Source organism: Dendrobates tinctorius, unplaced genomic scaffold (genome assembly GCF_039654945.1).
Source record: "Dendrobates tinctorius isolate UK_male_01 unplaced genomic scaffold, ASM3965494v1 ptg000162l, whole genome shotgun sequence".
Taxonomy (NCBI): domain Eukaryota; kingdom Metazoa; phylum Chordata; class Amphibia; order Anura; family Dendrobatidae; genus Dendrobates; species Dendrobates tinctorius.
The window spans coordinates 590,039-660,408 of NW_027361829.1; positions in this window are offsets into that span (position 1 = coordinate 590,039).

The window sequence follows — 70,370 nt, forward strand, 5'->3', positions numbered from 1 at the left end:
TCTGATGCCTTGGTCTTGGCTCCTCAGGGCTTGAATTGTTGGCGGGGATCCCTCAGGCTCTGATTTTGTGGGTGTGGCCCCCCAGGGTACGATTTTGTGGGTGGGGCGCCTCAGGGTCTGATTTTGTGGGTGGGGCCCCTCAGGGTCCGATTTTGTGGGTGGGGCCCCTCAGGGTCCGATTTTGTGGGTGGGGCCCCTCAGGGTCCGATTTTGTGGCCGGGACTCCTCAGGGTCCAATTTTGTGGGTGGGGCCACTCTGGATCTGATTTTGTGGGTGGGGCCACTCTGGGTCCGATTTGGTGGGTGGGGCCACTCTGGGTCCGTTTTGTTGGGCGGGGCTACTCAGGGTCCGATTTGGTGGGCGGGGCCCCATCAGGGTCCAATTTGGCGGGCGGGTCCCCTCAGGGTCCGATTTGGTGGGCGGGGCCCCTCTGGGTCCAATTTGGTGGGCGGGGCCCCTCAGGGTCTGATTTGGTGGGCGGGGCCCCTCAGGGTCCGATTTTGTGGCCAATGCCTTTCAGGGTCCGATTTTGTTGGGGCCCCTTAGGGTCTGATTTGGTGGGCGGGACCACTCTGGGTCCGATTTGGTGGGCGGTACCACTCTGGGTCCAATTTAGTGGGCGGGGGCCCCACGGGGTCCGATTTGGTGGGCGGGGCCCCTCAGGGTCCGGTTTGGTGGGCAGGGCCTCTCTGGGTTTGATTTGGTGGGTGGGGCCACTCTGGGTAAGATTTGGAGGCTGGGGTCGCTCAGCTTCCGATTTGGAGCCCGGGGTCGATGAGCTTCCGATTTGGAGGCCGAGGTTAAAGAGCTTCCGATTTGGAGGCCGGGGTCGATGAGCTTCCGATTTGGAGGCCGGGGTCGATGAGCTTCCGATTTGGAGGGCGGGGTCGTCGAGCCTCCGATTTGGAGGCCAGGGTCGTCGAGCCTCCGATTTGGAGGCCGGGGTCGTTGAGCCTCTGATTTGGAGGCCGGGATCGTTGAGCCTCTGATTTGGAGGCTGGGGTCGTTGAGTCTCCGATTTGGAGGCCGGGGTGGCTCAGCTCCCGATTTGGAGGCCGGGGTCGATCATCCTCCGATTTGGAGGCCGGGGTCGATCAGCCTCCAATTTGGAGGCCGGGGTCGATCAGCCTCCGATTTGGAGGTCGGGGTCGATCAGCCTCTGATTTGGAGGCCGCGGTCGATCAGCCTCCAATGTGGAGGCCGCGGTCGATCATCCTCCGATTTGGAGGCCGCGGTCGATAAGCCTCAGATTTGGAGGCCGGGGTCGATTAGCCTCCGATTTGGAGGCCGGGGTGGCTCAGCCTCCGATTTGGAGCCTGGGGTGGCTCAGCCTCCGATTTGGAGCCTGGGGTCACTCAGCTTTCGATTTGGCGTGTCGACCCTTTAAGACTCATTTCGGTGCGCCGGCCCTTTAACAATCACTTTGGCGCGTCGGCCCTTTAAGACCTAGTTTGGCTCACTGGGCTTATCCTAAATCAACTTTGGCGGACATTCTCTCTCAGGGGCATGTGTCATGTGATGAAGCTAGATTTGCATTTGTGCTGTGGGTTTCGCTTTAAGAGCTGATATTATGTGGCAGAAGCTCTGTTCTTGGGGCGTCATGTGACGTTCGTAGGCATTGGCATAGTAACTGGGTGTGCCTGCACATATCAATGAGCTTAACTGCTATTTCAATCGCCTCAGGGCACGTTTTGCCATTTCCCATTGAAAAGCATTGGAGACAGTGCATTCCAATGAGGGGAAAAAAAAATTTCAAACGCAAATTGCGGAAAAACTACAAATCCGATCGAAATGAAAAATACTTAGCAAAACCTCTCATGGACGCTGGCTGCGAAACGACACCTTAGCGGAGTCTGTGCGTGTAGCGGTTCGTGCTGTATTAATTGCGGAAATCAACTTAATAATAATAATAATAAGAAGAAGAAGAAGAATAAGTTAGCAGCATTCGGATTACAATATAGTGTTTTTTTTCAAACCAATATAATAAGTTAGCAGTGTTCTGATTACAATATAGTGGTTTTTTCAAACCACTATAACTAGATGTGTATTTCCTGAAGGAAGTACAGATAGCGGTTTGAAATGGTGCCCGGGCTGCCCCTTTAAGAGAGACTTGCCAGCGGCCCCTTCAAGACTTTCAACTCAGGATCCGTTTTAACTGTGGGTGCCTCTCAGGGGCCACTTCGGCCTCAGGGTCCGATTTTGTGGGTGGGGCCCCTCAGGGTCTGATTTTGTGGCCAGGTCCCCTAAGTGTCCAATTTGGTGAGCGGGGCCCCTCAGGGTCTGATTTGGTGGGTGGGGCCCCTCAGGGTCTGATTTGATGGGCTGGGCCACTCTGGGTCTAATTTGGTGGGCAGGGCCCCTCAGAGTCCGCTTTGGTGAGTGGGGCCACTCAGGGTCCGATTTGGTGGGCGGCGCCACTCTGGGTCCGATTTGGTCGGCGGGCCCCCTCATGGTCCGATTTGGTGGGCGGGGCCCCTCAGGGTCCTATTTGGTGGGTGGGGCCCCTCAGGGTCCGATTTGGTGGGGAGGGCCTTTCAGAGTCCGATTTGTTGAGCGGGGCCCCTCAGGGTCTGATTTGGTGAGCGGGGCCCTTTAGGGGCCACTTTGGCATGTGGGCCCCTCAGGATCCAATTCGGTGGGCTGGGCTCCTCGGGGCTCGAATTAGTGGCCGGGGCCCTTCAGGGTCCGATTTGGTGGGTGGGGCCCCTCTGGGTCCGATTTGGTGGGCGGTGCCCCTCAGGGTCCGATTTGGTGAGCGGTGCCCCTCAGGGTCCGATTTGGTGAGCGGGGCCCCTCAGGGTCCGATTTGGTCGGCGAGGCCCCTCAGGGTCCGATTTGGTGGGCGGGGCCCCTCATGCTTCGATTTGGTGAGTGGGGCCCTTCAGGGTCCGATTTGGTGGGCCGGACCCCTCAGAGTCTGATTTGGTGAGCGGTGCCCCTCAGGGTCTGCTTTGGTGAGCGGGGCCCCTGAGGGTACGATTTGGTGGGCGAGGCCCCTCAGGGTCTGATTTGGTGGGCGGGGCCCCTCAGGCTTCGATTTGGTGAGCGGGGCCCTTCAGGGTCCGATTTGGTGGGCCGGACCCCTCAGAGTCTGATTTGGTGAGCGGGGCCCCTCAGGGTCCGATTTGGTGAGCGGGGCCCCTCAGGGTCCGATTTGGTGGGCGAGGCCCCTCAGGGTCCGATTTGGTGGGCGGGGCCCCTCAGGCTTCGATTTGGTGAGCGGGGCCCTTCAGGGTCCGATTTGGTGGGCCGGACCCCTCAGAGTCTGATTTGGTGAGCGGTGCCCCTCAGGGTCCGATTTGGTGAGCGGGGCCCCTCAGGGTCCGATTTGGTCGGCGAGGCCCCTCAGGGTCCGATTTGGTGGGCGGGGCCCCTCAGACTTCGATTTGGTGAGCGGGGCCCTTCAGGGTCCGATTTGGTGGGCGAAGCCCCTCTGGTACCTATTTTTTTGGCGGGGTCCCTCTGGGTCCGATTTGGTGGGCGGGGCCCCTCAGGGACCAATTTAGTGGACGGGGCCCCTCAGGGTCCGATGTTGTGGGCGGGGCCCCTCAGGGTCCGATTTGGTGGGCGGGGCCCCTCAGGGTCCGAATTGGTGGGTTGGACTATCAGGGTCCGATTTGGCAGGCGGTGCAACTCTGGGTCTGATTTGGTGGGTGGGGCCCCTCTAGGTCCGATTTGGTGGGCGGGGCCCCTCAGGGACCAATTTAGTGGGTGGGGCCCCTCAGGGTCCGATGTTGTGGGCGGGGCCCCTCAGGGTCCGATTTTGTGGCCGGGGCCCCTCAGGGTCCGATTATGTGGTTGGGGCCCCTCAGGGTTCGGTTTTGTGGTTGGGGCCCCTCAGGGTCCGATTTTGTGGCTGGCGCCCCTCAGGGTCCGATTTCGTGGCTGGGGCCCCTCAGGGTCCGGATTTGTGGCTGGGGCCCTTCAGGGTCCGATTTTGTGGCTGGGGCCCCTCAGGGTCCGATTTTGTTGGTTGGGCCCCTCAGGATCCGATTTTGAGGGTGGGGCCCCTTAGGGTCCGATTTTGTGGCCGGGGCCCCTCAGGGTCCGATTTTGTGGTTGGGGCCCCTCAGGGTCTGATTTTGTGGCCGGGTCTACTCAGGGTCCGATTTTGAGGGCGGGGCCCCTCAAGGTCCGATTTTGTGGGCGGGGCCCCTCAGGGACCGATTTGGTGGGCGGGGCCCCCAGGGTCCAATTTTGTGGGTGGGGCCCCTCTGGGTTCGATTTTGTGGCCAGGGCTCCTCAGGTTCCAATTTTGTGGCTGGGGCCCCTCAGGGTCCGATTTTGTTGCCGGGGCCCGTCAGGGTCCGATTTTGTGGTTGGGCCGCTCAGGCTCCGATTTTGTGGCTGGGGCCCCTCAGGTTCCGATTTTGTGGGTGGGTACCCTCAGAGTCCGATTTGGTTGGCGGGACCTCTCAGGGTCCGATTTTGAGGGTGGGGCCCCTCATGGTCCGATTTTGTGGGCGGGGCCCTTCAGGGTCCAATTTTGTGGGTGGGGCCCCTCAGCGACCGATTTTGAGGGTGGGGCCCCTCAGGGTCTAATTTGGTGGGCCGGGCCCCTCAGGGTCCGATTTTGTGGGTGGGGCCCCTCAGGGTCTGATTTTGTGGGTGGGGCCCCTCAGGGTCCGATTTTGTGGCTGGGGCCCCTCAGGTTCTGATTTTGTGGCTGGGGTCCCCCAGGGTCTGGTTTTGTGGCTGGGGCCCCTCAGGGTCCGATTTTGTGAAAGGGGCCCCTCAGGGTCTGATTTTGTGGTTGGGGCCCCTCAGGGTCTGATTTTGTGGCCGGGTCCTCTCAGGGTCTGGATTTGTTGGTGGGGCCCCTCAGGGTCCGATTTTGTGGGTGGGGCCCCTCAGAGTCCGATTTTGTGGCTGGGGCCCCTCAGGGTCTGATTTTGTGGCTGGGGCCCCTCATGGTCCGATTTTCAGGGTGGGATCCCTAAGGGTCTAATTTGGTGGGCAGGGCCCCTCAGGGTTCGATTTTGTGGGTGGGGCCCCTCAGGGTCCAATTTTGTGGCTGGGGCCTTTCAGGGTCTGATTTTGTGGCTGGGTCCCCTCAGGGTCTGATTGTGTGGGTGGGGCACCTCAGGGTCCGATTTTGTGACCGGGGACCCTCAGGGTCTGATTTTGTGGTTGGGGCCCCTCAGGGTCCGATTTTGTGGTTGGGGCCCCTCAGGGATCGATTTTGTGGTTGGGGCCCCTCAGGATCCAATTTTGTGACCGGGCCCCTCAGGGTCTGATTTTGTGGGTGGGGCCCCTTAGGGTCTGATATTGTGGGTGGGGCCCCTCAGGATCCGATTTTATGGGTGGGGCCCCTCAGGATCCGATTTTGTGGTTGGGGCCCCTCAGGGTTCAATTTTGTAGGCGGGGCCCCTCAGGGTCAGATTTTGTGGCCGGGGCCCCTCAGGGTCCGATTTTGTGGCCGGGGCCCGTGAGTGTCCGATTTTGTGGCCGGGGCCCCTCAGGGTCCGATTTTGTGGCCGGGGCCTCTCAGGTTCCGATTTTGTGGTTGGGGCCCCTCAGGGTCCGATTTTGTGAGTGGGGCCCCTCAGGGTCCGATTTTGTGAGTGGGGCCCCTCAGGGTCCGATGTTGTGGCCGGGGCCCCTCAGGGTCTGATTTTGTGGCCGGATCCCCACAGGGTCCGATTTTGTGGGTGGGGCCCCTCAGGATCTGATTTTGTGGCCGGGGTCCCTCAGGGTCCGATTTTGTGGCCGGGGCCCATCAGGGTTCAATTTTGTAGGCGGGGCCCTTCAGGGTCCGATTTTGTGGCCGGGGCCCCTCAGGGTCCGATTTTGTGGCCGGGGCCCGTGAGTGTCCAATTTTGTGGCCGGGGCCCCTCAGGGTCCGATTTTGTGGCCGGGGCCCCTCAGGGTCCGATTTTGTGGTTGGGGCCCCTCAGGGTCCAATTTTGTGGTTGGGGCCCCTCAGGGTCCGATTTTGTGAGTGGGGCCCCTTCAGGGTCCGATGTTGTGGCCGGGGCCCCTCAGGGTCTGATTTTGTGGCCGGATCCCCTCAGGGTCCGATTTTGTGGGTGGGGCCCCTCAGGGTCTGATTTTGTGGCCGGGGTCCCTCAGGGTCCGATTTTGTGGCCGGGGCCCATCAGGGTCCAATTTTGTGGGTGGGGCCCCTCAGGGTCCAATTTTTTGGCCGGGTCCCCTCAGGGTCCAATTTTGTGGGTGGGGCCCCTCAGGGTCCAATTTTGTCTGTGGGGCCCCTCAGGGTCCGATTTTGTGGTTGGGGCCCCTCAGGGATCGATTTTGTGGTTGGGGCCCCTCAGGATCCAATTTTGTGACCGGGGCCCTCAGGGTCTGATTTTGTGGGTGTGGCCCCTCAGGGTCCGATATTGTGGGTGGGGCCCCTCAGGATCCGATTTTGTGGGTGGGGCCCCTCAGGATCCGATTTTGTGGTTGGGGCCCCTCAGGGTTCAATTTTGTCGGTGGGGCCCCTCAGGGTCCAATTTTGTGGCCGGGGCCCGTGAGGGTCCGATTTTGTGGCCGGGGCCCCTCAGCATCCGATTTTGTGGCCGGGGCCCCTCAGGGTCCGATTTTGTGGTTGGGGCCCCTCAGGGTCCGATTTTGTGAGTGTGGCCCCTCAGGGTCCGATGTTGTGGCCGGGGCCCCTCAGGGTCTGATTTTGTGGCCGGATCCCCTCAGGGTCCGATTTTGTGGGAGGGGCCCCTCAGGGTCCGATTTTGTGGCCGGGGTCCCTCAGGGTCCGATTTTGTGGCCGGGGCCCCTCAGGGTCCAATTTTGTGGGTGGGGCCCCTCAGGGTCCACTTTTATGGGTGGGGCCCCTCAGTGTCCGATTTTGTGGTTGGGGCCCCTCAGGGAACGATTTTGTGGTTGGGGCCCCTCAGGATCCAATTTTGTGACCGGGGCCCTCAGGGTCTGATTTTGTGGGTGGGGCCCCTCAGGGTCCGATATTGTGGGTGGGGCCCCTCAGGATCCGATTTTGTGGGTGGGGCCCCTCAGGATCTGATTTTGTGGTTGGGGCCCCTCAGGGTTCAATTTTGTAGGCGGGACCCCTCAGGGTCCGATTTTGTGGCCGGGGCCCCTCAGGGTCCGATTTTGTGGTTGGGGCCCCTCAGGGTCCAATTTTGTGGGTGGGGCCACTCAGGGTCCAGTTTTGTGGGTGGGGCCCCTCAGGGTCCGATTTTGTGGTTGGGGCCCCTCAGGGATCGATTTTGTGGTTTGGGCCCCTCAGGATCCAATATTGTGACCGGGGCCCTCAGGGTCTGATTTTGTGGGTTTATTGTACTTTATTGAAGCATCCACCTGTTCCATGTCCATTGATAACAGTACCATCTGGGGCGTAACAATAATGTTAACTGGTGATAGCTTTGCCACATGAGCTTTAACCTCTAACCATAACAATTTTAGCTTAGGACAAGTCCAAAAAATATGGTAAAGGTTCCCTGGTAAATGGCAATCCCTCCAACATAAAGAAGAAGCATCCTGACTTATATGGGCTAATCTCACTGGGGTATAGTACCATCTAATACCTTGTAATAGGTTTCCATCAAGGCCATGGATGCAGTAGATCTATATGAGTGATCTATAGCATATTCCCATTGCTCTAGACTAAAAGTCATTCTTAAGTCCCACCGTTCCATATAGGTATGTTTGGAGAAAGTAATGTCTCCATTGAGTCGAGAGTAAATGTTTCTAAGAGACCATTTAGTCCTAGAGTTAATGTTACCAAGCAAAGAGACTATGACATCTAGATTCAAAGACTTTTTGTGTAATAATTTATGGAGAATATCTTTTAAAATCTGATAAGACATAAACTCGTCAGAGGGTATATGAAACTTTTCCTTTATCTCGGAAAATGAAATGACCTGAGAACCATCCCATATATCCCCTATTTTTGTTACTTTCCGATCAGACCAGACACTGGGCAGAGAGAATTGGCATATATCAGCTAGCAATTTAAAAGGAAAATTTTTGAAGGAGGAGGTTCTATTTTCTTTTCTTTTTAATTTAGAGAATTTCAACCATATTCCTAAGATAGCATCCAGAATTGGGTGCGTATGATTTCTGTTCTTAGTCTCTAAAAGGAAACTAAAGAAAGTATCCTGCAGAGGCTTATAATTATTACCTGCAAGCTCCAGATCTAACCACATAGGAGAAACCCCTTTTGTGAACCAATGCACACTATTATTAACAAGAGTCGCCTATAAGCCTCAATGTTTGGCAACGCCAAACCTCCATGCTTCTTACCCCTATACAATATGTTATGAGAAACCCTAGGTTTCTTGTTTTTCCAAACAATTTCACCAAAGTCTGTATTTTATGCATGAGCTTCGCATTAAATTTCAAAGGAATAGACCTGAATATATAGAGAATTTTGGGCAATATAATCGATTTTACAACTAGAACTCTGCCCATAAGTGTAAGATCTATGAGATCAAAGTGAAGAAAATCCCTAGATAAGGTATTTATAAGATTTTCAAAGTTAGCAGGGACAATGTGACTCAAAGTTTTGGTGATTTCAATACCAAGATATTTTAAACTTTTTGTTTCCAATTGGAACTTAGTCTGATCTAAAATCAGCTTGATATCACTTTTTGATAAATTGAAAGGGAAAACTTTAGATTTTTGCGTATTTATCTTGAAAAAGGAAATATTTGAGAAATGCCCCAAATCTTCCATTAAATTTACCACAGAATTGACAGGATTAGTTACTGAAACAAATAAATCATCAGCGAAAAGGCTCAATTTGTGTGAACGATTTTTAGTATGGAAACCCGAAATTGAAGGATTTGTTCTTATTTTTTCGGCTAATGGCTCTATAGCCAATGCAAAAAGAAGGGGAGACAGGGGACATCCCTGCCTAGTACCATTAGTAATGTTAAAGGATTTGGATAAATGATTGTTTATATATATTTTGGCATTGGGATTAGAATATAATGAAAGGGTGGAAGAGACAAATTTGTCATCAAAGCCAAATTTAAACAGGACATTCTTGAGATACAACCAATTGATTCTATCGAATGCTTTCTCCACATCTAATGTTAAAAAGAGAGAGGGAACATTAGTGGATTGGGCCAAATGAAGTAGATTAAGAACGCGTCTGGTACCGTCAGACGCTTGCCTCCCAGTAATAAAACCCACCTGATCCTCTCTGATCAGGTGTGGCAAAATATGCTTAAGTCTTTCCGCTAAGATCTTTGAGTATATTTTTATGTCTCCATTGATCAGAGAAATAGGCCTATAATCCTTTACACACTCTGATTCTCCCTTCTCTTTAGGAATTAGTATTAAAGTAGCCTCCAACATGTCTGCCGGAAATGAACCTAGATTCGCTACGTGATCGAATAAAATTTTTAACTGAGGAGAGAGAGTTTTAGAAAATATTTGATAGTATTCGTTAGCAAACCCGTCGGGACCAGGAGACTTCAACGATTTAAGTTTGTGAATGATATTATTGATTTCTTCTATGGAAATGGGTTTATTTAATTGTTCCAAATCTAATTTATCTATTTGAGGAAGATTTAGGCCCGCTAAAAAGGAGCTGATTGCATTTTGATCTGGAGACTGAATCGTGGGATCTTTTTGTAAGTTGTACAATGTTTCAAAAAATGTAGCAAAGACATTCGCAATGTCCTGTGGATGCGAATGGAGACATCCTGTCGAACTTTTAATCCTATTTATTCTCCTGGTAAGTCTATCTCTTTTTTATTTTTTCATCATATAATGGGTAGGCTTATTTGCAGACGCATAATAATTAAAATTAAGAAGCTCGTATGGCAGCATCATAGTCGGACATTAGTTGTGTTTTTAATTGTTGCCGTAATTCTAGAATTTCCATGTGAATATCATGCGATGGGATAGGTAACCTATTTTGCTGATCCTCCTTTGAGTTAATTAGGGATTGTAGAGTCCTTATTTTGTCCCTTTTTTCTCGCTTAAACCGAGAGGACAACTGTATAATACAACCCCTAATGACCGCCTTGTGTGCTTTCCACAATATAAATGGGTCTACATTTTCTGTAGCATTTTCTTTAAAATAATTATTCAATGACTCTTCTATGATGCCCCTATACTTTTGTGTTCTAAGAATCGTTAAATTGGTCTTCCATAAGAAAGTATTGTTGGACGGAGGGCCTAATGCAAACTTTGCCCTGTTTGGCGAATGGTCTGAGAACGATTTATTCAAAATTTCAATGGATTTAAATTTAGATAATGAAAAAATATTAGCAAGAAATAGGTCTATTCTTGAAGAGGATTTGTGAACCGTAGAGTAATGAGAGTACTCTCTAGAAGAGGTATTGTGACACCGAAAAACATCATACAGTTCATTAGCAGAAATCCAGTTATCTAGGGATGGACATTTCAAACGAGCCTTGGATGATGAGTCCATACTAGTACTCGGCACTATATTAAAATCCCCCACCAGCAGCAACTCGCCCCGTTTAATCTTCTTAATTTTTTTGATCAATTTATTGAAAAAGGGAAATTGTCGTGTATTCGGGGCATAAATATTAACAATCGTGAAAGGTTTGCCGTTAAGATTACAGATTAATATATGGAATCTTCCTTCTGGGTCTATCTCTTCCTCATTCAATTGAAATGGGATTTTATTGCTAATAATAGTAATTACTCCCGCTTTCTTGTTCAATTTTAGTGACTTAAACATATTAGAGTAATTTTTATGTTGAAAGGGAGGATGGTTATTTTTGGCCAGCTTCACTTCTTGCAAGCAAATTATGTCTGCCTGGTACATCATGATCTCGTTCCATGTAATATACCTCTTATAGGGACTGTTAAGTTAAGACCTCTAACGTTATATGAAAGGATGTTAATATCCATTAATACTCACTCCAGAAAGCAACTCTCTAAAAAGTCTGGAAATGTAAAGAAAGAACTAAACTAAACAGAAGAAGCAAAAGAAAAAAGTAAATGCAACTAAACGGAGATCCCCTGGAGGAAACCACCTGTAGTGGCTATCTCCTGAAGTCGGGGGTAAAAAAAGAAATGGCTAAGGTCCCACATGACCAACCACTGTTGAACAATGAAAATCAATAGCGCAGTAACAATAAGAGATAAAATGTCGAAAGAAGCCTCAATTGAACTGCAAAGAATCAGGTCAACCCTTATCTTTTATGTCTCTTTGTAGAAAGGCGAGAAATTCCCTCCCTTCCTCCACAGATAACAATGGAACATTCTTACCCTTGTGCCAGACTATGAGTTTGGTGGGAAACCCCCACCTGTAGACAATTTCCATGTCCCTCAACTTAGAGGTGATTTCCCTGAACGATTTTCTGGCGTCTATTGTGTTTTTTGAAAAATCAGAATAGACTTTGATTCTGTCAAAAGGTGCCGGGAAAGTGTGCCTTTCTCTTAAGTATTTTAGAATTTTTTCTTTTGTTTCAAAAAATAACAATCGTAAAATGGTGTCCCTAGGTTTGTCTGGTGAGATACCTTTCGGACGAGGAAGCCTGTGAATTCTATCTATTGTCAGTTGAGTGTCCGATAAAGAGGGGATAGCCTTTTTAAAGAGAGATTTAGCATAATCCGAAAGACCATCTTGTGAAACGTCCTCTGGGACTCCTCTAAGTTTAAGATTGTTTCGACGGCTCCTATCTTCCAGGTCCGTCACTTTAGTTTTCAAATACTTAACTTCATCCCTCAAGTCTAAGTTCTGTTTAGTGAGAATCTCTGTCTTGTTTTCCAACTCTGAAATTTTACTTTCATTAACCTCGAACCTGTGAGTGAAATTGTCACTAACTTCCTGCAGAAGGGCTTTTTGCGATTTGAAACCCTGCACTATTGAGTCCTTTAATGCTTTACAAAAGTTAGCAAGAATCCCTTCAGATACCTGCTTATCTGATGTAAAAAAAATTTCATAGTTAATCGTGTCTAGTGTAGGGGTCACAGAACGCGATATCACAGAGCAACCTTTTTTTTGGAGAGGCTTATTTGGACTGTCAGTAAAAGAGGAATCTCCTGATGCACTATCTGAGTCTAAGGCAGAGGCATCTCTATTCTTGTCCCCCTCTCCTGATTTTTACGTTTGTTGGATAGAGACATATCCATTTTGTCTTCATGTATTTGATTTGCCGCCGGTTCAGCACCCCTATCAATGGACCCATTAAACGTATGTGCAACATCATGAAACTCAGGAGACAAATCCTGCTGAGACACCTGTCCACGTGACATTTTACCATGGCAGGCAGTTGAGGATTTTACTGAAGATTTGTTTTTGTCATCTGTTTTATCCCTAATGGGAGGTCTGGAATTAGTCGGACTACTTAAATTGGGTGAGTCATGAAACCGTCTGGATTTGGGAATATCCCAAGCGGTTTGATTTCTACGAGGTTGTCCCTTATATTTTATAATGCTGAACGCCATCTGAACAAAATATAATATGGAATAATCCCAACCCAGATCTCTGAAATCTATACAGGGAAAACCACAGTAGATTGATATCTAATAATCAGCAGCCGTCAGTTGGCTCTTTAGACACCCTGCAGATCACCTCACCCTTCGGCAATGTGATGACTTGAGATTTAAAACTAATAAATGTCCCTCAATCCAGCAGGACTATTATGTAAGAATGAGATAACCTCTCAAGCATTAAGCATTGAATGTTCACCCATGAATGAGTAAATTACAATATAAGTGTTAGTAGCAAACTATATCTTCAGTATTCTAAGGTAGCTTACTATACCCTATAGAATTAATAGTATATAAGACAGAAATATGCTCCTCAAATATAAAAGTAAAACAGATAAATGAAAGTAATCCACTTTACCACGAAGGAACTATCTATAGTTCACTGGTATATCCTTTGATATAGTAAGGATTGGTAACCAAAACTTGAAACCAAGCTCTGTTGCTGTAGCTTGCAAGAGGCAGAGTTGTCCGCACCCCCGTCTGTAGAAGATTCTCTACCTTATAAAGTCAAAAGACAAGTAGGATCATATGAAGCTTGAAAACAGTATCTGGTCCACTAATTAAAAAAAAAAAAAAAAAATGTACACTTATAGTACCGCAGCAGACAAAAAGAATGTGCAGTTATGTGCTGCCTGAAAAAGTAAGTACGTCTCAGAAAAAGAAATCCGCACACACAAATATTTCCTCTGCTAAGTTCCACACACTCGGCCCTGGAATAATGTATATAGCATAAATCAAGGCACCCTAGGATCCACCAAATGCAGTCACCTTTTCCAAAATATAATAATTGGCAGCAGAACTGAACTATTATAGCAAAGAGATTAACGCTGCTTTGCTGACCACAGCCCCAGCAGGGCTTTTGTATTAGGTTAGAATAGCGTCTTTTGCTTCTCCCACTCACAGGAATGTCTTGTCACATCTCCTTTGTAAATCCTCGGTATCCTGTGGCATCGCCTGGTCCTCACCTCATCCAGCCGCTCTCTCTTCTCTGTCGGCTCTTCCTGCAGGATTAATGGACGCCCTGTAGTCTTCAGCAGCTTCTGTGCCTCTTATCTTTGTCTGTGCTCCAGCTATGTTGTCGGCACCTTCTTCCCGCCTTTTCTCCTCAGCCTCTCAGCCCTGCCTTCACCGCAGAGCAATGGCACTGCCTCACAGCTGTTTCCTGCGCTTGAATTACCTCAGCGCTGAGGCTCAGCTTCACTAGAGTGACAGGCCTCACGGTCTTTACAGCTCCTCCAAGCGACGTTATACAGTGATTCTTCCGTCCCTCCGACTTCAATAGAGAGCAGTCCTGGAGCAATATCGGCGGTGTAACAGTTAAGTGAAGGGACTCCTGGACTCTAGCAATTATGAATCAGCAGTTCCCGCCATTATGGCGGCCGCAGCCGTCGCTTGTCATAGACTAGTCGGACAGGGAAACTGAGGCACCAAATCTTGTGAAATGAGTAGAAATGAAGTCTTGGAAAGCCAATAATAGATTTTAGTAAGAAATATTAATAAAATAGCTGCTGCTAATTTGCGTTGTAGTCGCTTTTGTGGTTATTCATGCAGGAGCTCACAGCTCAGACTTCCATCATCGTCCAGAGCTCAGGCCACGCCCCGAGGAAAATGTTTTTTCAAACGCAAATTGCGCAAAAACTACAAATCCGATTGACACGAAAAATACTTAGCACACCTCTCATGGACGCTGGATTCAAAACAACACCTCAACGGAGGCTGTGCATGTAGCGGTTCGGGCCACATTAATTGCAGAAAATCAACTGAATAATAATAATAACTAGATGTGTATTTCCTGAAGGAAGTACAGATAGTGGTTTGAAATGGTGCCCGGTCTGCCCCTTTAAGAGAGACTTGCCTGCTGCCCCTGCAAGACTTTCAACTCAGGATCCGTTTTAAATGTGGGTGCCTCTCAGGGGCCACTTTGGCCTCAGGGTCTGATTTGGTGGGTGGGGCCCCTCAGGATCCGATTCGGTGGCCTGGGCTCCTCAGGATTTGAATTAGTTGCCGGGATTCCTCAGGGTCCAATTTTGTGGGTGTGGCCCCTCAGGGTCGGATTTTGTGGGTGTTTGCCCCTCAGGGTCCGATTTTGTGGGTGGGTCCCCTCAGGGTCCGATTTTATGGGTGGGGACCCTCAGGGTCCGATTTTGTGGGTGGGGCCCCTCATGGTCTGATTTTGTGGGTGGGGCCCCTCAGGGTATGATTTTGTGTCCGGGGCCCCTCAGGGTCCGATTTTATGGCCGGGGCCCCTCAGGGTTTGATTTTATGGCCGGGTCCCCTCAGGGTCTGATTTTGCGGGTGGGGCCTCTCAGGGTCTGATTTTGTGGGTGGGGCCCCTCAGGGTCTGATTTTGTGGCTGGGGCCCCTCAGGGTCCGATTTTGTTGATTGGGCCGGCCCCTCAGGGTCCGATTTTGAGGGTGGGGCCCCTCAGGCCTTGAATTGTTGGCCAGGATCTCTCAGGCTCCTATTTTGTGGGTGTGGCCTCTCTGGGTCTGATTTGGTGGGTGGGGCCACTCTGGGTAAGATTTGGAGGCTGGGGTCGCTCAGCCTCCAATTTGGAGGCCGGGGTCGTTGAGCTTCCGATTTGGAGGCCGAGGTCAAAGAGCCTCCGATTTGGAGGCCGGGCTCGATAAGCTTCCGATTTGGAGGCCGGGGTCGATGAGCCTCCGATTTGGAGGCCGGGGTGGCTCAGCCTCCGATTTGGAGGCCGGGGTGGCTCAGCCTCCGATTTGGAGGCCGGGGTGGCTCAGCCTCCGATTTGGAGGCCGGGGTCGATCAGCCTCCGATTTGGAGGCCGGGGTGGCTCAGCCTCTGATTTGGAGGCCGGGGTGGCTCAGCCTCCGATTTGGAGGCCGGGGTGGCTCAGCCTCCGATTTGGAGGCCGGGGTGGCTCAGCCTCCGATTTGGAGGCCGGGGTGGCTCAGCCTCCAGTTTGGAGGCCGGGGTGGCTCAGCCTCTGATTTGGAGGCCTGGGTCGATCAGCCTCCGATTTGGAGGCCGGGGTGGATCAGCCTCCGATTTGGAGGCCGGGGTGGATCAGCCTCCGATTTGGAGGGCGGGGTGGATCAGCCTCCGATTTGGAGGCCGGGGTGGCTCAGCGTCCGATTTGGAGGCCGGGGTGGCTCAGCCTCCGATTTGGAGGCCGGGGTGGCTCAGCCTCCAATTTGGAGGCCGGGGTCATTGAGCTTCCGATTTGGAGGCCGAGGTCAAAGAGCCTCCGATTTGGAGGCCGGGCTCGATGAGCTTCCGATTTGGAGGCCGGGGTCGATAAGCCTCCGATTTGGAGGCCGGGGTGGCTCAGCCTCCGATTTGGAGGCCGGGGTGGCTCAGCCTCCGATTTGGAGGCCGGGGTGGCTCAGCCTCCGATTTGGAGGCCGGGGTGGCTCAGCCTCCGATTTGGAGGCCGGGGTCGCAAAGCCTCCGATTTGGAGGCCGGGGTCGCTCAGCCACCGATTTGGAGGCCGGGGTGGCTCAGCCTCCGATTTGGAGGCCGGGGTCGATCAGCCTCCGATTTGGAGGCCGGGGTGGCTCAGCCTCCTATTTGGAGGCCGGGGTGGCTCAGCCTCCTATTTGGAGGCCGGGGTGGCTCAGCCTCCGATTTGGAGGCCGGGGTGGCTCAGCCTCCGATTTGGAGGCCGGGGTGGCTCAGCCTCCTATTTGGAGGCCGGGGTGGCTCAGCCTCTGATTTGGAGGCCTGGGTCGATCAGCCTCCGATTTGGAGACCGGGGTGGATCAGCCTCCGATTTGGAGGCCGGGGTGGATCAGCCTCCGATTTGGAGGGCGGGGTGGATCAGCCTCCGATTTGGAGGCCGGGGTGGATCAGCCTCCGATTTGGAGGCCGGGGTGGCTCAGCCTCTGATTTGGAGGCCGGGGTGGCTCAGCCTCCGATTTGGAGGCCGGGGTGGCTCAGTCTCCGATTTGGTGTGTCGGCCCTTTAAGACTCATTTGAGTGCGCTGGCCCTTTAACAATCACTTTGGCGCGTTGGCCCTTTAAGAGCTAGTTTGGCTTACTGGGCTTCTTTTAAATCCACTTTGACGCACACATTCTCTCTCAGGGGCATGTGTCATGTGATGAAGCTAGATTTGCATTTGTGCTGTGGGTTTCGCTTTAAGAGCTGATATTATGTGGCAGAGGCTCTGTGCTGGGGTTCAAGTGAAGATCGTAGGCGTTGGCATAGTAACTGGGTCTGCCTGCGCATATCAATGAGCTCAACTGTCATTTCAATTGCCTCAGGGCACGTTTTGCCATTTCCTATTGAAAAGCATTGGAGACAGTGCATTCCAATGACGGGAAAAAAAAATTTCAAACGCAAATTGCGCAAAAACTACAAATCCGATCGACACGAAAAATACTTAGCACACCTCTCATGGACGCTGGCTTCGAAACGACACCTCAAAGGATTCTGTGCGTGTAGCGGTTCGGGCCGCATTAATTGCGGAAATCAACTTAATAATAATAATAAGAAGAATAAGTTAGCAGCATTCAGATTACAATATAGTGGTTTTTTCAAACCACTATAACTAGATGTGTATTTCCTGAAGGAAGTACAGATAGTGGTTTGAAATGGTGCTCGGGCTGCCCCAGCAAGACTTTCAACTCAGGATCCGTTTTAACTGTGAGTGCCTCTCAGGGGCCACTTTGGTCTCAGGGTCTGATTTGGTGGGTGGGGCCCCTCAGGATCTGATTCCTTGGCCTGGGCTCCTCAGGGCTTGAATTGTTGGTGGGGATCCGTCAGGCTCCGATTTTGTGGGTGTGGCCCCTCAGGGTCCGATTTTGTGGGTGGTGCCCCTCAGGGTCCGATTTTGTGAGTGGGGCCCATCAGGGTTCAATTTTGTGGCTGGGGCCCCTCAGGGTCTGATTTTGTGGCTGGATCCCCTCAGGGTCCGATTTTGTGGGTGGAGCCCCTCAGGGTCCGATTTTGTGGCCGGGGCCCCTCAGGATCCAATTTTGTGGGTGGGGCCCATCAGGGTCCGATTTTGTGGGTGGGGCTACTCTGGGTCGGATTTGGCGGGTGGGGCCACTCTGGGTCCGATTTGGTGGGCGGGACTGCTCAGGGTCCCATTTGGTGGGCAGGTTCCCTCAGGGTCCGATTTGGAGCCCGGGGTGGCTCAGCCTCCGATTTGGATGTCGGGGTGACTCAGCCTCCGATTTGGAGGTCGGGGTGGCTCAGCCTCCGATTTGGAGGTCGGGGTGGCTCAGCCTCCGATTTGGAGGTCGGGGTGGCTCAGCCTCCGATTTGGAGGCCGGGGTGGCTCAGCCTCCGATTTGGAGGCCAGGGTGGCTCAGCCTCCGAATTGGAGGCCGAGGTCGATCAGCTTCCGATTTGGAGGACGGTTTGGCTCAGCCTCCGATTTGGAAGCCGGGGTGGCTCAGCCTCCGATTTGGAGGCCGGGGTGGCTCAGCCTCCTATTTGGAGGCCGGGGTGGCTCAGCCTCCGATTTGGAGGCCGGGGTGGCTCAGCCTCCGATTTGGAGGCCGGGGTGGCTCAGCCTCCGATTTGGAGGCCGGGGTCGATCAGCCTCCGATTTGGAGGACGGTTTGGCTCAGCCTCCGATTTGGAGGCCAGGGTCGATCAGCCTCCGATTTGGAGGCCGGGGTCAATCAGCCTCCGATTTGGAGGCCGGGGTGGCTCAGCCTCCGATTTGGAGGCCGAGGTCGATCAGCCTACGATTTGGAGGCCGGGGTCGATCAGCCTCCGATTTGGAGGCCGGGGTCGTTCAGCCTCCGATTTGGAGGCCGGGGTCGATCAGCCTCTGATTTGGAGGCCGGGCTCGATCAGACTCGGATTTTGATGCCGGGTTCAATCAGCCTCCGATTTGGAGCCTGGGGTCACTCAGCTTTCGATTTGGCGCGCGGGCCCTTTAAGAATCACTTTGGCGCGTCGGCCCTTTAAGAGCCAGTTTGGCTCACTGGGCTTCTAAATCCACTTTGGTGCACATTCTCTCTCAGGGGCATGCGTCATGTGATGAAGCTGCCCCATGTCTTAATATGGCAAAATTTTCCCATTGAAATGCATTGAGACAATGCATTCCAATGACGAGAAAAAAATGTTTCAAATGCAAATTGCTCAAAAGCTACAAATCCGATTGACACGAAAAATACTTAGCACACCTCTAGTGGGCGGTGGCTTCGAAACGACGCCTCAACGGAGTCTGTGCGCGTAGCAGTTCGGGCCGCATTAATTGCGGAAATCAACTGAATAAAGATAACAAAATTAACACTAGATGTGTATTTCCTGAAGGAAGTACAGATAGTGGTTTGAAATGGTGCCCAGGATGCCCCTTTAAGAGAGACTTGCCTGATGCCCCTGCAAGACTTTCAACTCAGGATCCGTTTTAACTGTGGGTGCCTCTCAGGGGCCACTTTGGCCCCAGGGTCCGATTTTGTGGGTGGGGACCTTAAAGGCCCGATTTTGTGGGTGGGGCCCCACAGGGTCCGATTTTGTGGCCGGGGCCCCTCAGGGTCCGATTTGGTGGCTGGGGCCCCTCAGGGTCCGATTTGGTGGGTGGGGCCCCTCTGGGTCCGATTTTGTGGCCGGGGCCCCTCAGGGTCCGATTTGGTAGGTGGGGCCCCTCAGGGTCCGATTTTGTGGCCGGGGCCCCTCAGGGTCCGATTTTGTGGTCGGAACCCCTCAGAGTCTGATTTTGTGGGTGGGCCCCTCAGGGTCCAATTTTGTGGCCAGGGCCCCTCAGGGTCCGATTTGGTGGGTGGGGCATCTCAGGGTCCGATTTGGTGGGCGGGGCCCCTCAGGGTCCAATTTGGTGGGCAGCGCCCCTCAGGGTCCGATTTTGTGGGCTGGGCCCCTCAGGGTCCGATTTTGTGGCCGGGGCCCCTCAGGGTCCGATTTTGTGTCAGGGGCCCCTCAGGGTCCGATTTTGTGGTTGGGTCCCCTCAGGGTCCGATTTTGTGGTTGGGGCCCCTCTGGGTCCAATTTTGTGGGTGGGGCCCCTCTGGGTCCAATTTGGTGGGCGGGACCACTCTGGGTCCAATTTGGTGGGCGGGGCCTCTCAGGGTCCGATTTTGTGGTTGGGTCCCCTCAGGGTCCGATTTTGTGGTTGGGGCCCCTCAGGGTCCGATTTTGTGGCCGGGGCCTATCAGGGTCCAATTTTGTGACCAGGGCCCATCAGGGTCCTATTTTGTGGCCGCGGCCCCTCAGGGTCTGATTTTGTGGGCGGAGCCCCACTGGGTCCAATTTGGTGGGCGGGACCACTCTGGGTCCAATTTGGTGGGCGGGACCACTCTGGGTCCAATTTGGTGGGCAGGGCCTCTCAGGGTCCGATTTGGTGGGCGGGGCCCCACAGGGTCCGATTTGGTGGGCGGGGCCCCTCAGGGACCGATTTGGTGGGCAGGGCCTCTCTGGGTCTGATTTGATGGGTGGGGCCACTCTGGGTAAGATTTGGAGGCTGGGGTCGCTCAGACTCCAATTTGGAGGCCGGGGTCGTTGAACTTCCGATTTGGAGGCCGAGGTCAAAGAGCCTCCGATTTGGAGGCAGGGGTCGATGAGCTTCCGATTTGGAGGCCGGGTCGATGAGCCTCCGATTTGGAAGCCGGGGTGGCTCAGCCTCCGATTTGGAGGCCGGGGTGGCTCAGCCTCCGATTTGGAGGCCGGGGTGGCTCAGCCTCCGATTTGGAGGCCGGGGTGGATCAGCCTCCGATTTGGAGGCCGGGGTGGATCAGCCTCCGATTTGGAGGCCGGGGTGGATCAGCCTCCGATTTGGAGGCCAGGGTCGCTCAGCCTCCGATTTGGAGGCCGGGGTTGCTCAGCCTCCGATTTGGAGGCCGGGGTCGCTCAGCCTCCGATTTGGAGGCCGGGGTCGCTCAGCCTCCGATTTGGAGGCCGGGGTCGCTCAGCCTCCGATTTGGAGGCCGGGGTGGCTCAGCCTCCGATTTGGAGGCCGGGGTGGCTCAGCCTCCGATTTGGAGGCCGAGATGGCTCAGCCTCCGATTTGGAGGCCGGGGTGGCTCAGCGTCCGATTTGGAGGCCGGGGTGGCTCAGCCTCCGATTTGGAGGCCGGGGTGGCTCAGCCTCCGATTTGGAGGCCGGGGTGGCTCAGTCTCCGATTTGGTGTGTCGGCCCTTTAAGACTCATTTGGGTGCGCTGGGCCTTTAACAATCACTTTGGCGCATTGGCCCTTTAAGAGCTAGTTTGGCTCACTGGTAGTGTTGAGCATTCCGATACCGCAAGTATCGGGTATCGGCCGATACTTGCTGTATCGGAATTCCGATACCGACTTCCGATATTTTTTCAATATCGGAATTCGGCATCGGAATCGGAAGTTCAAAGTTGATTGACAGCCTGACGTCATCATGATGCGCGGTGTGTGCGCATCATGATGCGCCGTCATTTCGGGCCTTCCGGGGGTCTCTGCCGGCCTGCCGGGGGGCTGTGTGGACTGCCCGGGGTCTGTACCGGCCTGCCGGGGGGCTGTGCCGGCCTGCCGGTGGTCTGTGCACCCTGTGGGGGTCTGTACCGGCCTGCCGGGGGGCTGTGCCGGCCTGCCGGTGGTCTGTGCACCCTGTGGGGGTCTGTACCGGCCTGCCGGGGGGCTGTGCCGGCCTGCCGGTGGTCTGTGCACCCTGTGGGGGTCTGTACCGGCCTGCCGGGGGGCTGTGCCGGCCTGCCGGGGGGCTGTGCTGATGTCCGGGGGTCTGTGCAAGCATCGTCCGATGGGACTACAAGTCCCATCTGGCGATGCCTGCTACCATGACAGTGATTGACACATTAGCCAATGATGGGACAGTAGTAGTCCCATCATCCGGCTAATGTGTTAAATGTAAAAAAAAAAAAAATACTACATACATACTACATACATACTACATGCATGCTACATACATACTACATGCTACATACATACTACATGCTACATACATACTACATATATACTACATGCATGCTACATACATACTACATGCTACCTACATACTACATATATACTACATGCATGCTACATACATACTACATGCTACATACATACTACATGCTACATACATACTACATATATACTACATACATACTACATACATACTACATACATGCTACATACATGCTACATACTGCATGCTACATACATACTACATACATACTACATACATACTACATGCATGCTACATACATACTACATACATGCTACATACATACCACATATATACTACATACATATATGTTACAAATATATACAAATATGTTAATATTTATTCCGGAAAAGACAATGGCTTCGGGGAACAATGTGACAAGTATTGGTAAGTATGTTACTCTATGTTATATGTACTGTATGTCTATGTATGTATTGTATGAATGTATTGTATGTATGTAGTATATATGTGGTATGTATGTAGCATGTAGTATGTATGTAGTATGTATGTAGCATGCATGTAGCATGCAGTATGTATGTAGCATGCAGGTAGTATATATGTAGTATGTATGTGGTATGTATGTAGCATGTAGTATGTATGTAGCATGCATGTAGTATGTATGTAGTATGTATGTAGCATGCATGTAGTATATATGTAGTATGTATGTAGCATGTAGTATGTAGCATGCATGTAGTGTAGCTTGTAGTATGTATGTAGCATGCATGTAGTATATATGTAGCATGTATGTAGCATGTAGTATGTATGTAGCATGCATGTAGTATATATGTAGTATGTATGTAGCATGTAGTATGTATGTAGCATGCATGTAGTATATATGTAGTATGTATGTAGCATGTAGTATGTATGTAGCATGCATGTAGTATATATGTAGTATGTAGCATGTAGTATGTATGTAGCATGCATGTAGTATGTATGTAGCATGCATGTAGTATGTATGTGGTATGTATGTAGCATGTAGTATGTATGTAGCATGCATGTAGTATATATGTGTTATGTATGTAGCATGTAGCATGCATGTAGCATGCATGTAGTATGTATGTAGTATGTATGTGGTATGTATGTAGCATGCATGTAGTATGTATGTAGTATATATGTGGTATGTATGTAGCATGTAGTATGTATGTAGCATGCAGTATGTATGTAGCATGCATGTAGTATGTATGTAGTATATATGTAGTATGTATGTTGCATGTAGTATTTATGTAGTATGAATGTAGCATGTATGTAGTATGTAGTATGAATGTAGCATGTATGTAGTATGCATGTTGTATGTATGTAGCATGTATGTAGCATGTAATTTTTTTTTTTTTTTTTTTTTTTACATTCAACACATTAGCCGGATGATGGGACTACTACTGTCCCATCATTGGCTAATGTGTCAATCACTGTCATGGTAGCAGGCATCGCCCGATGGGACTTGTAGTCCCATCGGACGATGCCTGCACAGACCCCCGAAGCCTGCACAGACCACCGGCAGGCCGGCACAGCCCCCCGGCAGGCCGGCACAGCCCCCCGGAGCCTGCACAGACCACCGGCAGGCCGGCACAGCCCCCCGGCAGGCCGGCACAGCCCCCCGGAGCCTGCACAGCCCCCCGGCAGGCCGGCACAGCCCCCCGGCAGGCCGGCACAGCCCACCGGAGCCTGCACAGACCACCGGCAGGCCGGCACAGCCCCCCGGCAGGCCGGCACAGACCACCGGAGCCTGCACAGACCCCCTGGCAGGCCGGCACAGCCCCCCGAAAGGCCCGTACAGACCCCAGAGAGGCTGTACAAGGCAAAAACAGGGTTTTTCTTATTCCGATACCGGAAGTCCCATAGACTTGAATGGGACTTCCGGTATCGGAATCGGCGATACCGATACTTTTTTTAAAGATCAGCCGATCCATTCCGATCCGATACTTTGAAGTATCGGACGGTATCGCTCAACTCTACTCACTGGGCTTCTTTTAAATCCACTTTGGCGCACACATTCTCTCTCAGGGGCATGTGTCATGTGATGAAGCTAGATTTGCATTTGTGCTGTGAGTTTCGCTTTAAGAGCTGATATTATGTGGCAGAGGCTCTGTGCTGGGGTTCAAGTGAAGTTCGTAGGCGTTGGCATAGTAACTGGGTCTGCCTGCGCATATCAATGAGCTCAACTGTCATTTCAATCGCCTCAGGGCACGTTTTGCTATTTATAGTGGTTTGAAAAAACCACTATATTGTAATCCGAACGCTGCTAACTTATTCTTCTTCTTATTATTATTATTAAGTTGATTTCCGCAATTAATACAGCCCGAACCGCTACACGCACAGACGCCGTTGAGGTGTTGTTTCGAAGCCAGCGCCCATGAGAGGTGTGCTAAGTATTTTTCGTGTCGATCGGATTTGTAGTTTTTGCGCAATTTGCGTTTGAAATTTTTTTTTCCCGTCATTGGAATGCACTGGCTCCAATGCTTTTCAATGGGTAATGGCAAAACGTGCCCTGAGGCGATTGAAATGGCAGTTGAGCTCATTGATATGCGCAGGCAGACCCAGTTACTATGCCAACGCCTACGAACGTCACATGACATCCCAAGGACAGAGATTCTGCCACATAATATCAGCTCTTAAAGTGAAACCCACAGCACAAATGCAAATCTAGCTTCATCACATGACACATGCCCCTGAGATAGAATGTGCGACAAAGTGGATTTAGAAACCCAGTGAGCCACCCTGGCTCTTAAAGGGCGGACGTGCCACAGTGATTCTTAAAGGGCCAGCGCACCGAAATGAGTCTTAAAGGGCCGGCGCGCCAAATCGAAAGCTGAGTGACCCCGGCCTCCAAATCGGAGGCTGAGTGACCCCGGCCTCCAAATCGGAGGCTGAGCCACCCCGGCCTCCAAATCGGAGGCTGAGCCACCCCGGCCTCCAAATCGGAGGCTGAGCCACCCCGGCCTCCAAATCGGAGGCTGAGCCACCCCGGCCTCCAAATCGGAGGCTGAGCCACCCCGGCCTCCAAATCGGAGGCTGAACCACCCCGGCCTCCAAATCGGACCCAGTGTGGCCCCGCTCAAAAAATCAGACCCAGAGTAGCACAGCCCACCAAATCGGATCCTGAGGGGCCCCGCCCACCAAATCAGACTCCGAGTGGCCCCGCCCACCAAATCGGACCCTGAAGGGCCCCGTCCACCAAATCGGACCCTGAGGAGCCCCGCCCACCAAATCAGACCCTGAGAAGCCCCGCCCACCAAATCGGACCCAGAGTGACCCCGCCCACCAAATCGAACCCTGAAGGACCCCGCCGATCAAATCGGACCCAGAGTGGCCCCGCCTACCAAATCGGACCCAGAGGGGCCCCGCCCATCAAATCGGAACCTGAGGAGCCCCGCCCACCAAATCAAACCCATATTGACCCCGCCCACCAAATCGGACCCAGATTGACCCCGCCCACCAAATCAGACCCTGAAGGGCCCCGCCCACCAAATCGGACCCAGAGGTGCCCCGCCCACCAAATCGGACCCTGAAGGGCCCCGCCCACCAAATCTGACCCAGAGGGGCCCCGCCCACCAAATCGGTCCCAGGGGGCCCCGCCCACCAAATCGGACCATTAGGGGCACCGCCCACCAAATCAGACCATGAGGGGCACCGCCCACTAAATCGGACCATGAGGGGCACCGCCCACCAAAATGGACCCAGGGGGCTCAACCCACAAAATCAGACCCTAAGGGGCCCCACCCACAAAATCGGACCCTGAGTGGGCCCGGCCACAAAATCAGACCCTGAGGGGTCCCAACCACAAAATCGGACCCTGAGAGACCCCGGCCACAAAATCGAACCTAGAGGGGCCCCAGTCACAAAATCAGACCCTAAGGGGCCCAGGTCACGAAATCGGACCCTGAGGGGCCCCACCCACAAAATCAGACCCTGAGGGACCCCGCCCACCAAATTAGACCCTGAGGGGCCCCACCCTTAAAATCAGACCCTGAGGGGCCCCAGCCACAAAATCAGACCCTGAGGGGCCCCAGCCACAAAATCGGACTCTGAGGGGCCCCACCCACAAAATCGGACCCTGAGGGGCCCCACCCACAAATCCAGACCCTGAGGGGACCCGGCCACAAAATCGGACCCTGAGAGACCCCGGCCACAAAATTGGACCCTGAGGGGCCCCAACCACAAAATCAGACCCTGAGGGGCCCCAGTCACAAAATCGGACCCTGAGGGGCCCCACCCACAAAATCAGACCCTGAGGGACCCCAGCCACAAAATCAGAACCTGAGGGGCCCCAACCACAAAATCAGAACATGAGGGGCCCCACCCACAAAATCAGACCATGAGGGACCCCACCCACAAAATCGGACCCTGAGGGGCCCAGCCCACCAAATTAGACCCTGAGGGGCCCCACCCTCAAAATCGGTCGCTGAGGGGCCCCACCCACAAAATCAGACCCTGAGAGACCCCGGACACAAAATCGAACCCAGAGGGGCCTCAGTCACAAAATCAGACCCTAAGGGGCCCCGGCCACAAAATTGGACCCTGAGGGGCCTCACCCACAAAATCAGACCCTGAGGGACCCCAGCCACAAAATCGGACCCTGAGGGGCCCCACCCACAAAATCAGACCCTGTGGGGCCCCAGTCACAAAATCGGACCCTGAGGGGCCCCAGCCACAAAATCAGACCCTGAGGGGCCCCAGCCACAAAATCGGACCCTGAGGGGCCCCACCCACAAAATCAGACCATGAGGGGCCCCAGCCACAAAATCGGACCCTGAGGGGCCCCACCCACAAAATCTGACCCAGATGGGCCCCACCCACAAATCCAGACCCTGAGGGGCCCCAGCAACAAAATCGGACCCTGAGAGACCCCGGCCACAAAATCGGACCCTGAGGGGCCCCAACCACAAAATCAGACCCAGAGGGGCCCCGGTCACAAAATCGGTCCCTGAGGGACCCCAGCCACAAAATCAAACCCTAAGGGGCCCCACCCGCAAAATCGGACCCTAAGGGGCCCCGGCCACAAAATCGGACCCTGAGGGGCCCCATCCGCAAAATCGGACCCTGAGGGGCCCCACCCGCAAAATCGGACCCTGAGGGGCCCCACCCGCAAAATCGGACCCTGAGGGGCCCCACCCGCAAAATCGGACCCTGAGGGGATCCACCCGCAAAATCGGACCCTGAGGGGCCCCGGCCCCAAAAATCGGACCCTGAGGGGCCCCAACCGCAAAATCGGACCCTGAGAGGCACCGGCTACAAAATCGGACCCTGAGGGGCCCCGGACACAAAATCGGACCCTGAGGGGCCCCGGACACAAAATCGGACCCTGAGGGGCCCCGGACACAAAATCGGACTCAGTGTCCCCGCCCACCAAATTGGACCCTGAAGGGCCCCATCCACCAAATCGGACCCAAAGTGGCACCGCCCACCAAATCAGACCCAGAGTGGCCCCGCCCGCCAAATTGGACCCTGAGGGGCCCCGCCCACCAAATTGGACCCTGAGGGGCCCCGCCCACCAAATTGGACCCTGAGGGGCCCCGCCCACCAAATCGGACCCTGAGGGGCCCCGCCCACCAAATCGGATTCTGAAAGGCCCCAACAACAAAATCGGACCCTGAGGGTCCCCGCTGACCAAATTGAACTCTGAGGGGCCCCGCCCACCAAATCGAGCCCCGAGGGATCCCGCCCACCAAATCGAACCCGAGGGATCCCGCCCACCAAATCGGACCCCGAGGGTCCCGGCCAACCAAATCGGACCCTGAGGGGCCCCGCCCACCAAATCGGACTCTGATTGATCCCGCCCACCAAATCAGACCCTGAGGGGCCCAGCTCACCAAATCGGACCCAGAGTGGCCCCGCCCACCAAATTGGACCCAGAGTGGCCCCGCCCACCAAATCAGACCCAGAGTGGCCCCGCCCACCAAATTGTACCCTGAGGGGCCCAACCCACAAAATCGGACCCTAAGGGGCCCCACCCACAAAATTGGACCCTGAGGGGCCCCGACCACAAAATTGGACCCTGAGGGGCCCCACCCACAAAATCGGACCCTGAGGGGATCCGGCCACAACATCGGACCCTGAGTGGCCCCACTCACAAAATCGGACCCTGAGGGGCCCTACCCACAAAATCGGACTCTGAGGGGCCCTACCCACAAAATCGGACCCTGAGGGGCCCCAACCACAAAATCGGACCCTGACGGGCCCCGGCCGCAAAATCGAACCATGACGGGCCCCGGCCACAAAATCGGACCCTGAGGGACCCCACCTACAAAATTGAACCCTGAGGGGCCCCAACCACAAAATCGGATCCTGAGGGGCCCCACCCACAAAATCGGACCCTGAGGGGCCCCACCCACAAAATTGGACCCTCAGGGGCCCCGGCCACAAAATCGGACCCTGAGAGGCTCCGGCTGCAAAATCGGACCCTGAGGGGCCCCATCCACAAAATCGGACCCTGAGAGGCACCGGCCACAAAATCGGACCCTGAGGGGCCCCGGACACAAAATCGGACCCTGAGGGGCCCCGGCCACAAAATCGGACCCTGAGGGGCCCAACCCACAAAATCAGACCCAGAGGGGCCCCGCCCACCAAATTAGACCCTGAGGGGCCCCACCCACAAAATCAGACCCTGAGGGGCCCCAGCCACAAGATCGGACTCTGAGGGGCCCCAGCCACAAAATCAGACCCTGAGGGGCCCCAACCACCAAATCAGACCTTGAGGGGCCCCGTCCACCAAATCGGACCCTGAGGAGCCCCACCCACCAAATCAGACCCTGAGAAGCCCCGCCCACCAAATCGGACCAAGAGTGACCCCGCCCACCAAATCGGACCCTGAAGGGCCCCGCCCATCAAATCGGACCCTGAGTGGCCCCGCCCATCAAATCGGACCCTGAGGGGCCCCGCCCACCAAATCGGAACCTGAGGAGCCCCACCCACCAAATCGGACCCAGATTGACCCCTCCCACCAAATCGGACCCTGAAGGGCCCCGCCCACCAAATCGGACCCAGAGGGTCCCCGCCCACCAAATCGGACCCTGAAGGGCCACGCCCACCAAATCGGACCAGAGGGGCCCCGCCCACCAAATCGGACCCAGGGGGCCCCGCCCACCAAAATGGACCCAGGGGGCTCCACTCACAAAATCGGACCATGAGGGGCCCCGCCCACCAAATCGGACCGTGAGGGGCCCTACCCACAAAATCGGACCCTGAGGGGCCCCAACCACAAAATCGGACCCTGATGGGCCCCGGCCACAAAATCGGACCCTGAGGGACCCCGGCCACAAAATCGGACCCTGAGGGACCCCACCTACAAAATTGAACCCTGAGGGGCCCCAACCACAAAATCGGATCCTGAGGGGCCCCACCCACAAAATCGGACCCTGAGGGGCCCCACCCACAAAATTGGACCCTCAGGGCCCTGGCCACAAAATCGGACCCTGAGGGACCCCGGCCACAAAATCAGATCCTGAGGGGCCCCACCCAGAAAATCGGACTCTGAGGGGCCCCACCCACAAAATCGGACCCTGAGGGGCCCCACCCACAAATCCAGACCCTGAGGGGACCCGGCCACAAAATCGGACCCTGAGGGGCCCTGCCCACCAAATCGGACCCTGAGGGGCCCCGCCCACTAAATCGGATTCTGAAATGCCCCAACCACAAAATCGGACCCTGAGGGGCCCCGCTGACCAAATTGAACTCTGAGTGGCCCCGCCCACCAAATCGGACCCAGAGTGGCCCGCCTACCAAATCAGACCTAGAGTGGCCCCGCTCATCAAATAGGACCCGGAGGGGCCCCACCTACCAAATCGGACTCTGAGGGGCCCCACCCACCAAATCAGACCCTGAGGGGCCCCGCTCACTAAATCGGACCCTGAGGGGCCCCGCTCACCAAATCGGACCCTGAGGGGCCCCGCTCACCAAATCGGACCCTGAGGGGCCCCCCCACCAAATCGGACCCTGAGGGGCCCCGGCCACAAAATTGGACCCTGAGGGACCCCACCCACAAAATTGGACCCTGAGGGGCCCCGGCCACAAGATTGGACCCTGAGGGGCCCCACCCACCAAATCGGACCCTGAGGGGCCCCACCCACAAAATCGGGCCCCACCCACAAAATCGGACCCTGAGGCCAAAGTGGCCCCTGAGAGGCACCCACAGTTAAAACGGATCCTGAGTTGAAAGTCTTGCAGGTGCAGCAGGCAAGTCTCTCTTAAAGGGGCAGCCTGGGCAGCATTTCAAACCACTATCTGTACTTCCTTCAGGAAATACACATCTAGTATTATTATTACTATTCAGTTTATTTCCGCAATTAATGCAGCCCAAACCGCTACACGCACAGACTCCGTTGAGGTGTCATTTCGAAGCCAGTGTTCACGAGAGGTGTGCTAAGTATTTTTCATGTCGATCAGATTTATAATTTTTGCGCAATTTGCATTTGAAAAAACATTTTCCTGTCATTGGAATGCATTGTCTCAATGCATTTCAATTGGAAAATTTTGCCATAGGGAAAACATGGGGCAGTCGTGAGGCGATTCAAATAGCAGTTATGCTCATTGATATGCGCAGGCACACCCAGTTACTATGCCAACGCCTACGAACTTTTCATGACCCCTCCAGGACAGAATTTCTGGCAGATAATATCAGCTCTTAAAGCGAAACCCAGAGCACAAATGCAAATCTAGCTTCATCACATGACGCATGCCCCTGAGGGAGAATGTGCGTCAAAGTGGATTTAGAAGCCCAGTGCGCCAAACTGGCTCTTAAACGGCCAACGTGCCTAAGTGATTCTTAAAGGGTTGGCGCACCAAAATGAGTCTTAAAGGGCCGGCGCACCAAATCGAAAGTTGAGTGACCCCAGGCTCCAAATCGGAGGCTGATTGAGCCACGCTGGCCTCCAAATCGGACCATGAGGGGCCCCGCCCACCAAATGGGACCCTGAGGGGCCCCGCCCACCAAATCAGACCCTGAGGGGCCCCGCCCACCAAATCTGACTCAGAGCGGCCCCGCCCACCAAATCAGACCCAGAGTGGCCCCGCCCACAAAATCAGACCCTGAGGGGTCCCAGCCACAAAATCGGACCCTGAGAGGACCCGGCCACAAAATCGGACCCTGAGGGGCCCTGGCCACAAAATCGAACCCTGAGAGGCCCCACCCACAAAATCAGACCCTGAAAGGCCCCGGTCAAAAAATCAGACCTTGAGGGGCCCCGGCCACAAAATCGGACCCTGAGGGGCCCCACCCTCAAAATCGGATCCTGAGGGACCCCACCCACAAAATCGGACCCTGAGGGGCCTCACCCACAAAATTGGACCCTGAGGGGCCACACCCACAAAATTGGACCCTGAGGGATCCCGGCCACCAATTCAAGCCCTGAGGAGCCCAGGCCATCAAATCGGATCCTGAGGGGCCCCACCCACCAAATCAGACCATGAGGCCAAAGTGGCCCCTGAGAGGCACCCACAGTTAAAACGGATCCTGAGTTGAAAGTCTTGCAGGGACAGCAGGCAAGTTTCTCTTAAAGGGGCAGCCCGGGCACCATTTCAAACCACTATCTGTACTTCCTTCAGGAATTACACATCTAGTATTATTATTACTATTCAGTTGATTTCCGCAATTAATGCGGCCCGAACCGCTACACGCACAGACTCCGTTGAGGTGTCGTTTCGAAGCCAGCGTTCACGAGAGGTGTGCTAAGTATTTTTCGTGTCGATCAGATTTATAGTTTTTGTACAATTTGCGTTTGAAAAAACATTTTCCTGTCATTGGAATGCACTGTCTCAATGCATTTCAGATGGAAAATTTTGCCATAGGGAAAACATGGGGCAGTCGTGAGGCGATTGAAATAGCAGTTAAGCTCATTGATATGCGCAGGCACACCCAGTTACTATGACAACGCCTACAAACTTTTCATGACCCCTCCAAGACAGAGTTTCTGGCAGATAATATCAGCTCTTAAAGCGAAACCCAGAGCACAAATGCAAATCTAGCTTCATCACATGACGCATGCCCCTGAGAGAGAATGTGCGCCAAAGTGGATTTAAAAGCCCAGTGCGCCAAACTGGCTCTTTAACGGCCGACGCGCCTAAGTGATTCTTAAAGGGCCGGCGTGCCAAATCGAAAGCTGAGTGACCCCAGGCTCCAAATCGGAGGCTGATCGACCCTGGCCTCCAAATCGGACCCAGAGTGGCCCCGCCCACCAAATCGAATCCAGAGTGGCCCCGCCCACCAAATCGGACCCAGAGTGGCCCCGCCCACCAAATCGGACCCAGAGTGGCCCCGCCCACCAAATCGGACCCAGAGGGGCCCCGCCCACCAAATCGGACCCAGAGGTGCCCCGCCCACCAAATCGGACCCTGAGGTGCCCCGCCCATCAAATCAGACCCTGAGGGGCCCCACACCAAGTCAGCTCCTGAGTGGCCCAACCCACAAAATCAGGTGCCACTTTGGCCTTTGGGGCCCCTCAGGATCCGATTTGGTGGCGGGGCCCCTCAGGGTCCGATTTGGTGGGCAGGGCCCCTCAGGGTCCGATTTGATGGGCGCGGCCCCTCAGGGTCTGATTTGGTAGGTGGGGCCCCTCAGGGTCCGATTTGGTGAGCTGGGATCCTCAGGGTCTGATTTGGTGGGCGGGGCCCCTCAGGGTCCGATTTGGTGGGCGGGGCCCCTCAGGGTCCGATTTGGTGAGCTGGGACCCTCAGGGTCTGATTTGGTGGGCGGGGCCCCTCAGGGTCCGATTTGGTGGGCGGGGCCCCTCAGGGTCCGATTTGGTGGGTGGGGCCCCTCAGGGTCTGATTTGGTGGGCGGGGCCCCTCAGGGTCTGATTTGGTGGGCGGGGCCCCTCAGGGTCCGATTTGGTGGGCGAGGCCACTATAGGTCTGATTTGGTGGGCGGGGCACCTCAGGGTCCGATTTGGTGGGCGGGGCACCTCAGCGTCCGATTTGCTGGGTGGGGTCCCTCAGAATCTGATTTGGTGGGCGGGGCCACTCTAGGTCTGATTTGTTGGGTGGGGCCCATCAGGGTCCGATTTTGTGGGTGGGGCCCCTCAGGATCCGATTCGGTGGCCTGGGCTCCTCAGGATTTGAATTAGTGGCCGGGATTCCTCAGGGTTCAATTTTGTGGGTGGGGCCCCTCAGGGTCTGATTTTGTGGGTGTTGCCTCTCAGGGTCCGATTTTGTGGGTGTGGCCCCTCAGGGTCTGATTTTGTGGGTGGGTCCCCTCAGGGTCCGATTTTATGGGTGGGGCCCCTCAGGGTCCGATTTTGTGGGTGGGGCCCCTCATGGTCTGATTTTGTGGGTGGGGCCCCTTAGGGTCCGATTTTGTGGCCGGGGCCCCTCAGGGTCCGATTTTATGGCCAGGGCCTCTCAGGGTCTGATTTTTTGGCCGGGGCCCCTCAGGGTCTGATTTTGTGGGTGGGGCCCCTCAGGTTCCGATTTTGAGGCTGGGACCCCTCAGGGTCCGATTTTGTGGCCGGGGCCACTCAGGGTCCGATTTTGTGGCCAGGGCCCCTCAGGGCCCGATTTTGTTGGTTGGGCCCCTCAGGGTCCGATTTTGAGGGTGGGGCACCTCAGGGTCCGATTTTGAGGGCGGGGCCCCTCAGGGTCTGATTTTGTGGGCGGGGACCCTCAGGGTCCGATTTGGTGGGCGGGGACCCTCAGGGTCCGATTTGGTGGGCGGGGCCCCCAGGGTCCAATTTTGTGGGTGGGGCCCCTCTGGGTTCGATTTTGTGGCCGGGGTCTCTCAGGGTCCAATTTTGTGGCCGGGGCCCCTCAGGGTCCGATTTTGTGGTTGGGGGCCCTCAGGGTCCGATTTTGTGGGTGGGGCCCCTCAGAGTCCGATTTATTTGGCGGGGCCCCTCAGGGTCCGATTTGGTGGGCGGGGCCTCTCAGGGTTCGATTTTGAGGGCGGGCCCCTGAGGGTCCGATTTGGTGGGCGGGGCCCTCAGGGTCCGATTTTTTTGGTTGGGCCCCTCAGGGTCCGATTTTGAGGGTGGGGCCCCTCAGGGTCCGATTTTGTGGGTGGGGCCCCTCAGAGTCCGATTTGGTTGGCGGGGCCCCTCAGGGTCCGATTTGGTGGGCGGGGCCTGATTTGGTGGGTCTGATTTGGTGGGCGGGGCCCCTCAAGGTCCAATTTTGTGGGTGGGGCACCTCAGGGTCCAATTTTGTGGGTGGGGCCCATCAGGGTCTGATTTTGTGGCCGGGGCCCCTCAGGGAACGATTTTGTGGCCGGGGCCCCTCTTGATCCGATTTTGTGGGTGGGGACCCTCAGGGTCCGATTTTGTGGGTGGGGCCCCTCAGGATCCGATTTGGTGGGCAGGGCCACTCTGGGTTCGATTTTGTGGTTGGGGCCCCTCAGGGTCCGATTTTGTGGGTGGGGCCCCTCAGGGTCCGATTTTGTGGTTGGGGCCTTTCAGAAACCGATTTGGTGGGCGGGGGCGCACTTTGGCGCACATTCTCTCTCAGGGGCATGCGTCATGTGATAAAGCTAGATTTGCATTTGTGCTGTGGGTTTCGCTTTAAGAGCTGATATTATGTGGCAGAATCTCTGTCCTGGGGGCGTCATGTGACGTTCGTAGGCGTTGGCATAGTAACTGGGTGTGCCTGCGCATATCAATGAGCTTTACTGCCATTTCAATCGCCTCAGGGCACGTTTTAAGTTTCCCATTCAAATCCATTGAGACAGTGCATTCCAATGACAGGAAAAAAAATTTTCAAATGCAAATTGCTCAAAAACTACAAATCCGATCGACAAGAAAAATACATAGCACACCTCTCGTGTATGCTGGCTTCGAAACGACACCTCAACGGAGTCTGTGCGTGTAGCGGTTCGGGCCGCATTAATTGCGGAAATCAACTGAAAAATAAGAATAAATTAGCAGCGTTCGGATTACAACATTAATACTAGATGTGTATTTCCTGAAGGAAGTACAGATAGTGGTTTGAAATGGTGCCCGGGCTGCCCCTTTAACCCCTTACCTACAATTGACGTAATATTCCGTCCATGTGACCATGGACCTAATTACCATGGACGGAATAACGTCATCGCGATCAGCGGCGCCCACGTGGTGAGCGCCGCCGATCGCGGCCGAGTGTCAGCTGATTATCATAGCTGACACCCGGCACATTGTGTCAGGGGCGGTCACGGACCGCCCCCGACACGTTAACCCCTTGCACACCGCGATCAAACGCGATCGCGGTGTACCGGGGGTTAAAGGGAAGCATCGGCAGGGAGGGGGCTCCCTCCATGCTTCCCTGAGCCCCCCACGGCAGCGCAATGTGCAGCGCTGCTGCGGGGGGCTCTTTCCCTACAGGCCCCCGGATCCAAGATGGCGACGGGGGCCTGCAGGGAGCTGACTTCCTCACTGCCTGCAAAGCGCAGGCATGAGGAAGTCTGCAGCAGTGCCTGTGACAGATCGCTGATCTGTCACAGTGATCTGTGATGTGACAGATCAGCGATCTGTCACAGGACAGTGATGTCCCACCTGGGACAAGGTAATAAAGTAAAAAAAAAAAAAAAAAAAAAAGTGTTAAAAATAATTTAAAAAAAATCGCTAAATAAATCAGTAAAAAAAAAAAAAATATTCCCCAATAAATCCATTTTTTCAAAATAAAAAAAAACAAAAACAATAAAAGTACACATATTTGGTATCGCCGCGCCCGTAATGACCTGCCCAAAAAACTGTCCCATTAGTTAACCCCTTTAGCGAACCCCTTAAAAAATAAAAATAAAAAACGAAGCAAAAAATAATGATTTATTATCATACCACCGAACAAAAAGTGCAATAACGCGCGATCAAAAAGACACATATAAATATCCATGGTACCGCTGAAAACGTCATCTTGTCCTGCAAAAAACGAGCCACCATACAGTGTCATCCGCAAAAAAATAAAAAAGTTATAGCTCGCAGAATAAAGCAATACAAAAATAATTATTTTTTATATAAAATAGTTTTCATTGCAAAAAACCGACAAAACATAAAAAAACGACCTAAATGAGGTATCGCTGTAACCGTACTGACCCGAAGAATAAAAACGCGTTATCAATTTTACCGCACGCGGAACGGTGTAAACGCACCCCCAAAAGAAATTCATGAAACGCTGATTTTTGTTCATTCTGCGTCCCAAAAATCGGAATAAAAAGCGATCAAAAAATGTCACGTGCCCGAAAATGGTACCAATAAAAATGTCAACTCGTCCCGCAAAAAATAAGACCTCACATGACTTGGTGGGTCAAAATACGGAAAAATTATAGCTCACAATATGTGGTGATGCAAAAACTATTTTTACAATAAAAAGCGTCTTTTAGCGTGCGACAGCCGGCAAACATAAAAACCGCCATAAATCGTAAATCAAACCCCCCGTTATCACCCCCTTAGTTAGGGAAAAAAAATAAAACTAAAAGAAAATGTATTTATTTCCATTTTCCCGCTAGGGTTAGGGTTAGGGTAGGGTTAGGGCTAGGGTTAGGGTTAGGGCTAGGGTTAGGGCTAGGGTTAGGGCTAGGGTTAGGGTTAGGGCTAGGGTTAGGGCTAGGGTTAGGGCTAGGGCTCAGATTAGGGTTAGGGGTGTGTTGAGGTTCGGGTTGGAGTTATAATTGGGGGTTTCCACTGTTTGGGCACATCAGGTGCTCTCCAAAGGCAACATGGCGTCTGATCTCAATTCCAGCCAATTCTGCATTGAAAAAGTCAAATGGTGCTCCTTCCCCTCCAAGCTCTGCCATGTGCCCAAACAGTGTTTTACCCCCACATGTAGGGTATCAGCCTACTCAGGACAAATTACAAAACAACTTTTGGGGTCCAATTTCTCCTGTTACCCTTAGGAAAATAAAAAATTGGGGGCAAAAATATAATTTTGCGGAAAAAAATGTTTTTTTTATTTTCACGCCCAGGCGTTATAAACTTCTGTGAAGCACTTGGGGGTTCAAAGTGCTCTCCACACATCTAGATAAGCTCCGTGGGGGGTCTAGTTTCCAAAATGGGGTCACTTGTGGGGAGTTTCAATAGTTTAGGTACATCAGGGGCTCTCCAAACGCATATGACACCCGCATACCAATCCATCAAAGTCTGCATTCCAAAACGTCACTACTTCCCTTCCGAGCCCCGACGTGTGCCCATACAGTAGTTTTCTCCCACATATGAGGTATCAGCGTACTCAGGACAAATTGGACAACAACTTTTGGGGTCCAATTTCTCCTGTTACCCTTGGGAAAATAAAAAAAATGGGGACTAAAAGATGATGTTTGTTGAAAAAATACGATATTTTTATTTTCACGCCCGGTCGTTATAAACTTCTGTGAAGCACTGGGGGGTTCAAAGTGCTCACCACACATCTAGATAAGTTCATTAGGGGGTCTAGTTTCCAAAATGGGGTCACTTGTGGGGGGTTTCCACTGTTTAGGTACATCAGGGGCTCTCCAAACGCAACATGACACCCGCAGACCATTCCATCAAAGTCTGCATTCCAAAACGTCACTACTTCCCTTCCGAGCCCGACGTGTGCCCATACAGTAGTTTTCTCCCACATATGAGGTATCAGCGTACTCAGGACAAATTGGACAACAACTTTTGGGGTCCAATTTCTCCTGTTACCCTTGGGAAAATAAAAAAATGGGGACTAAAAGATGATGTTTGTTGAAAAAATACGATATTTTTATTTTCACGCCCGGTCGTTATAAACTTCTGTGAAGCACTGGGGGGTTCAAAGTGCTCACCACACATCTAGATAAGTTCATTAGGGGGTCTAGTTTCCAAAATGGTGTCACTTGTGGGGGGTTTCCACTGTTTAGGTACATCAGGGGCTCTCCAAACGCAACATGACACCCGCAGACCATTCCATCAAAGTCTGCATTCCAAAACGTCACTACTTCCCTTCCGAGCCCCGACGTGTGCCCATACAGTAGTTTTCTCCCACATATGAGGTATCAGCGTACTCAGGACAAATTGGACAACAACTTTTGGGGTCCAATTTCTCCTGTTACCCTTGGGAAAATAAAACAATGGGGACTAAAAGATCATGTTTGTGGAAAAAATACGATTTTTTTATTTTCACGCCCGGACGTTATAAACTTCTGTGAAGCACTGGGGGGTTCAAAGTGCTCACCACACATCTAGATAAGTTCATTAGGGGGTCTAGTTTCCAAAATGGTGTCACTTGTGGGGGGTTTCCACTGTTTAGGTACATCAGGGGCTCTCCAAACGCAACATGACACCCGCAGACCATTCCATCAAAGTCTGCATTCCAAAACGTCACTACTTCCCTTCCGAGCCCCGACGTGTGCCCATACAGTAGTTTTCTCCCACATATGAGGTATCAGCATACTCAGGACAAATTGGACAACAACTTTTGGTGTCCAATTTCTCCTGTTACCCTTGGGAAAATAAAAAAATGGGGACAAAAAGATCATGTTTGTGGAAAAAATACGATTTTTTTATTTTCACGCCCGGACGTTATAAACTTCAGTGAAGCACTGGGGGGTTCAAAGTGCTCACCACACATCTAGATAAGTTCCTTGGGGGGTCTAGTTTCCAAAATGGTGTCATTTGTGGGGGGTTTCTACTGTTTTGGTACATCAGGGGCTTTCCTAACGCGACATGGTGTCCGATCTCAATTCCAGCCAAAAACGTCAAATGGCGCTGCTTCCCTTCCGAGCTCTGCTATACGCCCAAATAGTGGTTTACCCCCACATGTGGGGTATCAGCGTACTCAGGATAAATTGCACAATATCTTTTAGGGTCCTGTTACTTTTGGAAAAATAAGAATTGAGGGTGAAAAGATCATTTTTGTGGAAAAAATATGATTTTTTAATTGTACTGCTGTACGTTATAAACTTCTGTGAAGCCCTTGGGGGTTCAAAGTTCTCACCACACATCTAGATAAGTTCCTTGGGGGGTCTAGATTCCAAAATGGTGTCATTTGTGGGGGGTTTCCACTGTTTTGGTACATCAGGGGTTTTCCAATCGCGACATGGTGTCCGATCTCAATTCTAGCCAAAAACGTCAAATGGCGCTGCTTCCCTTCCGAGCTCTGCTATGCGCCCAAATAGTCATTTACACCCACATATGGGGTATCAGCGTACTCAGGACAAATTGCACAATAACTTTTAGGGTCCTGTTACCCTTGGAAAAATAAAAATTGGGGGTGAAAAGATCATTTTTGTGGAAAAAATATGATTTTTTAATTGTACCGCTGTACGTTATAAACTTCTGTGAAGCCCTTGTGGGTTCAAAGTTCTCACCACAAATCTAGATAAGTTCCTTGGGGGGTCTAGTTTCCAAAATGGGGTCACTTGGGGGGGTTTCCACTGTTTAGGTACATCAGGGGCTCGCCAAACGTGACATGGCGTCCGATCTGAATTCCAGCCAATTTTGCATTGAAAAAGTCAAACGGCGCTCCTTCCATTCTGAGCTCTGCCATGCGCCGAAACAGTGGTTCCCCCCCACATATCAGGTATCAGCGTACTCAGGACAAATTGCACAATAAGTCTTGCAGTCCAATTTCTCCTGTTACCCTTGGTAAAATAAAGAAAATTGAACCTGAAGTATTTTTTTTGTGAAAAAAAGTTAAATGTTCATTTTTTTAATATTCAAAAAATTCCTGTGACGCACCTAAAGGGTTAATAAACTTCTTAAATGTGGTTTTAAGCACCTTAAGGGGTGCAGTTTTTAGAATGATGTCACTTTTGGGTATTTTCTATCATATAGACCCCTCAAAGTGGCTTCAAATGTGAAGTGGTCCCTAAAAATAAAATGGTGTTGCAAAAATGAGAAATCGCTGGTCAATTTTTAACCCTTATAACTTCCTGACAAAAAAAATTTTTGGTTCCAAAACTGTGCTGATGTAAAGTAAACATGTGGGAAATGTTATGTATTAAGTTTTTTGTGTGCCGTATCGCTGTGATTTAAGGGCATAAAAATTCAAAGTTGGAAAATTGCGAAATTTTCAAAATTTTCGCCAAATTTCTGTTTTTTTCACAAATAAACACAAGTTATTTGAATGCAATTTTACCACTAACATGAAGTACAATATGTCACGAGAAAACAATGTCAGAATCACCGGGATCCATGAAAGCGTTCCAGAGTTATGACCTCATAAAGGTACAGTGGTCAGAATTGTAAAAATTGGCCCGGTAGTTAACATGCAAACCACCCTTGGTAGTGAAGGGGTTAAGAGAGACTTGCCTGCTGCCCCTGCAAGACTTTCAAGTCAGGATACGATTTAACTGTGGGTGCCTCTCAGGGGCCACTTTGGCCTCAGGGTCTGATTTTGTGGGTGGGGCCCCTCAGGGCCCGATTTTGTGGGTGGGGCCCCTCAGGGTCCGATTTTGTGGGTGGGGCCCCTCAGGGTCCGATTTTGTGGCCGGGGCCACTCAGGGTCCGATTTGGTGGCCGGGGCCCCTCAGGGTCCGATTTGGTGGCCGGGGACCCTCAGGGTCTGATTTGGTGGGTGGGGCCCCTCAAGGTCCGATTTTGTGGCTGGGGCCCCTCAGGGTCCGATTTTGTGGCTGGGGCCACTCAGGATCCGATTTTTGTGGCCGGAACTCCTCAGGGTCCAATTTTGTGGGTGGGGCCCCTCAGGGTCCGATTTTGTGGCTGGGGCCCCTCAGGGTCCGATTTGGTGGGCGGGGCCCCTCAGGGTCCAATTTGGTGGGCAGGGCACCTCAGGGTCCAATTTGGTGGGTTGGGCCCCTCAGGGTCCGATTTTGTGGCCGGGGCCCTCAGGGTCCGATTTAGTGTCAGGGGCCCCTCAGGGTCCGATTTTGTGGTTGGGTCCCCTCAGGGTCCGATTTTGTGGTTGGGGCCCCTCAGGGTCCGATTTTGTGGCCGCGGCCCCTCAGGGTCTGATTTTGTGGCCGCGGCCCCTCAGGGTCCGATTTTGTGGGCGGAGCCCCACTGGGTCCAATTTGGTGGGCGGGACCACTCTGGGTCCAATTTGGTGGGCGGGACCACTCTGGGTCCAATTTGGTGGGCGGGGCCTCTCAGGGTCCGATTTGGTGGGCGGGGCCCCACAGGGTCCGATTTGGTGGGCGGGGCCCCTCAGGGTCCTATTTGGTGGGCAGGGCCTCTCTGGGTCTGATTTGGTGGGTGGGGCCACTCTGGGTAGGATTTGGAGGCTGGGGTCGCTCAGCCTCCAATTTGGAGGCCGGGGTCGTTGAGCTTCCGATTTGGAGGCCGAGGTCAAAGAGCCTCAGATTTGGAGGCAGGGGTCGATGAGCTTCCGATTTGGAGGCCGGGGTGGATGAGCCTCCGATTTGGAGGCCGGGGTGGCTCAGCCTCCGATTTGGAGGCCGGGGTGGCTCAGCCTCCGATTTGGAGGCCGGGGTGGATCAGCCTCCGATTTGGAGGCCGGGGTGGCTCAGCCTCCGATTTGGAGGCCGGGGTGGCTCAGCTTCCGATTTGGAGGCCGGGGTCGCTCAGCCTCCGATTTGGAGGCCGGGGTGGCTCAGCCTCCGATTTGGAGGCCGGGGTGGCTCAGCCTCCGATTTGGAGGCCGGGGTCGATCAGCCTCCGATTTGGAGGCCGGGGTCGATCAGCCTCAGTTTTGGAGGCCGGGGTGGCTCAGCCTCCGATTTGGAGGCCGGGGTGGCTCAGCCTCCGATTTGGAGGCCGGGGTGGCTCAGCCTCCGATTTGGAGGCCGGGGTGGCTCAGCCTCCGATTTGGAGGCCGGGGTGGCTCAGCCTCCGATTTGGAGGCCGGGGTCGATCAGCCTCCGATTTGGAGGACGGGGTCGGTCAGCCTCCGATTTGGAGGCCGGGGTCGATCAGCCTCCGATTTGGAGGCCGGGGTGGCTCAGCCTCCGATTTGGAGGCCGGGGTGGCTCAGCCTCCGATTTGGAGGCCGGGGTGGCTCAGCCTCCGATTTGGAGGCCGGGGTGGCTCAGCCTCCGATTTGGAGGCCGGGGTGGCTCAGCCTCCGATTTGGAGGCCGGGGTGGCTCAGCCTCCAAGTTGGAGGCCGGAGTGGCTCAGCCTCCGATTTGGAGGCCGGGGTGGCTCAGTCTCCGATTTGGTGTGTCGGCCCTTTAAGACTCATTTGGGTGCGCTGGCCCTTTAGCAATCACTTTGGCGCGTTGGCCCTTTAAGAGCTAGTTTGGCTCACTGGGCTTCTTCTAAATCAAATTTGGCGGACATTCTCTCTCAGGGGCATGTGTCATGTGATGAAGCTAGATTTGCATTTGTGCTGTGAGTTTCGCTTTAAGAGCTGATATTATGTGGCAGAGGCTCTGTGCTGGGGTTCAAGTGAAGTTCGTAGGCGTTGGCATAGTAACTGGGTCTGCCTGCGCATATCAATGAGCTCAACTGTCATTTCAATCGCCTCAGGGCACGTTTTGCCATTTCCTATTGAAAAGCATTGGAGACAGTGCATTCCAATGATGGGAAAAAAAAATTTCAAACGCAAATTGCGCAAAAACTACAAATCCGATCGACACGAAAAATACTTAGCACACCTCTCATGGACGCTGGCTTCGAAACGACACCTCAACGGAGTCTGTGCGTGTAGCGGTTCGGGCCGCATTAATTGCGGAAATCAACTTAATAATAATAACTAGATGTGTATTTCCTGAAGGAAGTACAGATAGTGGTTTGAAATGGTGCCCGGGCTGCCCCTTTAAGATAGACTTGCCTGCTGCCCCTGCAAGACTTTCAACTCAGGATACGATTTAACTGTGGGTGCCTCTCAGGGGCCACTTTGGCATCAGGGTGTGATTTTGTGGGTGGGGCCCCTCAGTGCCTGATTTTGTGGGTGGGGCCCCTCAGGGTCTGATTTTGTGGGTGGGGCCCCTCAGGGTCCGATTTTGTGGCTGGGGACACTCAGGGTCCGATTTGGTGGCCGGGGCCCCTCAGGGTCCGATTTGGTGGCCGGGGCCCCTCAGGGTTTGATTTGGTGGGTGGGGCCCCTCAAGGTCCGATTTTGTGGCTGGGGCCCCTCAGGGTCCGATTTTGTGGCCGGGGCCACTCAGGATCCGATTTTTGTGGCCAGAACCCCTCAGGGTCCAATTTAATGGGTGGGGCCCCTCAGGGTCCGATTTTGTGGCTGGGGCCCGTCATGGTCCGATTTTGTGGGTGGGGCCTCTCAGGGTCCGATTTGGTGGGCGGGACCACTCTGGGTCCATTTTGGTGGGCAGGGCCCCCCAGGGTCCGATTTTGTGGTTGGGTCCCCTCAGGGTCAGATTTTGTGTCAGGGGCCTATCAGGGTCCAATTTTGTGACTGGGGCCCATCAGGGTCCGATTTTGTGGCCGCGGCCCCTCAGGGTCTGATTTTGTAGCAGGGGCCCCTCTGGGTCTGATTTTGTGGGCGGAGCCCCACTGGGTCGAATTTGGTGGGCGGGACCACTCTGGGTCCAATTTGGTGGGCGGGACAACTCTGGGTCCAATTTGGTGGGCGGGGCCTCTCAGGGTCCGATTTGGTGGGCGGGGCCCCACAGGGTCCGATTTGGTGGGCGGGGCCCCTCAGGGTCCGATTTGGTGGGCAGGGCCTCTCTGGGTCTGATTTGGTGGGTGGGGCCACTCTGGGTAAGATTTAAAGGCTGGGGTCGCTCAGCCTCCAATTTGGAGGCCGGGGTCGTTGAGCTTCCGATTTGTAGGCCGAGGTCAAAGAGCCTCCGATTTGGAGGCAGGGGTCGATGAGCTTCCGATTTGGAGGCCGGGGTCGATGAGCCTCCGATTTGGAGGCCGGGGTGGCTCAGCCTCCGATTTGGAGGCCGGGGTGGCTCAGCCTCCGATTTGGAGGCCGGGGTGGCTCAGCCTCCGATTTGGAGGCCGGGGTGGCTCAGCCTCCGATTTGGAGACCGGAGTGGCTCAGCCTCCGATTTGGAGGCCGATGTCGATCAGCCTCCGATTTGGAGGCCGGGGTGGCTCAGCCTCCATTTGGAGGCCGGGGTCGATCAGCCTCCGATTTGGAGGCCGGGGTGGCTCAGCCTCCGATTTGGAGGCCGGGGTGGCTCAGCGTCCGATTTGGAGGCCGGGGTGACTCAGCCTCCGATTTGGACGCCGGGGTGGCTCAGCCTCCGATTTGGAGGCCAGGGTGGCTCAGTCTCCGATTTGGTGTGTCGGCCCTTTAAGACTCATTTGGGTGCGCTGGCCCTTTAACAGTCACTTTGGCGCGTTGGCCCTTTAAGAGATAGTTTGGCTCACTGGGCTTCTTTTAAATCCACTTTGGCGCACACATTCTCTCTCAGGGGCATGCGTCATGTGATGAAGCTAGATTTGCATTTGTGCTGTGAGTTTCGCTTTAAGAGCTGATATTATGTGGCAGAGGCTCTGTGCTGGGGTTCAAGTGAAGTTCGTAGGCGTTGGCATAGTAACTGGGTCTGCCTGCGCATATCAATGAGCTCAACTGTCATTTCAATCGCCTCAGGGCACGTTTTGCCATTTCCTGTTGAAAAGCATTGGAGACAGTGCATTCCAATGACGGGAAAAAAAATTTTCAAACGCAAATTGCGCAAAAACTACAAATCCGATCGACACGAAAAATACTTAGCACACCTCTCATGGATGCTGGCTTCGAAACGACACCTCAGCGGAGTCTGTGCGTGTTCGGGCCGCATTAATTGCGGAAATCAACTTAATAATAATAACTAGATGTGTATTTCCTAAAGGAAGTACAGATAGTGGTTTGAAATAGTGCCTGGGCTGCCCCTTTAAGAGAAACTTGCCTGCTGCCCCTGCAAGACTTTCAACTCAGGATCCGTTTTAAGTGTGGGTGCCTCTCAGGGGCCACTTTGGCCTCAGGGTCTGATTTGGTGGGTGGGGCCCCTCAGGATCCGATTCGGTGGCCTGGGCTCCTCAGGGTTTTTATTGGTGGCCGGGATGCCTCAGGGTCCAGTTTTGTGGGTGGGGCCCCTCATGGTCTGATTTTGTGGGTGGGGCCCCTCAGGGTCTGATTTTGTGGGTGGGGCCCCTTATGGTCCAATTTTGTGGGTGGGGCCTCTCAGGGTCCGATTTTGTGGCCGGGGCCCCTCAGGGTCCGATTTTGTGGCCGGGGCCCCTCAAGGTCCGATTTTGTGGCCGGGGCCCCTCAGGGTCCGATTTTGCGGGTGGGACCCCTCAGGGTCCGATTTTGCGGGTGGGGCCCCTCAGGGTCCGATTTTGTGGCCGGGACCCCTCAGGGTCCGATTTTGTGGCCGGGGTCCCTCAGGGTCCGATTTTGAGGGTGAGGCCCCTCAGGGTCCAATTTGGTGGGTGGGTCCCCTCAGGGTCCGATTTTGTGGGTGGGGCCCCTCAGGGTCCAATTTTGTGGGTGGGGCACCTCAGGATCCGATTCGGTGGCCTGGGCTCCTCAGGGTTTTTATTGGTGGCCGGGATGCCTCAGGGTCCAGTTTTGTGGGTGGGGCCCCTCATGGTCTGATTTTGTGGGTGGGGCCCCTCGGGGTCTGATTTTGTGGGTGGGGCCCCTTATGGTCCAATTTTGTGGGTGGGGCCTCTCAGGGTCCGATTTTGTGGCCGGGGCCCCTCAGGGTCCGATTTTGTGGCCGGGGCCCCTCAAGGTCCGATTTTGTGGCCGGGGCCCCTCAGGGTCCGATTTTGCGGGTGGGGCCCCTGAGGGTCCGATTTTGCGTGTGGGGCCCCTCAGGGTCCGATTTTGCGGGTGGGGCCCCTCAGGGTCCGATTTTGTGGCCGGGGCCCCTCAGGGTCCGATTTTGTGGTCGGGGTCCCTCAGGGTCCGATTTTGAGGGTGAGGCCCCTCAGGATCCAATTTGGTGGGCGGGTCCCCTCAGGGTCCGATTTTGTGGCTGGGGCCCCTCAGTGTCGGATTTTGTGGCTGTGGTCCCTCAGGGTCTGATTTTGTGGGTGGGGCCCCTCAGGGTCCAATTTTGTGACCGGGGCCCCTCAGGGTCTGATTTTGTGGTTGGGGCCCCTCAGGGTCCGATTTTGTGGCCGGGGTCTCTCAGGGTCCGATTTTGTGGCCAGGCCCCTCAGGGCCTGGATTTGTGGGTGGGGCCCCTCAGGGTCCGATTTTGTGGGTGGGGCCCCGCAGGGTCTGATTTTGTGGCTGGGGCCCCTCAGGGTCTGATTTTGTGGCTGGGGCCCCTCAGCGTCTGATTTTGTGGCTGGGGCCCCTCAGGGTCTGATTTTGAGGGCGGGGCCCCTCAGGGTCTACTTTGGTGGGGTCGGGGCCACTCTGGGTCCGATTTGGTGGATGGGGCCCCTCAGGGTCCGATTTTGTGGGTGGGGCCCCTCAGGGTTCGATTTTGTGGCTGGGGTCCCTCAGGGTCTGATTTTGTGGGTGTGGCCCCTCGGTCTGATTTTGTGACTGGGGCCCCTCAGGGTCTGATTTTGTGGCCGGGGCCCCTCAGGGTCTGATTTTGTGGCTGGGGCCCCTCAGGGTCTGATTTTGTGGCTGGGGCCCCTCAGGGTCCGATTTTGTGGACGGGGCCCCTCAGGGTCTAATTTGGTGGGTGGGGCCCCTCAGGGTTCGATTTTGTGGCTGGGGCCCGTCAGGGTCTGATTTTGTTACTGGGGCCCCTCAGGGTCTGATTTTGTGGGTGGGGCCCCTCTTGTCCGATTTTGTGACCGGGGACCCTCAGGGTCTGATTTTGTGGTTGGGGCCCCTCAGGGTCCGATTTTGTGACAGGGGCACCTCAGGGTCTGATTTTGTGGTTGGGGCCCCTCAGGGTCCAATTTTGTGGCTGGGGACCCTCAGGGTCTGATTTTGTGGGTGGGGCCCCTCAGGGTCCGATTTTGTGACCGGGGACCCTCAGGGTCTGATTTTGTGGTTGGTGCCCCTCAGTGTCCGATTTTGTGGCCGGGGTCTCTCAGGGTCCGATTTTGTGGGTGGGGCCCCTCAGGGTCTGGATTTGTGGGTGGGGCCCCTCAGGGTCTGATTTTGTGGCTGGGGTCCCTCAGGGTCTGATTTTGTGGGTGGGGCCCCTCAGGGTTCTATTTTGTGACCAGGGCCACTTAGGGTCTGATTTTGTGACTGGGGCCCCTCTGGGTTCGATTTTGTGGCCGGGGTCTCTCAGGGTCCGATTTTGTGGGTGGGGCCCCTCAGGGTCTGATTTTGTGGGTGGGCCCCTCAGGGTCTGATTTTGTGGGTGGGGCCCCTCAGGGTCTGACTTTGTGGGTGGGGCCCCTCAGGGTCCGATTTTGTGATCGGGGCACCTCAGGGTCTGATTTTGTGGTTGGGGCCCCTCAGGGTACTATTTTGTGACTGGGGCCCCTCTAGGTTCGATTTTGTGGCCGGGGTCTCTCAGGGTCCGATTTTGTGGTTGGGGCCCCTCAGGGTCTGATTTTGTGGCCGGGCCCACTCAGGGTCCGATTTTGTGGGTGGGGCCCTTTAGGGTCTGATTTTGTGGGTGGAGCCCCCTGGGTCCATTTTGATGGGCGGGGCCCTTCAGGGTCCGATTTGGTGGGTGGGGCCCTTCAGGGTCCGATTTGGTGGGCGGGGTCACTCTGGGTCCGATTTGGTGGACGGGGCTCCTCAGGGTCCGATATGGTGGGCGGGGCTCCTCAGGGTCCGATTTGGTGGATGGGGCCCTTCAGGATCCGATTTGGTGGGCTGTGCCACTCTGGGTCTGATTTTTTGAGCGGGGCCACACTGGGTCCGATTTGGAGGCCAGGGTGGCTCAGCCTTCGATTTGGAGGCTGGGGTGGTTCAGCCTCCGATTTGGAGGCCGGGGTGGCTCAACCTCCGATTTGGAGTCCGGGGTCACTCAGCTTTCGATTTGGCGCGCCGGTTCTTTAAGAATCACTTTGGCATGTCTGCCCTTTAAGAGCCAGGGTGGCTCACTGGGCTTCTAAATCCACTTTGGCGCACATTCTCTCTCAGGGGCATGTGTCATGTGATGAAGCTAGATTTGCATTTGTGCTGTGGGTTTCGCTTTAAGAGCTGATAATATGTGGCAGAAGCTCTGCCTTGGGGCGTCATGTGACGTTCGTAGGCGTTGGCATAGTAACTGGGTCTGCCTGCGCATATCAATGAGCTTAACTGCCATTTCAATCGCCTCAGGGCACGTTTTGCCATTTCCCATTGACAAGCATTGGAGACAGTGCATTCCAATGACGGGAAAAAAAATTTTCAAACGCAAATTGCGCAAAAACTACAAATCTGATCGACACTAAAAATACTTAGCACACAGCTCATGGACGCTGGCTTCGAAACGACACCTCAACGGCGTCTGTGCGTGTAGCGGTTCGGGCCGCATTAATTGCGGAAATCAACTGGAAAATAAGAAGAAGAAGAATAAAAAGAAAAAGTTAGCAGCGTTCGGATTACAACATTAATACTAGATGTGTATTTCCTGAAGGAAGTACAGATAGTGGTTTGAAATGGTGCCTGGGCTGCCCCTTTAAGAGAGACTTGGCTGCTGCCCCTGCAAGACTTTCAACTCAGGATCCGTTTTAACTGTGGGTGCTCTCAGGGGCCACTTTGGCTTCAGGGTCCGATTTTGTGGGTGGGACCCCTCAGGGCCCGATTTTGTGGGTGGGGCCCCTCTGGGTCCGATTTTGTGGCCGGGGCACCTCAGGGTCCGATTTTGTGGGTGGAGCCCCTTAGGGTCCGATTTGGTGGACGAGGCCACTCAGGGTCCAATTTGGTGGGCGGGGCCACTCAGGGTCCGATTTGGTGAGTGGGGCCCCTCAGAGTTCAATTTGGTCAGCGGGGCCCCTCAGGGTCCGATTTTGTGGGTGGGGCCACTCAGGGTCCAATTTTGTGGTTGGGGCCTTTCAGAATCTGATTTAGTGGGCGGGGCCCCTCCGGGTCTGAATTGGTGGGCGGGGCCTCTCAGGGTCCGATTTGGTGGGCGGGGCCCCTCAGGGTCCGATTTGGTGGGCGGGGCCCCTCAGGGTCCGATTTTGTGGGTTGGGCCCCTCAGGGTCTGATTTTGTGTCCGGGGCCCCTCAGGGTCCGATTTTGTGGCCGGTGCCTCTCAGGGTCCTATTTTGTGGTTGGGGCCCCTCAGGGTCCGATTTTGTGTCCGGAGCCTCTCAGGGTCCGATTTTGTGGATGGGGCCCCTCAAGATCTGATTTTGTGGCCGGGGTCCCTCAGGGTCTGATTTTGTGGCCGGGGCCCCTCAGGGTCCAATTTTGTGGATGGGGCCCCTCAGGGTCCAATTTTTTGGCCGGGGCCCCTCAGGGTCCGATTTTGTGGTTGGGGCCCCTCAGGGTCCCATTTTGTGGTTGGGGCCCCTCAGGGTCCGATTTTGTGAGTGGGGCCCCTCAGGGTCCGATGTTGTGGCCGGGGCCCCTCAGGGTCCGATGTTGTGGCCGGGGCCCCTCAGGGTTTGATTTTGTGGCCGGATCCCCTCAGGGTCCGATTTTGTGGGTGGGGCCCCTCAGGGTCTGATTTTGTGGCCAGGGTCCCTCAGGGTCCGATTTTGTGGCCGGGGCCCCTCAGGGTCCAATTTTGTGGGTGGGGCCCCTCAGGGTCCAATTTTTTGGCCGGGGCCCCTCAGGGTCCAATTTTGTGGGTGGGGCCCCTCAGGGTCCAATTTTGTGGGTGGGGCCCCTCAGGGTCCGATTTTGTCGGTGGGGCCCCTCAGGGATCGATTTTGTGGTTGGGGCCCCTCAGGATCCAATTTTGTGTTTGGGGCCCCTCAGGGTTCAATTTTGTAGGCGGGGCCCCTCAGGGTCCGGATTTTGTGGCAGGGCCCCTCAGGGTTCGATTTTGTGGCCGGTGCCCGTGAGGGTCCGATTTTGTGGTTGGGGCCCCTCAGGGTCCGATTTTGTGGCCGGGGCCCCTCAGGGTCCGATTTTGTGGTTGGGGCCCCTTAGGGTCCGATTTTGTGAGTGGGGCCCCTCAGGGTCCGATTTTGTGAGTGGGGCCCCTCAGGGTTCGATTTTGTGGCCGGTGCCCGTGAGGGTCCGATTTTGTGGTTGGGGCCCCTCAGGGTCTGATTTTGTGGCCGGATCCCCTCAGGGTCCGATTTTGTGGGTGGGGACCCTCAGGGTCCAATTTTTTGGCCGGGGCCCCTCAGGGTCCGATTTTGTGGTTGGGGCCCCTCAGGGTCCGATTTTGTGGTTGGGGCCCCTTAGGGTCCGTTTTTGTGAGTGGGGCCCCTCAGGGTCCGATGTTGTGGCCGGGGCCCCTCAGGGTCTAATTTTGTGGCCGGATCCCCTCAGGTCCGATTTTGTGGGTGGGGCCCCTCAGGGTCCGATTTTGTGGCCGGGGTCCGTCAGGGTCCGATTTTGTGGCCGGGGCCCCTCAGGGTCCAATTTTGTGGGTGGGGCCCCTCAGGGTCCGATTTTGTAGGCGGGGCCCCTCAGGGTCCGATTTTGTGGCCGGGGCCCCTCAGGGTCTGATTTTGTGGCCGGGGCCCCTCAGGGTCCGATTTTGTGGCCGGGGCCCCTCAGGGTCCGATTTTGTGGCCGGGGCCCCTCAGGGTTCGATTTTGTGGTTGGGGCCCCTCAGGGTCCGATTTTGTGGTTGGGGCCCCTCAGGGTCCGATTTTGTGAGTGTGGCCCCTCAGGGTCCGATGTTGTGGCCGGGGCCCCTCAGGGTCTGATTTTGTGGCCGGGGCCCCTCAGGGTCCGATTTTGTGGGAGGGGCCACTCAGGGTCCGATTTTGTGGCCGGGGTCCCTCAGGGTCCGATTTTGTGGCCGGGGCCCCTCAGGGTCCAATTTTTTGGCCGGGGCCCCTCAGGGTCCAATTTTTTGGCCGGGGCCCCTCAGGGTCCGATTTTGTGGTTGGGCCCCCTCAGGGATCGATTTTGTGGTTGGGGCCCCTCAGGATCCAATTTTGTGACCGGGGCCCTCAGGGTCTGATTTTGTGGGTGGGGCCCCTCAGGGTCCGATATTGTGGGTGGGGCCCCTCAGGATCCGATTTTGTGGGTGGGGCCCCTCAGGATCTGATTTTGTGGTTGGGGCCCCTCAGGGTTCAATTTTGTAGGCGGGGCCCATCAGGGTCCGATTTTGTGGCCGGGGCCCCTCAGGGTCCGATTTTGTGGATGGGGCCCCTCAGGGTCCGATTTTGTGGGTGGGGCCCCTCAGGGTCAGATGTTGTGGCCGGGGCCCCTCAGGGTCTGATTTTGTGGCCGGATCCCCTCAGGGTCCGATTTTGTGGGTGGGGCCCCTCAGGGTCCGATTTTGTGGCCGGGGTCCCTCAGGGTCTGATTTTGTGGGTGGGGCCCCTCAGGGTCCAATTTTGTGGGTGGGGCCCCTCAGGGTCCAATTTTGTGGTCGGGGTCCCTCAGGGTCTGATTTTGTGGCTGGGGCCCCTCAGGGTCCAATTTTGTGGGTGGGGCCCCTCAGGGTCCAGTTTTGTGGGTGGGGCCCCTCAGGGTCCGATTTTGTGGTTGGGGCCCCTCAGGGATCGATTTTGTGGTTGGGGCCCCTCAGGATCCAATTTTGTGACCGGGGCCCTCAGGGTCCAATTTTTTGGCCGGGGCCCCTCAGGGTCCGATTTTGTGGTTGGGGCCCCTCAGGGTCCGATTTTGTGGTTGGGGTCCCTCAGGGTCCGTTTTTGTGAGTGGGGCCCCTCAGGGTCCGATGTTGTGGCCGGGGCCCCTCAGGGTCTGAATTTGTGGCCGGATCCCCTCAGGGTCTGATTTTGTGGGTGGGGCCCCTCAGGGTCCGATTTTGTGGCCGGGGTCCCTCAGGGTCCGATTTTGTGGCCGGGGCCCGTCAGGGTCCAATTTTGTGGGTGGGGCCCCTCAGGGTCCAATTTTTTGGCCGGGGACCCTCAGGGTCCAATTTTGTGGGTGGGGCTCCTCAGGGTCCAATTTTGTGGGTGGGGCCCCTCAGGGTCCAATTTTGTCGGTGGGGCCCCTCAGGGTCCAATTTTGTGGTTGGGGCCCCTCAGGGATCGATTTTGTGGTTGGGGCCCCTCAGGATCCAATTTTGTGACCGGGGCCCTCAGGGTCTGATTTTGTGGGTGGGGCCCCTCAGGGTCCGATATTGTGGGTGGGGCCCCTCAGGATCCGATTTTGTGGGTGGGGCCCCTCAGGATCCGATTTTGTGGTTGAGGCCCCTCAGGGTTCAATTTTGTAGGCGGGGCCCCTCAGGGTCCGATTTTGTGGCCGGGGCCCCTCAGAGTCCAATTTTGTGGCCGGGGCCCCTCAGGGTCCGATTTTGTGGCCGGGGCCCCTCAGGGTCCGATTTTGTGGCCGGGGCCCCTCAGGGTCCGATTTTGTGGCCGGGGCCCCTCAGGGTCCGATTTTGTGGTTGGGGCCCCTCAGGGTCCGATTTTGTGGCCGGGGCCCCTCAGGGTCCGATTTTGTGGTTGGGGCCCCTCAGGGTCCGATTTTGTGGTTGGGGCCCCTCAGGGTCGGATTTTGTGAGTGGCTCCCCTCAGGGTCCGATGTTGTGGCCGGGGCCCCTCAGGATCCAATTTTGTGACCGGGGCCCTCAGGGTCCGATTTTGTGGTTGGGGCCCCTCAGGGTCGGATTTTGTGAGTGGGGCCCCTCAGGGTCCGATGTTGTGGCCGGGGCCCCTCAGGATCCAATTTTGTGACCGGGGCCCTCAGGGTCTGATTTTGTGGGTGGGGCCCCTCAGGGTCCGATATTGTGGGTGGGGCCCCTCAGGATCCGATTTTGTGGGTGGGGCCCCTCAGAATCTGATTTTGTGGTTGGGGCCCCTCAGGGTTCAATTTTGTAGGCGGGGCCCCTCAGGGTCCGATTTTGTGGCCGGGGCCCCTCAGTGTCCGATTTTGTGGTTGGGGCCCCTCAGGGTCCGATTTTGTGAGTGGGGCCCCTCAGGGTCCGATGTTGTGGCCGGGGCCCCTCAGGATCTGATTTTGTGGCCGGATCCCCTCAGGGTCCTATTTTGTGGGTGGGGCCCCTCAGGGTCCGATTTTGTGGCCGGGGTCCCTCAGGGTCTGATTTTGTGGCCGGGGCCCCTCAGGGTCCAATTTTGTGGGTGGGGCCCCTCAGGGTCCAATTTTTTGGCCGGGGCCCCTCAGGGTCCAATTTTGTGGGTGGGGCCCCTCAGGGTCCAATTTTGTGGGTGGGGCCCCTCAGGGTCCGATTTTGTGGTTGGGGCCCCTCAGGGTCCGATTTTGTGGTTGGGGCCCCTCAGGATCCAATTTTGTGACCGGAGCCCTCAGGGTCTGATTTTGTGGGTGTGGCCCCTCAGGGTCCGATATTGTGGGTGGGGCCCCTCAGGATCCGATTTTGTGGGTGGGGCCCCTCAGGATCTGATTTTGTGGTTGGGGCCCCTCAGGGTTCAATTTTGTAGGCGGGGCCCCTCAGGGTCCGATTTTGTGGCCGGGGCCCCTCAGTGTCCGATTTTGTGGGTGGGGCCCCTCAGGGTCCAATTTGGTGGACGGGGCCACTCTGGGTCTGATTTGGTGGACGGGGCCACTCTGGGTCTGATTTGGTGGATGGGGCCACTCTGGGTCCGATTTGGTGGGCGGGGCCACTCTGGGTCCAATTTGGATGCCAGGGTGGCTCAGCCTCCTTTTTGTAGGCCAGGGTCTATCAGCCTCCGATTTGGAGCCTTGGGTCACTCAGCTTTCGATTTGGCGCGCCGGCCCTTTAAGACTCATTTTGGTGCGCCGGCTCTTTAAGAATCACTTTGGCGCGTCGGCCCTTTAAGAGCCAGGGTGGCTCACTGGGCTTCTAAATCCACTTTGGCGCACATTCTCTCTCAGGGGCAAGTGTCATGTGATGAAGCTAGATTTGCATTTGTGGTGTGGGTTTCGCTTTAAGAGCTGATATTATGTGGCAGAGGCTCTGTGCTGGGGTTCAAGTGAAGTTCGTAGGCGTTGGCATAGTAACTGGGTCTGCCTGCGCATATCAATTAGCTCAACTGCCATTTCAATCGCCTCAGGGCACGTTTTGCCATTTCCTATTGAAAAGCATTGGAGACAGTGCATTCCAATGACGGGAAAAAAATTTTTCAAACGCAAATTGCACAAAAACTACAAATCCGATCGACACGAAAAATACTTAGCACACCTCTCATGGGCGCTGGCTTCGAAACGACACCTCAACGGAGTCTGTGCGTGTAGCGGTTCGGGCCGCATTAATTGCGGAAATCAACTTAATAATAATAATAATAAGAAGAAGAATAAGTTAGCAGCGTTCGGATTACAATATAGTGGTTTTTTCAAACCACTATAACTAGATGTGTATTTCCTGAAGGAAGTACAGATAGTGGTTTGAAATGGTGCCCAGACTGCCCCTTTAAGAGAGACTTGCCTGCTGCCCCTGCAAGACTTTCAACCCAGGATCCATTTTAAGTGTGGGTGCCTCTCAGGGACCATTTTGGCCTCAGGGTCTGATTTGGTGGGTGGGGCCCCTCAGCATCCGATTCGGTGGCCTGGGCTCCCCAGGGTTTGAATTGGTGGCTGGGATCCCTCAGGGTCCAATTTTGTGGGTGTGGCCCCTCAGGGTCTGATTTTGTGGGTGTGGCCCCTCAGGGTCCGATTTTGTGGGTGTGGCCCCTCAGGGTCCGATTTTGTGGGTGGGTCCCATCAGGGTCCGATTTTGTGTGTGGGGCCCCCCAGGGTCCGATTTTGTGGGTGGGGCCCCTCAGGGTCTGATTTTGTGGGTGGGGCCCCTCAGGGTACAATTTTGTGGGTGGGGCCCCTCAGGGTCCGATTTTGTGGGTGGGGCCCCTCAGGGTCCGATTTTGTGTTTGGGGTCCCTCAGGGTCCGATTTTGTGGGTGGGGCCCCTCAGGGTCCGATTTTGTGGGTGGGGCCCCTCTGAGTCTGATTTTGTGTCCGGGACCCCTCAGGGTCCGATTTGGTGGGCGGGGCCCCTCAGGGTCCGATTTGGTGGGCGGGGCCCCTCAGGGTCCGATTTGGTGGGCGGGGCCCCTCAGGGTCCGATTAGTGAGCGGGGCCCCTCAGGGAACGATTTATTTCGTCAGTGGGGCCCCTCAGGGTCCGATTTGGTCAGCGGGTCCCCTCAGGGTCAGATTTGGTGGGCGGGGCCCCTCAGGGTCCGATTTTGTGATTGGAGCCTTTCAGAATCCGATTTGGTGGGCGGGGTGCCTCAGGGTCCGATTTGGTGAGCGGGGCCTCTCAGTTCAATTTGGTGAGCGGGGCCCCTCAAGGTGCGATTTGGTGAGCGGTGCCCCTCAGGGTCCGATTTGGTGGGCGGGGCCTCTCAAGGTCTGATTTGGTTGGTGGGTCCCCTCAGGGTCTGATTTGCTGGGCGGGAGCCATTCTGGGTCTGATTTGGTGGGTGAGGCCCCTCAGGGTCCAATTTGGTGGGTGGGGCCCCTCAGGGTCCAATTTGGTGGGCGGGGACCCTCGGGGCCCGATTTGGTGGGCGGGATCCCTCAGGGTCCGATTTGGTGGGCAGGGCCCCTCAGCGTCCGATTTGGTGGGCGGGGCCGATCAGGGTCCGATTTGGTGGGTGGGGACCCTCAGGGTCCGATTTGGTGGGTGGGGACCCTCAGGGTCCGATTTGGTGGGTGGGGCCCCTCAGGGTCTGATTTGGTGGGCGGGGCCCCTCAGGGTCTGATTTGCTGGATGGGGCCATTCTTGGTCTGATTTGCTGGGCGGGGCCCCTCAGGGTCCGATTTGGTGAGCGGGGCCCCTCAGGGTCCGAATTGGTGGGCGGGGCCCCTCTGGGTCCGATTTTGTGGCCTGGGCCCCTTAGGGTCCGATTTTGTGGGTGGGGCCACTCAGGGTCCGATTTGGTGAGCTGGGCTACTCTGGGTTCGATTTTGTGGTTGGGGCCCCTCAGGGTCCGATTTTGTGACCGGGGCCCATCAGAGTTCAATTTGGTGAGCAGGGCCCCTCAGGGTCCGATTTGGTGAGCAGGGTCCCTCAGGGTCCGATTTGGTGAGCGGGGCCCCTCAGGGTCTAATTTGTTGGGCGGGATCTCTCAGAGTCCGATTTGGTGGGCGGGTTCCCTCAGGGACCGATATGGTGGGCAGGGCCCCTCAGGGTCCGATTTGGTGGGCGGGGCCCCTCGGGGTCCGATTTGGTGGGCGGGGCCCCTCGGGGTCCGATTTGGTGGTCAGGATCCCCCAGGGTCCGATTTGGTGGGCAGGGCCCCTCAGGGTTTGATTTGGTGGGCGGGGCCCCTCAGGGTCTGATTTTGTTGCCGGGGCCCCTCAGGGTTCGGTTTGGTGGGCAGGGCCCTTCAGAGTCTGATTTTGTGGCCGGAGCCCCTCAAAGGCCGATTTTGTAGTTGGAGCCCCTCAGAGTCCGATTTAGTGGGCAGGCCCACTGTTGGTACGATTTGGTGGGCGGGGCCCCTCAGGGTCTGATTTGGTGGACGGGGTCCCTCAGGGTCCGTTTTGGTGGGCGGCGCCCCTCAGAGTCTGTTTTGGTGGGCGGGGCCCCTCAGGGTCCGTTTTGGTGGGCGAGGCCACTCTTGGTCCGATTTGGTGGGCAGGGCCACTCTTGGTCCGATTTGGTGGGCGGGGCCCCTTGGGGTCCGATTTGGAGGCCGGGGACAATCGGCCTCCGTTTTCGAGCCTCGGGTCACCCATCTTTCGATTTGGTGTGCCTGCCCTTAAAGACTCATTTTCGTGCACCGGTCTTTAAGAATCACTTTGGCGCATCAACCCTTTAAGAGACAGTTTGGCGAACATTCTCTCTAAGGGGCATGCGTCATGTGATGAAGCTCGATTTGCATTTGTGCTTTGGGTTTCGCTTTAAGAGCTGATATTATCTGGCAGAAACTGTGTCCTGGTGGGGTCATGCAAAGTTTGTAGGCGTTGGCATAGTAACTGGGTCTGCCTGCGCATATCAATGAGCTTAACTGCCGCAACTGGCCCTCAAATTTGAATCGCCTCACGACTGCCCCATGTATTCTTACGGCAATGCATTGAGACAATGCATTCCAATGATGAGAAAAAAAATTTTCAAACGCAAATTGCGCAAAAGCTACAAATCCAATCGACACGAAAAATACTTAGCACACCACTCATGGACGCTGGCTTCGAAATGACACCTCAACAGAGTCTGTGTGTGTAGCGGTTTGGGCCGCATTAATTGCGGAAATCAACTGAATAAAGATAACAAAATTAACACTAGATGTGTATTTCCTGAAGGAAGTACAGATAGTGGTTTGAAATGGTGCCCGGGCTGCCCCTTTAAGAGAGACTTGGCTGGTGCCCCTGCAAGACTTTCAACTCAGGATCCGTTTTAACTGTGGGTGCCTCTCAGGGGCCACTTTGGCCTCAGGGTCCGATTTTGTGGGTGGGACCCCTCAGGGCCCGATTTTGTGGGTGGGGCCCCTCTGGGTCCGATTTTGTGGCCGGGGCACCTCAGGGTCCGATTTTGTGGGTGGGGCCCCTTAGGGTCCGATTTGGTGGACGGGGCCACTCAGGGTCCGATTTGGTGGGCGGGACCGCTCAGGGTCCGATTTGGTGAGTGGGGCCCCTCAGAGTTCAATTTGGTCAGCGGGGCCCCTCAGGGTCCGATTCTGTGGGTGGGGCCCCTCAGGGTCTGATTTTGTGGTTGGGGCCTTTCAGAATCTGATTTAGTGGGCGGGGCCCCTCCGGGTCTGAATTGGTGGGCGGGGCCCCTCAGGGTCCGATTTGGTGGGCGGGGCCCCTCAGGGTCCGATTTGGTGGGTTGGGCCCCTAAGGGTTCGATTTTGTGGGTTGGGCCACTCAGGGTCCAATTTTGTGTCTGGGGCCCCTCAGGGTCCGATTTTGTGGCCCGTGCCTCTCAGGGTCCGATTTTGTGGTTGGGGCCCCTCAGGGTCCGATTTTGTGTCCGGAGCCTCTCAGGGTCCGATTTTGTGGTTGGGGCCCCTCAGGATCCGATTTTGTGGCCGGGGTCCCTCAGGGTCCGATTTTGTGGCCAGGGCCCCTCAGGGTCCAATTTTGTGGGTGGGGCCCCTCAGGGTCCAATTTTTTGGCCGGGGCCCCTCAGGGTCCAATTTTGTGGTTGGGGCCCCTCAGGGTCTGATATTGTGGTTGGGGCCCCTCAGGGTCCGATTTTGTGAGTGGGGCCTCTCAGGGTCCGATGTTGTGGCCGGGGCCCCTCAGGGTCTGATTTTGTGGCCGGATCCCCTCAGGGTCCGATTTTGTGGGTGGGGTCCCTCAGGGTCCGATTTTGTGGCCGGGGTCCCTCAGGGTCTGATTTTGTGGCCGGGGCCCCTCAGGGTCCAATTTTGTGGGTGGGGCCCCTCAGGGTCCAATTTTTTGGCCGGGGCCCCTCTGGGTCCAATTTTGAGGGTGGGGCCCATCAGGGTCCAATTTTGTGGGTGGGGCCCCTCAGGGTCCGATTTTGTGGTTGGGGCCCCTCATGGATCGATTTTGTGGTTGGGGCCCCTCAGGATCCAATTTTGTGACCGGGCCCTCAGGGTCTGATTTTGTGGGTGGGCCCCCTCAGGGTCCGATATTGTGGGTGGGGCCCCTCAGGATCCGATTTTGTGGGTGGGGCCCCTCAGGATCTGATTTTGTGGTTGTGGCCCCTCAGGGTTCAATTTTGTAGGCGGGGCCCCTCAGGGTCCGATTTTGTGGCCGGGGCCCCTCAGGGTCCGATTTTGTGGGTGGGGCCCCTCAGGGTCCAATTTGGTGGGTGGGGCCACTCTGGGTCTGATTTGGTGGGCGGGGCCACTCTGGGTCCGATTTGGTGGGAGGGGCCACTCTGGGTCTGATTTTGTGGCCGGATCCCCTCAGGGTCCGATTTTGTGGGAGGGGCCCCTCAGGGTCCGATTTTGTGGCCGGGGTCCCTCAGGGTCCGATTTTGTGGCCGGGGCCCCTCAGGGTCCAATTTTGTGGGTGGGGCCCCTCAGGGTCCAATTTTTTGGCCGGGGCCCCTCAGGGTCCAATTTTGTGGGTGGGGCCCCTCAGGGTCCAGTTTTGTGGGTGGGGCCCCTCAGGGTCCGATTTTGTGGTTGGGCTCCCTCAGGGATCGATTTTGTGGTTGGAGCCCCTCAGGATCCAATTTTGTGACCGGGGCCCTCAGGGTCTGATTTTGTGGGTGAGGACCCTCAGGGTCCGATATTGTGGGTGGGGCCCCTCAGGATCCGATTTTGTGGGTGGGGCCCCTCAGGATCTGATTTTGTGGTTGGGTCCCCTCAGGGTTAAATTTTGTAGGCGGGGCCCCTCAGGGTCCGATTTTGTGGCCGGGACCCCTCAGGGTCCAATTTTGTGGTTGGGGCCCCTCAGGGTCTGATATTGTGGTTGGGGCCCCTCAGGGTCCGATTTTGTGAGTGGGGCCTCTCAGGGTCCGATGTTGTGGACGGGGCCCCTCAGGGTCTGATTTTGTGGCCGGATCCCCTCATGGTCCGATTTTGTGGGTGGGGTCCCTCAGGGTCCGATTTTGTGGCCGGGGTCCCTCAGGGTCTGATTTTGTGGCCGGGGCCCCTCAGGGTCCAATTTTGTGGGTGGGGCCCCTCAGGGTCCAATTTTTTGGCCGGGGCCCCTCAGGGTCCAATTTTGAGGGTGGGGCCCCTCAGGGTCCAATTTTGTGGGTGGGGCCCCTCAGGGTCCGATTTTGTGGTTGGGGCCCCTCATGGATCGATTTTGTGGTTGGGGCCCCTCAGGATCCAATTTTGTGACCGGGCCCTCAGGGTCTGATTTTGTGGGTGGGCCCCCTCAGGGTCCGATATTGTGGATGGGGCCCCTCAGGATCCGATTTTGTGGGTGGGGCCCCTCAGGATCTGATTTTGTGGTTGTGGCCCCTCAGGGTTCAATTTTGTAGGCGGGGCCCCTCAGGGTCCGATTTTGTGGCCGGGGCCCCTCAGGGTCCGATTTTGTGGGTGGGGCCCCTCAGGGTCCAATTTGGTGGGTGGGGCCACTCTGGGTCTGATTTGGTGGGCGGGGCCACTCTGGGTCTGATTTGGTGGGAGGGGCCACTCTGGGTCCAATTTGGATGCCAGGGTGGCTCAGCCTCCTTTTTGTAGGCCAGGGTCTATCAGCCTCCGATTTGGAGCCTTGGGTCACTCAGCTTTCGATTTGGCGCGCCGGCCCTTTAAGACTCATTTTGGTGCGCCGGCTCTTTAAGAATCACTTTGGCGCGTCGGCCCTTTAAGAGCCAGGGTGGCTCACTGGGCTTCTAAATCCACTTTGGCACACATTCTCTCTCAGGGGCAAGTGTCATGTGATGAAGCTAGATTTGCATTTGTGGTGTGGGTTTTGCTTTAAGAGCTGATATTATGTGTCAGAAGCTCTGTCTTGGAGAGGTCATGTGACGTTCGTAGGCGTTGGCATAGTAACTGGGTCTGCCTGCGCATATCAATGAGCTCAACTGCCATTTCAATCGCCTCAGGGCATGTTTTGCCATTTCCCATTCAAATGCATTGAGACAGTGCATTCCAATGACGGGAAAAAAAATTTTCAAACGCAAATTGCGCAAAAACTACAAATCCGATCGACACGAAAAATACTTAGCACACCTCTCATGGACGCTGGCTTCGAAACGACACCTCAACGGAGTCTGTGCGTGTAGCGGTTCGGGCTGTATTAATTGCGGAAATCAACTTAATAATAAGAAGAAGAATAAGTTAGCAGCGTTCGGATTACAATATAGTGGTTTTTTCAAACCACTATAATAATAATAATAAGAAGAAGAATAAGTTAGCAGCGTTCGGATTACAATATAGTGGTTTTTTCAAACCACTATAACTAGATGTGTATTTCCTGAAGGAAGTACAGATAGTGGTTTGAAATGGTGCCTGGGCTGCCCCTTTAAGAGAGACTTGGCTGCTGCCCCTGCAAGACTTTCAACTCAGGATCCGTTTTAATTGTGGGTGCCTCTCAGGGGCCACTTTGGCCTCAGGGTCTGATTTGGTGGGTGGGGCCCCTCAGGATCCGATTCGGTGGCCTGGGCTCCTCAGGATTTGAATTAGTGGCCGGGATTCCTCAGGGTCCAATTTTGTGGGTGGGGGCCCTCAGGGTCTGATTTTGTGGGTGTGGCCTCTCAGGGTCCGATTTTATGGGTGTGGCCCCTCAGGGTCCGATTTTGTGGGTGGGTCCCCTCAGGGTCCGATTTTAAGGGTGGGGCCCCTCAGGGTCTGATTTTGTGGGTGGGGCCCCCTCATGGTCTGATTTTGTGGGTGGGGCCCCTCAGGGTATGATTTTGTGGCCGGTGCCCCTCAGGATCCGATTTTATGGCCGGGGCCCCTTAGGGTCTGATTTTAAGGCCGGGGCCCCTCACGGTCTGATTTTGTGGGTGGGGCCCCTCAGGGTCCGATTTTGTGGCCGGGACCCCTCAGGGTCCGATTTTGTGGCCGGGGCCCCTCAGGGTCCGATTTTGTGGCCGAGGCCCCTCAGGGTCTGATTTTGTGGGTAGGGCCCCTCAGGGTCCGATTTTGTTGGTTGGGCTCCTCAGGGTCCGATTTTGAGGGTGGGGACCCTCAGGGTCCGATTTTGTGGTTGGGGCCCCTCAGGGTCCGGTTTTGTGGTTGGGGGCCCTCAGGGTCCGAGTTTGTGGCCGGGACCCCTCAGGGTCTGATTTTGTGGTTGGGGCCCCTCAGGGTCCGATTTTGTTGCCGGGGCCCCTCAGGGTCCGATTTTGTGGTCGGCGCCACCCAGAGGCTGATTTTGTGGCTGGGGCCCCTCAGGGTCCGATTTTGTTGGTTGGTGACTGGGGTCCCTCTGGGTTCGATTTTGTGGCCGGGGTCTCTGAGGGTCCGATTTTGTGGCCGGGGCCCCTCAGGGTCCGATTTTGTGGGTGGGGCCCCTTACGGTCCGATTTTGTTTCCTGGTCCCATCAGGGTCTGATTTTGTGGTTGGGGCCCCTTATGGTCCGATTTTGTGGGTGGGGCCCCTCAGGGTCCGATTTTGTGGGTGGGGCCCCTCAGGGCCTAATTTGCTGGGCGGGGCCCTTCAGGTTCCGATTTGGTGGGCGGGGCCCCTCAGGGTCTGATGTTGTGGCTGGGGCCCCTCAGGGTCCGATTTTGTGGGTGGGGCCCCTTAAGTTCTGATGTTGTGGCTGGGGCCCCTCAGGGTCTGATTTTGTGGGGGGGGCCCCTCAGGGTCTGATTTTGCGACCGGGGCCCCTCAGGGTCTGATTTTGTGGTTGCGGCCTCTCAGGGTCCGATTTTGTGGGTGGGGCCCCTCAGGGTCCGATTTTGTGACCGGGGCCCCTCAGGGTCCGATTTTCTGGTTGGCGCCGCTCAGGGTCCGATTTTGTGACTGGGGCCCCTCAGGTTCCGATTTTGTGGCCGGGGCCTCTCAGGGTCCGATTTTGTGGGTGGGGCCCCTCAGGGTTCGATTTGGTGGGCGGGGCCCCTCAGGGTCCGATTTGGTGGGCGGGGTCACTCAGGGTCCAATTTTGTGGGTGGGGCCCCTCAGGGTCCGATTTTGTGGTTGCGGCCCCTCAGGGTCCGATTTTGTGGCCGGGGCCCCTCAGGGTCCGATTTTGTGGCTGGGGCCCATCAGGGTCCGATTTTGTGGCCGAGGCCCCTCAGGGTCCGATTTTGTTGGGGCCCCTCAGGGTCTGATTTTGTGGCAGGGGTCAATCAGCCTCCGATCTGGAGGCCGGGGTGGCTCAGCCTCCGATTTGGAGGCCGGGGTCGATCAGCCTTTGATTTGGAGACCGGGGTCGATCAGCCTCCGATTTTGAGGCCGGGGTGGCTCAGCCTCCGATTTGGAGCCTGGGGTCACTCAGCTTTCAATTTGGCGTGTCAGCCCTTTAAGACTCATTTCGGTGCGCCGGCCCTTTAACAATCACTTTGGCGTGTCGGCCCTTTAAGAGCTAGTTTGGCTCACTGGGCTTCTTCTAAATCCACTTTGGCGGACATTCTCTCTCAGGGGCATGTGTCATTTGATTAAGCTAGATTTGCATTTGTGCTGTGGGTTTCGCTTTAAGAGCTGATATTATGTGGCAGAAGCTCTGTCTTGGGGGCGTCATGTGATATTCGTAGGCGTTGGCATAGTAACTGGGTCTACCTGCGCATATCAATGAGCTCAACTGCCATTTCAATCGCCTCAGGGCATGTTTTGCCATTTCCCATTGAAAAGCATTGGAGACAGTGCATTCCAATGACGGGAAAAAAATTTTCAAACGCAAATTGCGCAAAAACTACAAATCCGATCGACACGAAAAATACTTAGCACACCTCTCGTGGACACTAGCTTCGAAACGACACCTCAACGGAGTCTGTGCGTGTAGCGGTTCGTGCTGTATTAATTGCGGAAATCAACTTAATAACTAGATGTGTATTTCCTGAAGGACCCCCTCAGGGTCCGATTTTGTGGTTGGGGCCCCTCAGGGATGGATTTTGTGGTTGGGGCCCCTCAGGATCCAATTTTGTGACCGGGGCCCTCAGGGTCTGATTTTGTGGGTGGGGCCCCTCAGGGTCCGATATTGTGGGTGGGGCCCCTCAGGATCCGATTTTGTGGGTGGGGCCCCTCAGGATCTGATTTTGTGGTTGGGGCCCCTCAGGGTTCAATTTTGTAGGCGGGGCCCCTCAGGGTCTGATTTTGTGGCCGGGGCCCCTCAGGGTCCAATTTTGTGGGTGGGGCCCCTCAGGGTCCAATTTGGTGGGTGGGGCCACTCTGGGTCTGATTTGGTGGGCGGGGCCACTCTGGGTCCGATTTGGTGGGCGGGGCCACTCTGTGTCCAATTTGGATGCCAGGGTGGCTCAGCCTCCATTTTGTAGGCCAGGGTCTATCAGCCTCCGATTTGGAGCCTTGGGTCACTCAGCTCTCGATTTGGCGCGCCGGCCCTTTAAGACTCATTTTGGTGCGCCGGCTCTTTAAGAATCACTTTGGCGCGTCGGCCCTTTAAGAGCCAGGGTGGCTCACTGGGCTTCTAAATCCACTTTGGCGCACATTCTCTCTCAGAGGCAAGTGTCATCTGATGAATCTAGATTTGCATTTGTGGTGTGGGTTTTGCTTTAAGAGCTGATATTATGTGGCAGAAGCTCTGTCTTGGAGAGGTCATGTGACGTTCGTAGGCGTTGGCATAGTAACTGGGTCTACCTGCGCATATCAATGAGCTCAACTGCCATTTCAATCGCCTCAGGGCATGTTTTGCCATTTCCCATTGAAAAGCATTGGAGACAGTGCATTCCAATGACGGGAAAAAAATTTTCAAACGCAAATTGCGCAAAAACTACAAATCCGATCGACACGAAAAATACTTAGCACACCTCTCGTGGACACTAGCTTCGAAACGACACCTCAACGGAGTCTGTGCGTGTAGCGGTTCGTGCTGTATTAATTGCGGAAATCAACTTAATAACTAGATGTGTATTTCCTGAAGGAAGTACAGATAGTGGTTTGAAATGGTGCCCGGGCTGCCCCTTTAAGATAGACTTGCCTGCTGCCCCTGCAAGACTTTCAAGTCAGGATCCGTTTTAACTGTGGGTGCCTCTCAGGGGCCACTTTGGCCTCAGGGTCTGATTTGGTGAGCGGGGCCCCTCAGGGTTTAATTTTCTGGCCGGGGCCCTTCAGGGTCCGATTTTGTGGCTGGGGACCCTCAGGGTCCGATTTTGTGGCCGTGGCCCCTCAGGGTCCGATTTTGTGGTTCGGCCGCTCAGGGTCCGATTTTTTGGCCGGGCCCCTCAGGTTCCGATTTTGTGGTTGGGGCCCCTCAGGATCCGATTTTGTGGCCGGAGCCCCTCAGGGTCCGATTTTGTGGCCAGGGCCCCTCAGGGTCCGATTTTGTGGGTGGGGCCCCTCAGGGTCCAGTTTTTTGGCAGGGGCCCCTCAGGGTCCAATTTTTTGGGTGGGGCCCCTCAGGGTCCAATTTTGTGGGTGGTGCCCCTCAGGGTCCAATTTTGTGGGTGGAGCCCCTCAGGGTCCGATTTTGTGGTTGGGGCCCCTCAGGGTCCGATTTTCTGGCCGGGGCCCTTCAGGGTCCGATTTTGTGGCTGGGGACCCTCAGGGTCCGATTTTGTGGCCGTGGCCCCTCAGGGTCCGATTTTGTGGTTCGGCCGCTCAGGGTCTGATTTTTTGGCCGGGCCCCTCAGGTTCCGATTTTGTGGTTGGGGCCCCTCAGGATCCGATTTTGTGGCCGGAGCCCCTCAGGGTCCGATTTTGTGGCCAGGGCCCCTCAGGGTCCGATTTTGTGGGTGGGGCCCCTCAGGGTCCAGTTTTTTGGCAGGGGCCCCTCAGGGTCCAATTTTTTGGGTGGGGCCCCTCAGGGTCCAATTTTGTGGGTGGTGCCCCTCAGGGTCCAATTTTGTGGGTGGAGCCCCTCAGGGTCCGATTTTGTGGTTGGGGCCCCTCAGGGTTCGATTTTGTGGTTGGGGCCCCTCAGGATCCAGTTTTGTGACCGGGCCCTCAGGGTCTGATTTTGTGGCCGGGGCCCCTCAGGTTCCGATTTTGTGGCCGGGGCCCCTCAGGGTCCGATCTTGTGGGTGGGGCCCCTCAGGGTCAGATCTTGTGGGTGGGGACCCTCAGGGTCCGATTTTGTGGCTGGGGCCGCTCAGGGTCCGATTTTGTGGTTGGGGCCCCTCAGGGTCTGATTTTGTGGCCGGGTCCACTCAGTGTCCGATTTTGTGGGTGGGGCCCCTCAGGGTCTGATTTTGTGGTTGGGGCCCCTCAGGGTCTGATTTTGTGGCTGGGTCCACTCAGGAACTGATTTTGTGGGCAAGGCCCCTCAGGGTCAGATTTGGTAGGCTGGGCCCCTCAGTGTCCGATTTGGTGGGCGGGGCCCCTCAGGGTCCGATTTTGTGGCCGGGGCCCCTCAGGGTCCGATTTTGTGGTTGGGGCCCCTCAGGGTCCGATTTTGTGGCCGGGTCTACTCAGGGTCCGATTTTGTGGGTGGGGCCCCTTAGGGTCTGATTTTGTGGGTGGAGCCCCCTGGGTCCATTTTGGTGGGCGGGACCACTCTGGGTCCGATTTGGTGGGTGGGGCGCCTCAGGGACTGATTTGGTGGGCGGGGCCCCTCGGGGTCTGATTTGGTGGGCATGGCCTCTCTCGGTCCGATTTAGTGGGCAGTGCCGCTCAGGGTCCGATTTGGTGGGCGGGGCCCCTCAGGGTCCGATTTGGTGGGCGGGGCCCCTCTGCTTCCGATTTGGTGGGTGGGGCCCTCCATGGTCGGATTTGGTGGGCGGGGTAACTCTGGGTCCGATTTGGTGGACGGAGCTCCTCAGGGTCCGATTTGGTGGGCAGCGCCCCTCTGGGTCCGATTTGGTGGGCGGGGCCCTTCAGGGTCCGATTTGGTGGGTGGGGCCACTCTGAGTCTGATTTGGTGGGCGAGGGCCCTCAGTGTCCGATTTGGTGGGCTGTGCCACTCTGGGTCCGTTTTTGGTGGGCGGGGCCACTCAGGGTCCGATTTTGAGGGCGGGGCCCCTCAGGGTCCGATTTTGTGGGCGGTGCCCCTCAGGGTCCGATTTTGTGGTTGGGGCCCCTCAGGGTCTGATTTTGTGGTTGGGGCCCCTCACGGTCCGATTTTGTGGCCGGCACCCCTCAGGGTCTGATTTCGTGATCGGGGCCTTTCAGGGTCCGATTTTGTGGCTGGGGCCCCTCAGGGTCCGATTTTGTGGTTGGGGCCCCTCAGGGTCCGGTTTTGTGGTTGGGGCCCCTCAGGGTACGATTTTGTGGCCGGCGCCCCTCAGGGTCCGATTTCGTGGCCGGGGCCCCTCAGGGTCCGATTTTGTGGTTGGGGCCCCTCAGGATTCGATTTTGTGGCCGGAGCCCCTCAGGGTCCGATTTTGTGGCCAGGGCCCCTCAGGGTCCGATTTTGTGGGTGGGGCCCCTCAGGGTCCAGTTTTTTGGCAGGGGCCCCTCAGGGTCCAATTTTTTGGGTGGGGCCCCTCAGGGTCCAATTTTGTGGGTGGGGCCCCTCAGGGTCCAATTTTGAGGGTGGGGCCCCTCAGGGTCCGATTTTGATGTTGGGGCCCCTCAGGGTTCGATTTTGTGGTTGGGGCCCCTCAGGATCCAATTTTGTGACCGGGGCCCTCAGGGTCTGATTTTGTGGCCGGGGCCCCTCAGGTTCCGATTTTGTGGCCGGGGCCCCTCAGGGTCCGATCTTGTGGGTGGGGCCCCTCAGGGTCCGATCTTGTGGGTGGGGCCCCTCAGGGTCCGATTTTGTGGCTGGGGCCGCTCAGGGTCCGATTTTGTGGTTGGGGCCCCTCAGGGTCTGATTTTGTGGCCGGGTCCACTCAGTGTCCGATTTTGTGGGTGGGGCCCCTCAGGGTCTGATTTTGTGGTTGGGGCCCCTCAGGGTCTGATTTTGTGGCCGGGTCCACTCAGGGACTGATTTTGTGGCTGGGGCCCCTCAGGGTCCGATTTTGTGGCTGGGGCCCCTCATGCTCTGATTTTGTGGTTGGGGCCCCTCAGGGCCCGATTTTGTGGGTGAGGTCCCTCAGGGTCTGATTTTGTGGGCAAGGCCCCTCAGGGTCTGATTTGGTAGGCTGGGCCCCTCAAGGTCTGATTTGGTGGGCGGGGCCCCTCAGGGTCCGATTTGATTGGCGGGGCCCCTAAGGGTTCGATTTGGTGGGCGGGGCCCGTCTGGGTCCGATTTTGTGGGCGAGGCCCCTCAGGGTCCGATTTTGTGACTGGGGCCCCTCTGGGTTCGATTTTGTGGCCGGGGTCTCTGAGGGTCCGATTTTGTGACCGGGCCCCTCAGGGTCCGATTTTATGGGTGGGGCCCCTTACGGTCCGATTTTGTTTCCTGGTCCCATCAGGGTCTGATTTTGTGGTTGGAGCCCCTTATGGTCCGATTTTGTGGGTGGGGCCCCTCAGGGTCTGATTTTGAGGGTGGGGCCCCTCAGGGTCCGATTTTCTGGCCGGGGCCCCTCAGGGTCCGATTTTGTGGTTGGGCCCCTCAGGGTCCGATTTTGTGGTTGGGGCCCCTCAGGGTCCGATTTTGTGGTTGGGGCCCCTCAGGGTCTGGTTTTGTGGTTGGGGGCCCTCAGGGTCCGATTTTGTGGCCAGCGCCCCTCAGTGTCCGATTTCGTGGCCGGGGCCCCTCAGGGTCCGATTTCATGGCCGGGGCCCCTCAGCGTCCGATTTCGTGGCTGGGACCCCTCAGGGTCCGATTTTGTGGATGGGCCGCTCAGGGTCCGATTTTGTGGCCGGGGCCCTTCAGGTTCCGATTTTGTGGCCGGGGCCCCTCAGGGTCCGATTTTGTGGGTGGGGCCCCTCAGGTTCCGATTTTGTGGCCGGGGCCCCTCAGGGTCCGATTTTGTGGCCGGGGCCCCTCAGGGTCCGATTTAGTGGTTGGGGCCCCTCAGGGTCCGATTTTGTGGCCGGGGCCCCTCAGGGTCTGATTTTGTGGTTGGGGCCCCTCAGGGTCTGATTTTGTGGCCGGGTCTACTCAGGGTCCGATTTTGTGGGTGGGGCCCCTTAGGGTCTGATTTTGTGGGTGGAGCCCCCTGGGTCCATTTTGGTGGGCGGGGCCACTCTGGGTCCGATTTGGTGGGCGGGCCCCTCGGGGTCTGATTTGGTGGGCGGGGCACCTCGGGGTCTGATTTGGTGGGCGGGGCTCCACAGGGTCAGATTTGGTGGGCGTGGCCTCTCTCGGTCCGATTTAGTGGGCAGTGCCCCTCAGGGTCCGATTTGGTGGGCGGGGCCCCTCAGGGTCCGATTTGGTGGGCGTGGTCACTCTGGGTCCGATTTGGTGGACGGAGCTCCTCAGGGTCCGATTTGGTGGGCAGGTCCCCTCTGGGTCCGATTTTGTGGGCGGGGCCACTCTGAGTCTGATTTGGTGGGCGGAGGCCCTCAGTGTCCGATTTGGTGGGCTGTGCCACTCTGGGTCCGTTTTTGGTGGGCGGGGCCACTCTGGGTCCGATTTGGAGGCCAGGGTGGCTCAGCCTCCGATTTTAAGGCCGGGGTGGCTCAGCCTCCGATTTTAAGGCCGGGGTGGCTCAGCCTCCTATTTTAAGGCCGGGGTGGCTCAGCCTCCGATTTTAAGGCCGGGGTGGCTCAGCCTCCGATTTGGCGCGTCGGCCCTTTAAGACTCATTTCGGTGCGGCGGCCCTTTAAGAATCACTTTGGCGCTTCAGCCCTTTAAGAGCCAGTTTGACTCACTGGGCTTCTAAATCCACTTTGGCGCACATTCTCTCTCAGGGGCATGTGTCATGTGATGAAGCTAGATTTGCATTTGTGCTGTGGGTTTCGCTTTAAGAGCTGATATTATGTGGCAGAAGCTCTGTTCTGGAGATGTCATGTGACGTTCGTAGGCGTTGGCATAGTAACTGGTTCTGCCTGCGCATATCAATGAGCTCAACTGCCATTTCAATTGCCTCAGGGCACGTTTTGTCATTTCCCCATTCAAATGCATTGAGACAATTCTTTCCAATGACGGGAAAAAAAAATTTCTAACGCAAATTGCGCAAAAACCACAAATCTGATCGACACGAAAAATACTTAGCACACGTCTCATGGACGCTGGCTTCGAAACAACACCTCAATGGAGTCTGTGCGTGTAGCGGTTCGGGCTGTATTAATTGCGGAAATCAACTTAATAATAATAATAATAAGAAGAAGGAGAATAAGTTAGCAGCGTTCGGATTACAATATAGTGGTTTTTTCAAACCACTATAACTAGATGTGTATTTCCTGAAGGAAGTACAGATAGTGGTTTGAAATGGTGCCTGGGCTGCCCCTTTAAGAGAGACTTGGCTGCTGCCCCTGCAAGACTTTCAACTCAGGATCCGTTTTAAATGTGGGTGCCTCTCAGGGGCCACTTTGGCCTCAGGGTCTGATTTGGTGGGTGGGGCCCCTCAGGATCCGATTCGGTGGCCTGGGCTCCTCAGGATTTGAATTAGTGGCCGGGATTCCTCAGAGTCCAATTTTGTGGGTGGGGGCCCTCAGGGTCTGATTTTGTGGGTGTGGCCTCTCAGGATCCGATTTTGTGGGTGTGGCCCCTCAGGGTCCGATTTTGTGGGTGGGTCCCCTCAGGGTCCGATTTTAAGGGTGGGGCCCCTCAGGGTCTGATTTTGTGGGTGGGGCCCCTCATGGTCTGATTTTGTGGGTGGGGCCCCTCAGGGTACGATTTTGTGGCCGGGGCCCCTCAGGATCCGATTTTATGGCCGGGGCCCCTTAGGGTCTGATTTTAAGGCCGGGGCCCCTCACGGTCTGATTTTGTGGGTGGGGCCCCTCAGGGTCCGATTTTGTGGCCGGGACCCCTCAGGGTCCGATTTTGTGGCCGGGGCCCCTCAGGGTCCGATTTTGTGGCCGAGGCCCCTCAGGGTCTGATTTTGTGGCTGGGGCCCCTCAGGGTCCGATTTTGTTGGTTGGGCCCCTCAGGGTCCGATTTTGAGGGTGGGGACCCTCAGGGTCCGATTTTGTGGTTGGGGCCCCTCAGGGTCCGGTTTTGTGGTTGGGGGCCCTCAGGGTCCGATTTTGTGGCCGGGGCCCCTCAGGGTCTGATTTTGTGGTTGGGGCCCCTCAGTGTCCGATTTTGTGGCCGGGGCCCCTCAGGTTCCAATTTTGTAGGTGGGGCCCTTCAGGGCCCGGTTTTGTGGCCGGGGCTCCTCAGGGTCCGATTTTGTGGCCGGCGCCCCTCAGGGTCTGATTTTGTGGATTTGCCCCTCAGGGTCTGATTTTGTTGGTTGGGCCCCTCAGGGTCCGATTTTGAGGGTGGGGCCCCTCAGGGTCCGATTTTGTGGGTTTGGCCCCTCAGAGTCCGATTTGGTTGGTGGGGACCCTCAGGGTCCGATTTGGTGAGCGGGGCCCCTCAGAGTCCGATTTTGAGGGCGGAGCCCCTTAGGGTCCGATTTTGTGGGCGGGGACCCTCAGGGTCCGATTTTGTGGCTGGGGCCCCTCTGGGTTCGATTTTGTGGCCGGGGTTTCTCAGGGTCCAATTTTGTGGCCTTGGCCCCTCAGGGTCCGATTTTGTGGGTGGGGACCCTCAGGGTCCGATTTTGTGGTTGGGGCCCCTCAGGGTCCGGTTTTGTGGTTGGGGGCCCTCAGGGTCCGATTTTGTGGCCGGGGCCCCTCAGGGTCTGATTTTGTGGTTGGGGCCCCACAGGGTCCGATTTTGTGGCCGGCGCCCCTCAGGGTCTGATTTCGTGATCGGGGCCCCTCAGGGTCCGATTTTGTGGCTGGGGCCCCACAGGGTCCGGTTTTGTGGTTGGGTCCCTCAGGGTCCGATTTTGTGGCCGGGTCCCCTCAGGGTCTGATTTTGTGGTTGGGGCCCCTCACGGTCCAACTTTGTAGCCGGCGCCCATCAGGGTCCGATTTCGTGGCCGGGGCCCCTCAGGGTCTGATTTTGTGGCTGGGGCCCCTCAGGATCTGATTTTGTGGCCGGGGCCCCTCAGGGTCCGATTTTGTGGGTGGGGCCCATCAGGGTCCGATTTTGTGGCCGGAGCCCCTCAGGGTCCGATTTTGTTTTTTGGGCCCCTCAGGATCCGATTTTGAGGGTGGGGCCCCTCAGGGTCCGATTTTCTGGCCGGGGCCCCTCAGGGTCCGATTTTGTGGTTGGGGCCCCTCAGGATCTGATTTTGTGGCCGGGTCTA